The 52,133-nt window shown below is 43.5% G+C and overlaps 1 protein-coding gene across 1 annotated transcript; it reads left to right on the top strand.

The window, feature by feature from the left end:
* Positions 1–20,964: 20,964 nt before the first annotated feature.
* LOC141116560 (proteinase-activated receptor 1-like) lies at positions 20,965–47,175 on the top strand. The gene is made up of 4 exons (XM_073609300.1): positions 20,965–21,140; positions 25,642–25,687; positions 27,148–27,188; positions 44,400–47,175. The coding sequence occupies exons 1-4, from the start codon at positions 21,062–21,064 to the stop codon at positions 45,398–45,400; spliced, it is 1,167 nt and encodes a 388-aa protein (XP_073465401.1). The 5' UTR covers positions 20,965–21,061; the 3' UTR covers positions 45,401–47,175.
* The last annotated feature ends 4,958 nt before the right edge of the window (positions 47,176–52,133 follow it).

Below are 52,133 nucleotides of genomic sequence, written 5' to 3'. Positions count from 1 at the left end.
AGAGCGCTTGACACTGCCTGCACAGAGGGAGAGAGAGACCACTTGACACTGCCTGTAGAGAGAGAGAGAGAGAGAGAGAGAGCGCTTGACACTGCCTGTACAGAGAGAGAGAGACCGCTTGACACTGCCTGTACAGAGGGAGAGAGAGACTGCTTGACACTGCCTGTACAGAGAGAGAGACCACTTGCCACTGCCTGCCCAGAGAGAGAGAGAGAGAGACTGCTTGCCACTGCCTACACAGAGAGAGAGAGAACCACACCAGTGGGCAAGCAGAGTAGCCGAGAGTCACAGGAAGCGCAGCAGGCTAAACACGCAAGTCCTGCTGTCTCCCTGGGCACAACCACCAGATTCCCCAGGCTGCAGGCTCCTCCTGTGTCAATTGCGGGTAATGAGAAAAGTACATGCAGGCACCGGCCAAATTAAGGGCATCGTGGGCCTGGTGCTGCAGTGGAGCAGGTTTAGGAGTGGCAGGAATATGGCGTAAGTAACATCATATCCCAGCTCCCCTCTTACTGACCACTGTCCTGTGTTTCGTGCTGGCTTGTGCCCAGACTTGGCCATAGCCACACAGGTGTAATGCTGGCATTTGATTTACCAAGCTTCCGTAAGAGCTGTATGTTGGTGTGTGCTCTGAGGTGAACGTTTGCAAGCCATCAGACTACAGTGATCACTGCCGGCAGCTATAGCAGATAGCAGTGATCGCCAAAAAAAAAGACACGCTGGTTGTACTGAAGTCAGTTGATAGATCGAATTCTGTACAACCAGTCTGCACATAGACTGAAATTCTGCTGGTTCAGCAGAACATTCAATATGCCTATGGTGGCCTAAGTCCACCAGTCTCTGGGTTTAATAATATCCTCAAATCTTCTGAAAGGGGTGCTCCACTTAGGTGTTAGGATAAAACAAAAACCGTGTCTGTCTTCATTTCGGGCTGCAAAGCAACAAAGAGTGATTATATTAAAGGGGGGTGATTTATTTCTATACCCACTGTATATTACTTTCCTAACATAAGGGAGAGAACATCCACTGTTTAATTATTTTCCACAGAAAAAAAAACATAAATAAGACTCTGTCCATGCACCATGCAACACACTCAAGTACCACTTTGGTAGCTAGTAGTAATTGGTTATCTTTTTGTTTTTCCTTTGGATTAACTTTTTTTCTAAAACCCACTGCATCAGGCGTACTGGTATTTCCATAAATAGAGAACTGTAAGTGATTATGACCCTTGGGGCCTTTGCCAGCAAGCTTTTGCATCAATTGGGTTTTGCCTTTCCATACAAGTCTTTGGTAATACAATCCCTACTTGAAGCAGGTTAAATGCAGAATAGAATGAGAATAATGTCAGGTCTAATGCGCCTGCCACTGAATTCTGAATGTTCTAAAAAATATCTCAAACTGAAGTCCTACTAATGTTGGTGACACAAGCCCAAAGCCCCTTGGCGTCCAACCAGCATCAGAGCTGCCCAATTTATGACAATCAGTATTTGGTAGATACTGCTGCAGACAAACGTTTGTGATTTAGAACCATGTGATATAGAACATTGTGTGAGAAGATGCTGCACCTTCTACATTTCTGCATAACAGGAACATTTTATAGTTGTAGCAAATTCTTGTATGAAGGCAGATCAAGTAATCAGCTTCCAGGGCCATAATCCCCCATGACATGCTGGTCTCCACTATAAATGTCATTGTTCCAAATAAACATTTTAATATACCTTTGTAATATTAAAAGCTAACTCCAGCTTTTGCAACATGTTGCAACCATAATTAGGGTGTAACATGTAACATGGGGCCGATGTAGATGTACTTTTAGTTCTCGATGGAATACAAGTGCGATGATTACAACACTCATAGTCCAGTGATCCTTTCTCCAGCTCTCTAGCTGAAAGCCCAAATCTTGGTACAGACAAAAAGCTGGGAGAAGAGTCTCCAGGAGCCTTACATTGCACCAGGGCCAGATTAAGAGCATCATGGGCCTGTTGCTGAGGATTTTGGTGAGCCTTAAGGGCCGTGTGTTGGCATGGTGCAGCCACGCAGGGCTAATACAACACTATGGAAGCAGAATACCAGGCTTCCGTTAGGACTGCCAACCCAGTGCCCATTATTAATCCAGCCATTCGGCGGCGGCCAGGCGGTGCGTGCGTAATTCAGGAATGGTCAGGCCAGGGGAGATCTCTCCCCATCGGCCCATTGCTTTCCGTGCATGGCCTGTTCTTTTTGGACAGCTGGGCCCAGGGCTTTCTTCTCCGAGAATAGGTGCAGAAACTCCCCGATCCCTCTTCCTACAAAGGAGCACACTGTGTCATAGGGTGGGTGTGGACAAATTGCAAACTGGGAGGGTATTAAGGGGGCATTGTTAAATAAAACACAGAGTGCTGGGTACAGAACTGCATAATACAGAGCTACATAATACACAGTGCGCTGGGCAAAGGACTATATAATACACAGAGCGCTGGGCACAGGACTACATAATACACTGAGCGTTGGGTTCAGGGCTGCATAATACACAGAGCGCTGGGCACAGGACTACATAATACACAGATCGCTGGGCACAGGACTATATAACACACAGAGCGCTGGGCACAGGACTATATGATACACAGAGCGCTGGGCACAGGACTATATGATACACAGATCGCTGGGCACAGGACTACATAATACACCGAGCGTTGGGTTCAGGGCTGCATAATACACAGAGCGCTGAGCACAGGACTATATAATACACAGAGCACTGGGCACAGGACTATATAATACACAGAGCGCTGGGCACAGGACTATATAATACACAGAGCGCTGGGCACGGAACTACATAATACACAGAGCACTGGGCACAGGACTATATAATACACAGAGCGCTGGGCACAGGACTATATAATACACAGAGCGCTGGGCACAGGACTATATAATACACAGAGCGCTGGGCACAGGACTATATAATACACAGAGCGCTGGGCACAGGACTATATAATACACAGAGCGCTGGGCACAGGACTATATAATACACAAAGCGCTGGGCACGGAACTACATAATACACCGAGCGATGGGTTCAGGGCTGCATAATACACAGAGTGCTGGGTTGAGAGGTTTGCTATGCACAGAGGACATTTCTGCCCCCACATCCAAAGCTCACCTCTGCACTCTTCTCTCACAGAACTCTGCAGCCACCTCTTAGCCCTTCCCCCACAACAACTAAACTTTCCATCTCTCCATGCAGTTGCTTCAGCTTTGACCCCTGCTCCCCCACTGCCTCTCACACCTGTGTACAAACAGTCCCCCCCAGTCCCCCCCATCTGCTCACCTCAGAAGCCGCTGTTCTCAGACTCCCACGCAGTCCATTTGTGGCTCTGCCTCTCCTCCACTGGGCAGAAGCAGTGGGATCGTTCAGCAGCGGGTGCCAGCAGCCGAGCACCAGGCTTTTTTTTCGACCAGCAAGCCCTCTGATGCCCATAACATATCCATGCATCTGCAGCTGTCCCTCTGTGTCTGCCCTGCGTGCTGTGCAGGGAGGTTCTGAGGGAGCTGCCGGGAGAAGTGTGCTGTCACTTGTAGCACAGAAGCCGGGCTTCTGTGTTTACAAGTGACAGTAAAGAGCGATGACAGTGAATCTGGCCAGCCTGGGCCTATATTAAGGTAGGGGTCTGGTGCAGCTCCAATAGCCCCTTTGTTAATCTGGCCCTGCATTGCACCCAAGATGCAATGGTCGCAGGTGTGATACTTTAAAGGTTCCTATGGAAAAACAAACAAATAGTTATAATAATAAATGCACATTTTTTTCCTGCTAAAATATGGGCATTTATTTATTTTAATGGTGGACTTATCTTTTAAAGCAGTATCATGTTCTTTCTTGTTCTACACCAAAGCTCACTCACGTATGGAGGAGCAGCTCACTCTGAATTTGACTACAGAAATCCTTCTTATCACCAAAACATGGGGGAGGGGTTCTGTAGTTCAAAGAGAAAATCTGGTCAGGCCTGATAAGCCTGCTTTGAGATTTCAGTTCAGAGTTAAGAGTGTACAGGAGGATACTTGCATCATTTTTACAGACTAACTCCAGGTTTGATATACCTTTAAATAGCTTGTTTGGACCAAAATGGTCCAAGAAAACTATTTCCTTCACTAAGAAATGTGCCTGCTGTCAGCATTATATAAACTCTAGGTAGCGTCAGCTACACACTATGCAGCACTGTGTTCCAGCAGTGGGTTGGGGACTTCCCTTCTTGTTCCAGGAACAAAATCAGGTCGGCTGATCGCTTCTCAGTCATTCATAGTTAGAGTGGGGGAAATAAGTATTTGATCCCCTGCAGATTTTGTAACTTTGCCCACTTATAAAGAAATGAAGGGTCTATCATTTTTTATCATAGGTATATTTTAAATTATAGAGACAGAATATCAACCAAACATCCAGAAAAAACACATGATACAAATGTTATAAAATAAGTTGCCATTCAGTAAATTAAATAAGTATTTGATCCCCAAGCAAAACATGACTTAGTACTTGGAGGAGAAACCCTTGTTGGCAAGCACATAGTTTCTTGTAGTTGGTGACCAGGTTTGCACACATCTTAGGAGAGATTTTGGTAGACTCTTTCTTACGGATCTTCTCTAAATCCTTAAAGTTTCTTGGCTGTCACTTGACAACTCAAAGTTTCAACTCCCTCCATACATTTTCTAAAGGATTAAGGCCTGGAGAGTGACTAGGCCAACACAGAGGTACGACGTTTCTTGTAGTTAGTATACGGGGTTGCATACATCTCAGAAGGAATTTTGGTCCACTCTTTTTTACAGATCTTCTCTAAATTCATAAGGTTTCTTGGCTGTCGCTTGGCAACTCGAAGTTTCATCTCCCTCCATAAATTTTCAATAGGATTAAGGTATGGAGACTGGCTAGGCCACTCCATGACCTTAATGAGCTTCTTCTTGAGCCACTCCTTTGTTGCCTTGGCGGTATGTTTTGAGTCATTGTCATGCTGGAAGACCTATCCATGACCCATCTTCAGGGGAAGAGGGAAGAAAGTTCACATCCAAGATTTTACAATACATGGCCCCATCCATTGGCCCCTCAATATGGAAGGGTCAGTCTGTACCTTTAGCAGAGAAACAGCCCCAAAGCATAATGTTTCCACCTCCGTGTGGAAACATTATGCTATGGTGTTCTTAGGCTCATAGTCAGCATTTTTTTCTTCCTCCAAACACGGCGAGTCCAGTTAATGCCAAAGACCTCAATTTTGGTCTCTAATGATCACAGCACTTTCTCCCAATCCTTCCCTGAATCATTTAGATGTTCATTGGCATGACTGTACATGTGCCTTCTTGAGGAGGGGGACGTGTTTGGAGGAAGAAAAATGTTGACTACGACCCTAAGAACACCATCCCTACAGTCAAGCACGGAGGTGGAAACATTATGCTTTGGGGCCGTTTCTCTGCTAAAGATACAGACCGACTTTACCGCATTGAGGGGCCAATGGACGGGGCCATGTATTGTAAAATCTTGGATGAGAACCTTCTTATCTCAGCCAGAACACTGAAGATGGATCATGGTTGGGTCTTCCAGCATGACAATGACCCAAAACATACAGCCAAGGCAACAAAGGAATGGATCAATTAGAAGCACATTAAGGTCATGGAGTGGCCTAGTCAGTCTCCAGACCCTAATCCTTTAGAAAATGTATGGAGGGAGCTGAAACTTTGAGTTGTCATGTGACAGCCAAGAAACTTTAAGGATTTAGAGAAGGTCCATAAGGAAGAGTGGAACAAAATCTCTCCTAAGATGTGTGCAAACCTGGTCACCAACTACAAGAAACTCTGTGCTTGCCAACAAGGGTTTCTTCACCAACTACTAAGTCATGTTTTGCTTGGGGATCAAATACTTATTTCACTCACTGAACTGCAACTTAATTAATAGCATTTGTTTTATGTGTTTTTTTGGATTTTTGGTTGATATTCTGTCTCGATCATATAAAATACACCTATTATAAAAATTATAGACCATTAATTTCTTTGTAAGTGGGTAAACTAACAAAATCTGCAGGGGATCAAATACTTATTTCTACCACTGTACATAGTTAGTCAGGTTGAAAAAGGACCATCTAGGTCAACCATTAAAAAAAAAACAACAACCATACAATCCAATATACACAATCCTTCACCCATAGTTGATCCAGAGGAAGGCATAAAAACCCAGCAAGGCATGATCCAGTTTGTCCAGTAGGGGAAAAAATTCCTTCCTGATCCACCGAGAGGCAATCGGATATTCCCTGGATCAACTTTGCCTAAAAATGTTTTAAAGCATTCTACTGAGTAGGCCAGAACCAGCTCTTAAGGAACTATATTCCACATTTTCACAGCTCTTACTGTAAGGAAACCTTTCGGTATTTGGACATAAAATCTCTTTTCCTCCAGGCGTAAAGAGTACCCCCTTGTCCCCTGGGATGACCTTAAAGTGAATAACTCAACACCAAGTTCACTATATGGACCCCCTAGGCCTGGTTCATACCTGAGCATTTTTCACCTTCTAAAACGCTCAGCTCTGAAGCTCCGAAACGCCCAACAAGCAAAATTATATTTGTTTCAATGGCTCCTGTTCACATATGAGCGTTTTGTCGCCTGAAGCTCAAAAAAGTACATGAGCTTCTATTTGGCAGATTACAAGCGTTTTTGGCCCCATAGACTTCAAAAGAAATGCTTGACTTGAGCAGAAAAACGCTCATAAAATGCCCAAATAGCAGCTGCACCTCTAATTTCCTCTCCCTCTCCTCCCCCTAGTGCTTTCTATTGGCTAAACAAAAACTCCTGAAGTAGTAAAACACTTGTAATACACTTCTAAAACGCTCGTTTTTTGTTTTTTTTTTCCCTGTAGGGGGAGGTTGGGGGAGGAAAGGATTTTGATAGGGAGGGGTAAGGGGGGGGGGTTAAGAGGGAAAAATGTGTATAATTCATGGGGCTCTGCAGTGCATCCCCACAAGTGATATAAAATTAATGTGATATGACTTTTCTCAGAAAGCCTAAAACCAAGCAGACCCATGGGCCCTCATTCTCCCCCTTCTCATCCATCCCCGGGTTATGGGCATCATAGATCAACTGGGGTAAGTGATGTTTAATGATACGGGAAAATAAAAAATGTAACCTAAGGAGAAATGGGGGATGAGGGGTAAGAGAAGGATGGAAAGGGAAAGGGCTGAACTTTTGCACCTTTGGTTTTAAATGAGAGGAGAAAGAATAAGTGAAGAATTAGGTAGAGAAGAATGTGCTACATCTAGGAATGGGGGCTGGCACAGGTATGGATGTGTAGTGGGGTTCTACACAGCCTCTTGGAGTGGCCGGTTATCCCTACGGCAGGCTTGAACAAATGCATCAAGTCTCCATATAAGATAAAATAGGTATATAATTATTAATGTTGGTTAAATAGTAGGTGGCATACACATTTTAATTGTTATTAGATAAGGTGCTATGTATTGTTTATGTATTACATTCGGCCTGGGTATGCCTCTGTTTTTGTATTTGGGTTTTTCTTTGAAACTGAATAGAAGAATTGGTGATGAAAAAAAAAAAAGAAAAAGCTTGCAAAAAAGCATGAAAAAGGTAAATAGATGTGCTTAGGTGTGAATGGAGCATTATATATTTGTACATGTTGATCATATCCCTCCTTAATCTCCTCTTCTCAAGAGAGAATAAATTCAGTTCCTCTAATCTTTCCTCATAGCTGATCTCCTCCATGCCTCTTATCAATTTGGTTGCTCTTCTCTGCACTTTCTCCAGTTCCCTGATATCCTTTTTGTGAACTGGTGCCCAAAACTGAACTGCATATTCCAGATGAGGTCTTACTAATGATTTGTACAGGGGCAAAATTATATCTCTCTCTCTGGAGTCCATACCTCTCTTATTACAAGAAAGGACTTTGCTCGCTTTGGAAACTGCAGCTTGGCATTGCATGCTATTATTAAGCTTATGATCTACAAAACACTGCCAGATCCTTCTCCACTATGAATCCCCCCAGTTGTACTCCCCCTAGTATATATGATGCATACATATTCTTAGCCAAGTGCATGACTTTACATTGAGTGCCGGTTCACACTACAGCGACTTGGGATCCGACTTGTAAGACCTCAAGTTGCCCCAAGTCGCTGGACATAAGAAATTCCATTCTAGTGAATGAGAGCCGTCTCAATGTACACTACTAAAATTGCTGAGACTACAGAAAAGGTTCCTGTACTACTTCAAGGTGACTTCTAGGCGACTTGTACCCATAGATTTCAATGGAAGTCAGCTCCAATTCGGATCCCCATCTATATTGAAGCGACTTTACAGGAAAAAGAAAATAATTTACCCAGGAAGAGAACAGGAACAACAATTATGTCACAAGAACTGATTAGCTCTGATTGGCCTCAGGCAAAGTCGCCTGTCCTGGAGGCGACTTTAAGTCACTTTGTAAGTCGCACTGAAGTCGTCTCCAAGTCGCTTTGCAAAGTCGCGCTGTAAGTTGGGTTGCCCCTGTGTGAACCGGCACTGATTAACATTAAACCTCATTTGCCACATAGTTGCCCAATTGAACAGTGCATTGAGGTCGGCTTATATGTTGGGCAAAATTATGGGAAGATTTGTATTTGAATGAATCAATGCTTTCTTTGATTGGCTGAGGCAGGCGGATGACTTCACAATCTTCACCTCAGGCAATCTATCTGTTTACAGGTGCATCAAATTTGAAAAAAATCAAGTACCGGTAAATATTCTTATTCTTTTAACCACTAGCCGACCAGCGCACGACGATGTACATCGGCACAATGGCACAGCTGGACAAATGGGCTTACAGGTTCGTCCCCTTTAAATCACGGCATTGTGGGCGCGCGCCACGTACTCTGTGACCGTGCCCGTGGGTCCCGTGGACTCAATGTTCGCCGGGGGCCCGCGATTGTGTCACGGAGCGGAAGAACAGGGAGATGCTTTTGTAAAGGCATTTCCCCGCTTTGCCTAGTGATATGACAGGGATCTACTGCTCCCTGTCATCGGGAGCAGTGATCGCTGTCATGTCAGTGGTAGCCCATCCCCCCCACAGTTAGAACACCTCCCTAGGACACACTTAACCTCTTGATCGCCCCCTAGTGTTTAACCCCTTCCCTGCCAGTGTCATTTACACAGTAATCAATGCATTTTTATAGCACTGATCGCTGTATAAATGACAATTGGTCCCAAAATGGTGTCAAAAGTGTTCGATGTGTCCTCCATAATGTCGCAGTCACGAAAAAAAAAACGCAGATCGCTGCCATTTTGTAGACGCTTTAACTTTTGCGCAAACCAATCAATATACCCTTATTGCGATTTTTTTTTTTTTTTTACCAAAAATATGTAGAGGAAATACATATCGGCCTAAACTGAGAAAGAAATTAGTTTTTTATATATTTTTTTGGGGGATATTTATTATAGCAAAAAGTAAAAAATAATGCTTTTTCTTTCAAAATTGTTGCACTTTTTTTATTTATAGCACAAAAAATAAAAACCGCAGAGGTGAGCAAATACCACCGAAAGAAAGCTCTATTTGTGGGAAAAAAAGGCATCAATTTTGTTTGGGTGCAACGTCGCACGACCGCGCAATTGTCGGTTAAAACGATGCAGTGCCGTATCGCAAAAAGTGCTCTGGTCAGGAAGGGGGTAAATCCTTCCAGGGCTGAAGTGGTTCAGACTGTTGGATTTGCTGTTTTTTTTTTGCAGCGCAGTAAATCTAATAGTAGCTCTTAATTTTACTATGGGGCTAGCATCCATTTAAATTTGTAGTTCCATAGAACTGTCCATCTCAGTATCCATTGCTGCACCTCACTGTTATTTCCATATCATTTCCATGCCTTACGTCTAATATTTTATGATCAGCTCCTAGTATACATGTATTTGCATCTGCAACGTTTGCATGTAGTTACAGAAAAATTACATCTGAGAAACAGTATATTATTGTATATACAAACATAGCATCTGAGCGAAGCAGCTTACTTTCTACATTTTTACATGCTATGAATTACCAAAACACCAACACACAACATATTTATAATATTGCTGTGGTTCCTGTCAGCCTCACATTCATTTATGGAGGCTGAGAAGCCTCTGCTGATCGGTAATCCTGGGATCCCAGCTGCAGGAATCCGCAGGAAGATCCTTTTTTTCCCAGGTGAATGAGGCCTAGCACTTTTCCTGTCCTAGGGCCACAACACTCACTTAGTGTACTGTATCTATGGAGGAGTTGTGTTGTCACCCTAGGACAGGAAGTGTGATAACTACAGGATATGGCCCTCACCTCATCTTCATAGCATAGGGTAGAAGTGTTCTGTAGTCCACAGAGGTGACCTGGAAAGGGCTGATAATACTACAGGGTGAAGACACTGTATGTAGGCAGCCATTGGTGTGTGCAGCCTACTGCATTAGGGTGTGCACTCCAAAGCTCAAACACCTGCATGTGTGCAAATGTATATACAGTATACAGCGGGTAAAATAAGTATTGAATACGTCACCATTTTTCTAGGTAAATATATTTGTAAACGTGCTACTGACATGAAATTTTCACCACACGTCGGTAACATCCCATGCAATCCATACATACAAAGAAACCAAAATAAATAAGTTCAGAAATTAAGTTATGTGTAATAAAATGGAATGACAGGGAAAAAATATTGAACACATGAAGAAGAGAGGTGCAAAAAAGGCATGGAAAGCCAAGACACCAGCTGGTAATCTATCAGTAATTAGAAAGCAATCCTGCCCCTTGTCAATGCAAATTAATATCAGCTGGTTCAGTCTCAACTGATGGCCTATAAAAGGGTGTCTTATTGCCAAGGTGTCACACAAGAAACATCTCATGATAGGTAAAAGCAAAGAGCTCTCGCAAGACCTTCGCAACTTTACTGTTGCAAAACATACTGATGGCATTGGTTACAGGAAGATTTCTAAACTTCTGAATGTTCCAGTGAGCACTGTTGGGGCCATAATCCAGAAGTGTAAAGAACATGTGCAGTCATTTTGGAACAGGAAGGGACCATCTCCAAACTGTTCCCACAAAGTTGGGAGCATGAAATTGACCAAAATGTCTTGGCATGCTGATGCCTTAAAGTGATTGTAAATTCTTGTTTTTTTTCTATAAAAATAACAAACATGTTATACTTACCTGATTTGCACAGAGCAGCCTGGATCCTCCTCTTCTCGGATCCCCCTTCTGTGCTCCTGGCCCCTCCATCCTGTTCAGTGCCCTGACAGCAAGCAGCTGGCTATGGGGGCACCCCAATTGAGTCACAGCTCCCTGTGTCCATTCAGACACGGAGCCCCACCCCCTCTCTCTCCTGATTGACTAGCTGACTTTAATTGACAGCAGTGGCAGCCAATGGCACTACTTCTGTGTCTCAGCCAATCAGGAGAGAGAATCTCGGATGGTTGAGACACTTGTGGATATCGCTGGACATAGAGGGACCTCAGGTAAGTGTTAGAGGGGTTTAGGGGGACTGCTGCACACAGATGGTTTTTTTATCTTAATGTACTGTATAGAATGCATTAAGATAAAAAACCTTCTGACTTTACAACCTCTTTAACCACTTCCGGACCGCCACACGCCAATGTACATCCAAACTTTGGCGGCGATATCGTTGTTATGGCAGCAGCTAGCTGCCATAACCCCGGTATCCCCGTTTTCGTGTGGTGGTCCACTTTCTGATAAAAGTGGTCCCTGCGGCTGATTCGCCGCGAGATCACTTTTATCGGGGACGGGAGAGGGGCCCTCCCTCCCTCTGCGATCCGGTGCCCTCCGCCGCTTACCTGAGTCGTCGGTAGTGGCAGAGGCGATCGCGTCCGTCTCCCTCCTGTGCCTGGAGACGAGTGAGGCTAAGATGGCGCCCACTCGTCTCCATGACACTGCTGGGGTCATAAAGGCATATTTTTTTCAATGTCATTTTTTTAAATGACTTTTTTTTTTTTATTGCATTTTAGTGTAAATATGAGATCTGAGGTCTTTTTGACCCCAGATCTCATATTTAAGAGGTCCTGTCATGCTTTTTTCTATTACAAGGGATGTTTACATTCCCTGTAATAGGAATAAAAGTGACACATTTTTTTTTTAAACAGTGCAAAAATAAATAAAATAATGTAAAATAAATAATAAAAATAAATTAAAAAAAAAAAAAAAAACCCCCGTCCCGACGAGCTCGCGCGCAAAAGCGAACGCATATGTGAGTAGTGCCCGCATATGAAAACGGTGGCGAAACCACACATGTGAGGTATCGCCGTGACCGGTAGAGCGAGAGCAATAATTCTAGCCCTAGACCTCCTCTGTAACGCAAAACATGCAACCTGTAGAATTTTTTAAATGTCACCTATGGAGATTTTTGAGGGTAAAAGTTTGACGCCATTCCACGAGCAGGCGCAATTTTGAAGCGTGACATGTTGGGTATCAATTTACTTGGCGTAACATTATATTTCACAATATTAAAAAAAATTGGGCTAACTTTACTGTTGTCTTATTTTATTCCAAAAAGTGAATTTTTTCCAAAAAAAGTGCGCTTATAAGACCGCTGCGCAAATACGGTGCAAAAAAAAGTATTGCAACGACAGCCATTTTATTCTCTAGGGTATTAGAAAAAAAAACCATATATAATGTTTGGGGGCTCTAAGTAATTTTCCAGCAAAAAAAAACTGTTTTAAACATGTAAACACCTAAAATCCAAAACGAGGCTGGTCTTTAAGTGGTTAAGAGTTCCCTTCACTGGAACTAGGGGGCCAAGCCCAACCCCTGAAAAACAACGCCACATCATAATCCCCCCTCCACCAATTGATTTGGACCAGTGCACAAAGCAAGGTCCATAAAGACATGGATGAGCGAGTTTGGTTTGGAGGAACTTGACTGACCTGACACAAGTCCTGACCTCAACCGATAGAACACCTTTGGGATGAATTAGAGCAGAGACTGCGACCCAGGCCTTCTCCCCTACATCAGTGACATCACAAATGCACTTCTGGAAGAATGGTCAAACATTCCCATAGACACACTCCTAAACCTTGTGGACAGCCTTCCCAGAAAAGTTAAAGCTGTTATAGCTGCAAAGGGTGGGCCAACTCAATATTGAACCCTACAGACTAAGATTGGGATGCCATTAAAGTTCATGTGCGTGTATATTTTGACAATATAGTGTATATACAGTATCTCACAAAAGTGAGTACACCCCTGACATTTTTGTAAATAATTAATTATATCTTTTCATGTGACAACACTGAAGACAACACTCTCATTAGTGTCCACCTGTGTCATAGGTGGAGTCCTTTAGTTCTCCCATATAGAGGAGTGTATGTCTCCCATGGTTCAGAGAAACAGGATCTCCCATTCTATGGATAGGGTAGGACCCACTAACAATGGGGTACTTTGTCACAGCAAGTGGGCTTAAGCACCACATAGCAATATGGTGTGACCCAAATCCCCATATTTTTGAAAAGTGAATAAATTTGAATAAAGTGTTTTAAATAGCCTTGCAGGAGGTAAATGTCTTGTTTGCATTTGTGCGCTGTAATATTTTTTTCTGTTTGTTTAACACTGAAGAAATGACACTTTGCTACTATGTAAAGTAGTGAGTATACAGCTTGTATAACAGTGTAAATTTGCTGTCCCCTCAAAATAACTCACAGCCATTAATGTCATAAACCTTACTAGTTAAAACGTATATAATCATAATAAACAAGGGAAAAAATACCATTTCATGTAAATTTAAAATTCTAGAAAAATGTATAATAAATGTGTTCAAATATATAAAAGTGTCCAGAGAGGAACTGTAGAAATATACAATAAATAAATGAAAAAGCAAATGATATTTCTGTCATATTTACTATGTGACATGCACAGGCTACCTTTGACGGTACAGGCTACCCGTACAATTTATTCACTTATGTGTTGTTTTTAATGTTAATATAAGTGGCCTTGCACAGCAGTAACATGTGTACGATGTGCCTCCTTGCGTTATGTTTACTGCAATGCATAGGTAAGAAGCTGGCCTAAGAGAAACCAATACATAATCAAATGTGCAATCACAGTATTAACATTGCAAAATTATCAAATGTGATAGTTAAGCTAACTATAATAAAGATTTTAAACTTTTCAAACCAGTTTTTTTTTTTTTACAGTGAATGTGCTGCGGGGCAGATGGTTGTGTGTTCTGTGTTGTTTGGATCTGGGTTGCACTTCACCCCAGTCATGAGGTTTCTGTGTCCCCTGCTGTGTCCTGTGGTCTCTGTGTCCACTGCTGTGTCCTGTGGTCTCTGTGTCCCCTGCTGTGTCCTGTGGTCTCTGTGTCCTCTGCTGAGTCCTGTCTTCTCTGTGTTCCCTGCTGAGTCCTGTGATCTCTGTGTCCACTGCTGAGTCCTGTGGTCTCTGTGTCCACTGCTGAGTAGGGTTGCCACATTGTCCCTTTAAGTGTGTCCTGGATTAAAGGGATGATGTGGCAACCCTACTGCTGAGTCCTGTGGTTTCTGTGTCCCCTGCTGAGTCCTGTGGTCTCTGTGTGTGTCCTCTTCTGAGTCCTGTGGTCTCTGTGTCCCCCCGCTGAATCCTTTGGTCTCTGTGTCCCCTGCTGAGTCCTGTAGTCTCTGTGTGTGTCCCCTTCTGAATCCTGTGGTCTCTGTGTCCACTGCTCAGTCCTGTGGCCTCTGTGTTCCCTGCTGAGTCCTGTGGTCTCTGTGTCCCCTGCTGAGTCCTGTGGTCTCTGTGTCCCCTGCTGAGTCCTGTGGTCTCTGTGTCCCCTGCTGAGTCCTGTGGTCTCTGTGTCTCCTGCTGAGTCCTGTGGTCTCTGTGTCCCCTGCTGAGTCCTGTGGTCTCTGTGTCCCCTGTTAAGTCCTGTGTCCACTGCTTAATCCTGTGGTCTCTGTGTCCCCTGCTGAGTCCTGTGGTCTCTGTGTCCCCTGCTGAGTCCTGTGGATTCTGTGGCCCCTGCTGAGTCCTGTGGTCTCTGTGTCCCCTGCTGAGTCCTGTGGTCTCTGTGTCCCCTGCTGAATCCTGTGGTCTCTGTGTCCCCTGCTGAATCCTGTGGTCTCTGTGTCCCCTGCTGAATCCTGTGGTCTCTGTGTCCTCTGCTGAGTCCTGTGGTATCTGTGTCCTCTGCTGAGTCCTGTGGTCTCTGTGCCCCCTGCTGATTCCTGTGGTCTCTGTGTCCCCTGCTGAGTGCTGTGGTCTCTGTGTGTCCCCTTCTGAGTCCTGTGGTCTCTGTGTCCCCCCGCTGAGTCCTGTGGTCTCTGTGTCCCCTACAGAGTACTGTGGTCTCTGTGTCCCCTTTTGAGCCCTGTGGTCTCTGTGTGTGTCCCCTTCTGAGTCCTGTGGTCTCTGTGTCCCCTGCTGAGTCCTGTGGTCTCTGTGTCCCCTGCTGAGTCCTGTGGTCTCTGTGTCCCCTGCTGAATCCTGTGGTCTCTGTGTCCCCTGCTGAATCCTGTGGTCTCTGTGCCCCCTGCTGAATCCTGTGGTCTCTGTGTCCACTGCTTAATCCTGTGGTCTCTGTGTCCTCTGCTGAGTCCTGTGGTCTCTGTGTCCCCTGCTGAATCCTGTGGTCTCTGTGTCCCCTGCTGAGTCCTGTGGTCTCTGTGTCCCCTGCTGAGTCCTGTGGTCTCTGTGTCCCCTGCTGAGTCCTGTGGTCTCTGTGTCCCCTGCTGAGTCCTGTGGTCTCTGTGTCCCCTGCTGAGTCCTGTGGTCTCTGTGTCCCCTGCTGAGTCCTGTGGTCTCTGTGTCCTCTGCTGAGTCCTGTGGTCTCTGTGTCCGCTGCTGAGTACTGTGGTCTCTGTGTCCCCTGCTGAGTCTGTGTCCCCTGCTGAGTCTTGTGGTCTCTGTGTTCCCTGCTGAGTCCTGTGGTCTCTGTGTCCCCTGCTGAATCCTGTGGCCTGTGTCTTCTTCTGAGTCATGTGGTCTCTGTGTCCATTGCTGAGTCCTGTGGTCTCTGTGTCCACTGCTGAGTCCTATGGTTTCTGTGTCCACTGCTGAGTCCTGTGGTTTCTGTGTCCCCTGCTGAGTCTTGTGGTCTCTGTGTGTGTGTCCCCTTCTGAGTCCTGTTGTCTCTGTGTCCCCTACTGAGTCCTGTGGTTTCTGTGTCTCCCGCTGAGTCCTGTGGTCTCTGTGCCCACTGCTGAGTCCTGTGGTCTCTGTGTCCCCTGCAGAGTCCTGTGGTCTCTGTGTCCCCTGCAGAGTCCTGTGGTCTCTGTGTCCCCTGCAGAGTCCTGTGGTCTCTGTGTCCCCTGCAGAGTCCTGTGGTCTCTGTGTCCCCTGCAGAGTCCTGTGGTCTCTGTGTCCCCTGCAGAGTCCTGTGGTCTCTGTGTCCCCTGCAGAGTCCTGTGGTCTCTGTGTCCACTACTGAGTCCTGTGGTCTCTGTGTCCACTGCTGAGTCCTGTGGTCTCTGTGTCCACTGCTGAGTCCTGTGGTCTCTGTGTCCACTGCTGAGTCCTGTGGTCTCTGTGTCCACTGCTGAGTCCTGTGGTCTCTGTGTCCACTGCTGAGTCCTGTGGTCTCTGTGTCCACTGCTGAGTCCTGTGGTCTCTGTGTCCACTGCTGAGTCCTGTGGTCTCTGTGTCCTCTGCTGAGTCCTGTGGTCTCTGTGTCCCCTGCTGAGTCTTGCGGTCTCTGTGTCCCCTTCTGAGTCCTGCGGTCTCTGTGTCCCCTGCTGAGTCCTGTGGTCTCAGCACACACTGTGTAGAGGGCTGTGCACCTGCTCCTGCACACCTGTCAAATTTTAACATGCATTTGTCTGTGGACCTGCAGATACCAGAACAAACACAGCCTGCATGCGGTACGGGTGCCAGTACCCGTCTGAACAACACATAAAGTGGTTGTGTACCCTTTTTTTGAATTTTTACCTACAGGTAAGCCTAATAAGGCTTACCTGTAGGTAAAATGAATATCTCCTAAACTTGTACGGTTTACGAGATATTCACTTTGCATGCAGCCGCTGACATCAGCGGTGCATGTGCTGTGAAGGTCCAACAGAAGCTGCGCGGGAGCGACGACTTCGCGACTCTGGCCACTCACAGCTCCGGAGCCGCGAACCCGGAAGACACGCCCAGGGGAAATGTCAGCTCCCTCGGCATGGACAGGGATCAGCTGCTGACACCTTGTTCTAAGGTAAGTATTTCATAATGAGCTAGTATGCGGTGCATACTAGCTCATTATGCCTTTTGCCTTACAAGTTTAAAAAAAAATGTCTGCTTTAAAACTTTTTTTTTGTTTTGGATAGAGTGCTGTCTGTGCCCCTGTTAGGGAGATTTACCCTTTCTATTTGCCCTGTTTACCATTATCATAAAAAGTGAAAGTAAAATAAAATCTCAAATTTGGGGTTGCCCCTGAGCAAAGTAATAGAAGGGAAATCTTCTGATGGGGACACTAGTTCTTATGACCTTGGGGTCCCCAAGGAATTCCCTTAATTTACAGGGATTTCCTCTCACTTCCTGGTTTGACTATGGAACAGGAAGTGAAGGGAAATCTCCGCAATGAGGCACAGATAAGGGAAAAAAAATCTGAAAGGGGTTATAACTCTCCCTTACTCTATCCATAATGAAAAAATAAAGTTTTGCCCATAGTTCTACTTTAACGGCTTGCCGACCAGCCGCCGCAGTTGTACTGTGGCAACATGGCTCGGCCGCGCGAAACGCCGTCATGTTACGTCGTTTCCCTTTTTGTCCACTAGGGGCGCACGCGCGCCCCCTGCTCGCCCCCGGAGACGATGCGAGTGCCCGGCGGCCGCGATCACTGCCGGGCTCCCGCGATCGCTCGGGGCACACGGAGAACCGGGATCTGTGTGTGTAAACACAGTTTCCGGTTCTCTGAGGGGAGAAGAGACGGATCGTCTGTTCATACAGAGTATGAACAGTGATCTGTCTCTTCCCCTACACAGTCCACTCCCCCCTTCAGTTAGAAGACACACTAGGGAACACAATTAACCCCTTGATCGCCCCCTAGTGTAATCAATGCATTTTTATAGCACTGATCGCTGTATAAATGCCAATGGTCCCAAAAATGTGTCAAAATTGTCCGCCATGTCCGCTATAATGTCGCAGTCCCGATAAAAATCGCAGATTGCCGCCATTACTAGTAAAAAAAATGAATAAAAATGCTATAAAACTATCCCCTATTTTGTAGATGCTATAATTTGCGCAAACCAATCAATATACGCTTATTGCGACTTTTTTTTACCAAAAATATGTAGAAGAATACATATCGGTCAAAACTGAGGAAAAAAGTTGTTTATATATATATATATATATATATATATATATATATATATATATATTTTTTTTTTTTTTTATTTATTATAGCAAAAAAGTAAAAAATAATGCATTTTTTTCAAAATTGACATTTTTTTTTTGTTTATAGCGCAAAAAATAAAAACCCACAGAGGCGATCAAATACCACCAAAAGAAAGCTCTATTTGTGGGAAAAAAAGTACGTCAATTTTGTTTGGGTACAGCGCCGCACGACCGCGCAATTGTCAGTTAAAGCAACGCAGTGCCGAATCGCAAAAAGTGCTCTGGTCAGAAAGGGGCTAAAATCTTCCAGGGCTGAAGCAGTTAAACACCTCCAATGTGACAAGGACAACTTAAAAAAGATTTTTCTTCTTTAGGCATCTCATTATTCACCAGCTCTTGCCGCCAACAAAAAAAGTGTTTTTGCCTAGACAGTATATCATGATTAGGTAGGAGATGATAATGTAAATCTTCATGTATGAACAGACCCTGCTTTGTTTGCATATAGAACACAGTACAGTACATTTAAATTAACATCTCACCTTTTTTTGTTAGTCTGTTATAGAGCTGTACTCTCCCATGAAATTTACATTTTTATTATCTCATAGGGACATATTAGCAAATTGCTGTAACTGAAAATAGGATAACAAAAAAAAAAATGAAATAGAACATACATTTTTTCCAGAGGAATATATCCACCAGATATTCCTAGTGAGGTAATTGTAGACACACTGCGTCTGGACAACTTGGGCTCTCTCCCACACATTCCTATCAGCTTTCTCCTATGAGCTTTCTCCTGACCCAGCTGGATCCTTGAACTAGGACTTGCAAATAGGCCCCCCCAGCCAAGCCTAGCTGGGGCCTTGGTGTCTTCACGCTGGCTTCCTCCCAGACTTCTGCCTTAGGGGGCAGAGGCCCTGCACAGGGGTCTCCTCCTGCATGACTCTCTCCTTGCCACTCAGGCCTCAGTCTAGACAATTATGGGCTCTCCCTCCATCTTCTGGGCACATCTCCTCAGGGATTGGCTGGAGTGCCATAAATATTCAGGCTGCCTGTTCTGCTCTCCTTGAACTATTCTTCAAAAAGCCTCTAGAAGACAGGGAGAAGTAGCAGAACAGCAGCCTGCGAAACACTGAGCAGCCCTAGGCAATCAACCCTTGCTCCACTGTTTACAGAGGAGCTAAACTAAATTTACCTAGCAGCCTTCTCCAAATGCAGGGCTAACACTGCCAGTATGAATGAGGCCTAACACACAGTATTAAGGCGCATACGTTAATGTAGCTCATAATGTAAATGGTGTGAACATTGTGTTCCAGGGTTTGATCATTGATCACATGCTGCCCTAAACGTTTGTGCTAGATGCCCCATCCATATGCAGTAGCTGCCTGTCTCTCATTGTATTTGACAGGCTGCTGGCAGCAGGGCTGGTTGGGACACTTCTGCCCACATCTAAATGCCAGATCCTCATCACAAGAAAAGGCATTTTCACCTTGGGTGCTAGAGATAATTGTCTTGACTCGGGCCCTTGCATAACCACTTGTGAACCGCCCACCATACATTTACTATGGCAGGGCAGCTGCTCTATGCCTTATCACATACCTAGTATGTGATCTGACACTTCCTGCTCTGGGGTGTACGCACACGACCAGCAGCCCGCTCCTGCTGTGATTCTACACAGTGGGAGCTGATCGGTGGGTACGGCAGACTCGATGTCCGCTGGCACCCACCGATGCATCGGTATACAGGCAGAAGGGCAGTCTGCCTATGTACAGTGGCAGTGCATATTTTTTAGAACTGATCACTGTATTAGTGTCAATGGTCCCCAAAAAGTGTCAAAAGTGTAATTTAGTGTCCGATTTGTCTGCCACAATATCGCAGTCCCGCTATAAGTCACTGATCGCCGCCATTACTAGTAAAACAAATATATTCCATCGTTTGTAGATGCTATAACTTTTGCGCAAACCAATCAATATACACTTATTGGGATTTATTTTACCAAAAATATGTAGCAGAATACATATTGGTCTAAATTGATGAAGAAACTAGAATTATAAAATTTTTTTACTGGTTATGTTTTATAGCAGAAAGTAGGAAATATTGTTTTTTTTCCAAAATTGTTGAACTTTTTTGTTTATAGCGCAAAAAATAAAAAACGCATAGGTGATCAAATTCCACCAAAAGAAAGCTCTATTTGTGGGAAAAAAAACTACATGCATTTTATTTATGTACAGTGTCGCACGACCGCACAATTGTCAGTTAAAGTAACACAATGCCGTATCGCAAAAAATGGCCTGATCATGAAGGGGGTAAACCTTCCGGAGTAGTTAATGCAATTATATTAGTAAAAACTGACTCTATAATATGGCATTAAAAAAAAGCAGGCTGTCTGCTTTACATTTTTAACTACTTGTAACAGTGTTACAAACAAGAAAACAGACACTTTCCCTTCTCAGTTAATTTGCTGACTTTACCAGCCAATATCCAGAAGCAGCCAGAAGAAAGAAACAAAATACAAGAACCGTTATCCCAATTTGTACATTTTAAAGCTTGTCGCTGCCCCCTCCAAACCTGCTGCCCTAGGCAGTGGCTTACAACCCCCCACAGCCCTGCATAGCAATGAATAGTAGGCATGTTTGTTCCATGGTGTAAATACATACATATTAACATATGGAGTCACACCACTCTGAATATGGTTTTGCATTTAAATTAGTCTGATACTGTAAAGGTAAAGTTTATAGTAGCTGTTTTCAGAACTGAAACTTAGTTCTTCTTGGTATTGATGGTGAAGAGGCACTGAAAGGCAATCCATTGACAAAGCTGGGTTGTCTGTAGAAGAGATGAAAATGTATCTGTTCTTGATTCTTGGTGTGACCAGTGCACTCTTTACAGCAAATTGCAACACTCTGGAGGATGAAGGTAAGTTGTTTCTGTATGAGTTTTAGCCTTTGTGCCATAACTTCTGTTGCTGCAGGAGTCTCAATGCTTGAAGAAAACCTCCAGTGGATAGTTCTTGGAGCATAGGAGCAAAAATATCTTTGCCTATTAGAAGTGGGAAGTGATATCATTTATAGTCAAACTATAGTTTAAACAAAACTAAACTTTTACATTTTGGTGAACTAAATCTTTAATGCTGATGGGAAGAACTTTCTCAGCCTTTTTTGTTCTTATTTCATATACAGTTTTTCAAACACAACAATTTTAAAAAGGCCAGAACTAAATAACATTCTTATGGTTTTCATATCTCATTTTGCTTCTAACTCTGTTTTTTTTTTTTAGTGTGTCAATGACTATAATTAACTTTACATTGGAGACTGAAGTAGGAGGTTGGTTTATGATTTTGTGGGTGCTACAGAGGTTTCTCTTAAAGCTGGCAACAAGAGTTACAATATGAATGCAATAGCAACCATGTACTACAGCTTTTCCCAAACTTTCTACAATGGAGGAACCCTTGAAAAAAATGTTCAGGTCTTAGGGAACCCTTATAAAAATTATTACATCTGCAGACATTAGCCACACCACAATGGTGGTCAATGGGTAAGGGGCCCACTTACACTTGTGGCCAGTGAAAAAACAGCCTGGATCCTTGAACTAGGACCTGCAAATAGCCCCCCCCCCCCCCAGCCAAGCCTAGCTGGGAACTGGGTGTCTTCACACTGGCTTCTTCCCAGACTTCTGCCTTAGGGGGTTAAGTACTGTAAACAGCCTCTCTTACTTTAGTAAATCTACCCATAGGTCTAGGAATAAGGCAGTTAAAATGGATCTTTGCATGAAGTAAACTAGCAGGGAATGAGTTAAAGGAGAAGTACACCCAAAGCAATGCAAAAAAACCATACCTAAACTTCAGCTTTAAGGATTCATTCAGACGGTGTAAGAGAGCAGTAAGAATTACGATTATAGCTCTCTGATAAGCAGTCCATAGTGGGTTGCTTTTCAGAGGGCAGTAAAGCGGCAGCTGGCAGGTGTTCAGCAGGTGCTACTGTCACCTCCTGATGCTTAATTTATTTATTTATTTTTTTTTTTACTTTTATTTTTTTTTAAATTGCAAAACAACAACTTTACATTGCAGGCCCACGCAGCAACTGTGAGCCAATGTTTGGGCTCCCAATGCAGTTTGGCCCCATTAACCTCAACGGGCGAGTTTGACTGGCAGTGCTGCACGTCAAATTCTGCAGAGTGAGTTAAAAAAAAAAAAACAACAAAATGGCGCAAGAGAAGTGTATTATATACTTAACACGATCAAACTAAATGGAGACAAGGCAGGAGTCCTTTAAAGTTCATGTATGGTACACTAAGGGTTAACTCTGTGTTGTTCCAATACACTTGAGACTGAAGAAATCTCCAAACCAGCAGATGCAAAAGAAGAACACCAGAGGGTGAACTCTGAATGTAGTATTAAGGGCTCGCTGCAATACAGTGGCTGGTGTGCAAGGCGGTGGGGCCAAGATCAGCGCAGTGATGTGAACCGGGCGCATATGAGACAAGGTATTTTTGCCTTGTCCATGCGGTGGGACTGCACTGGGATAGCTACCCAACGCAGTCCCGCTATATGTGGTGTGAACATACACTAAAAGCACTTTATTGGTTAAAAAAAAAAAGACAAATGGCAACTCACATTTATTAAGAAGAAAAGTGCTTGTCATATAGCCTCTGCCTGGCATGATCTCCCTCTTAGGGATGGCAATAAAGGATCCAGACCAGGAAGTGGAAGATACCACCACTGGCCAGTTATGCCTGAGATGTCAGAAGCTTTAGACAGCAAGGAAAACAGTGAAGAATGACGGCACTCGCTGGGAGGCATATGGGGGCATAGCTACTGTATGTATGTCAAAAATGCCACGGCCATGAAGCAAAGTATCGCCGCCTGTGACATGTGTAACAGCACTTGGTGCAGACAGTTCCATTTATTTTTGCTTCCAAGCTATACTGCAACATATACAGTATCTCACAAAAGTGAGTACACCCCTCACATTTTTGTAAATAATATATTATATCTTTTCATGTGACAAAACTGAAGAAATTAAACTTTGCTACAATGTGAAGTAGTGAGTGTACAGCTTGTATAACAGTGTAAATTTGCTGTCCCCTCAAAATAACTCACACAGCCATTGATGTCTAAACCGCTGGCAACAAAAGTGAGTAACCCCTAAGTGAAAATGTCCAATTAGGCATTTTCCCTCCCTGGTGTCATGTGACATGTTAGTGTTACAAGGTCTCAGGTGTGAATGGGGAGCAGGTGTGTAATATTTGGTGTTATCACTCTCACCCTCATTCTGGCTACTGAAAGTTCAACATGGCACCTCATGGCAAAAAACTCTCTGAGGATCTGAAAAAAAGAATTATTGCTCTAGATAAAGATGGCCAAGGCTATAAGAAGATTGCCAAGACCCTGAAACTGAGCTGCAGCACAGTGGCCAAGACCATACAGCGGTTTAACAGGACAGGCTCCACTCAGAACAGACCTCGCCATGGTCAACCAAAGAAGTTGAGTGCACGTACTTAGCGTCATATCCAGAGGCTGTCTTTGGGAAATAGACATATGAGTGCTGCCAGCATTGCTGCAGAGGTTGAAGGGGTGGGGGGTCAGCCTGTCAGTGCTCAGACCATACAAGGCACACTGCATCAAATTGGTCTGCATGGCTGTCGTCCCAGAAGGAAGCCTCTTCTAAAGATGATGCACAAGAAAGCCTGCAAACAGTTTGCTGAAGACAAGCAGACTAACACATGGATTACGGGAATCATGTCCTGTGGTCTGATGAGACCAAGATAAATTTATTTGGTTCAGATGGTGTCAAGCGTGTGTGGCAGTAACCAGGTGAGGAGTGCAAAGACAAGTGTGCCTTGCCTACAGCCAAGCATGGTGGTGGGAGTGTCATGGTCTGGGGCTGCATGAGCGCTGCTGACACTGGGGAGCTACAGATCATTGAGGGAACCATGAATGCCAACATGTACTGTGACATACTGAAGCAGAGCATGATCCCTTCCCTTCGGAGACTGGGCCGCAGGGCAGTATTCCAACATGATAATGACCCCAAACACAGGTCCAAGATGACCACTGCCTTGCTAAAGAAGCTGAGGGTAAAGGTGATGGACTGGCCAAGCATGTCCCCAGACCTAAACCCTATTAACCATCTATGGGGCATCCTCAAATGGAAGGTGGAGGAGTGCAAGGTCTCTAACATCCACCAGCTCCGTGATGTCATCATGGAGGAGTGGAAGAGGACTCCAGTGGCAACCTGTGAAGCTCTGGTGAACTCCATGCCCAAGAGGGTTAAGGCAGTGCTGGAAAATAATGGTGGCCACACAGAATATTGATACTTTGGGCCCAATTTGGACATTTTCACTTAGGGGTGTACTCAATTTTGTTGCCAGCGGTTTAGACAGTAATGGCTGTGTATTGAGTTATTTTGAGGACAGCAAATTTACACTGTTACACAAGCTGTTCACTCACTACTACATTGTAGCAAAGTGTCATTTCTTCAATGTTGTCACATGAAAAGATATAATGAAATATTTACAAAAATGTGAGGGATGTACTCACTTTTGTGAGATACTGTAGATTTGAACAAGTCTAATAATTAATGATTGGATTTCTGCTTCAAATGTATTTTCAAGCAGCAAAATAAACACTTTTGCCAAATAGCCTGAATAGGTCCTTAACATTTATGAATTGTCTTTAAAAAAAGAACATTTAACTTTTTGCTTGAATATAAGAATTAGGGTCTGTTTTTCATAGGGCACTAAAAACCTTTTAAACATGAAAAAAAGGCCAACTTCATTCCTCTTGTCATAACTCATCTAATTATTATATCCGTTATTGCTTTTTGTTAATCAAATAAACTTATTTGACAAGAAAAAAAGGCCAAAAGGTTTTTTTTTACTGAGTAAGACTAAGTGTATATATGCAGTGCAAAAACTTGTATTTGACATTAACAGTAAGCATAAACCTTACAGTGCATGTATAGCCAAAACTTTTGAAAAGCGTAGGGATCAATACGGTTCTAGCCATCTTATTTTTTTACATCTATGTCCCTTTTGGGAAATTTCCCTTTACTTGCTGTGCTGGAGATACAGCAACATAGTGATAAGAGTTGTCACCGATACTAGAGTCCCTATTGAAAGTTTTCCCTTCACCTCCTGCTCTGGTGACAACTGTAAAATTTTGGATTTCCCTTCCCTTACTTTTTATTTCAGTGATAATGGACACAGGGACAAATAGAGGGGAGAATCTCCCCAGCCGGGACACAGACGGCAATTAAAACCTAACATGAGATCTAATGCTTTCCTACTCTATCCTAAAGTAAGAAAAATACGTTTGGGCTATAGATACACTTTAAAACTGATCAGAAATTTATACTGAATAGCGGCTACTTGTGTTTGGACTTGAACTTTAACTGAAATTATGCTTGTATTATTAAAGGTTTGATTGAAATTGAGAACAGTTTGAACGGAAGCCTGCATAACAAGTAAGACATTTCATTGAATTTTCAATTTTTCAAAAGATCATTTAACAAGACTGCAATATCTTGACTGTGAAAAATGCTGCAATTTTGCCTGGTTTGTTTTTCCTGCTTCATATTTACTGGCCCCTTCCCTGCTCTCCATCCTGAAGATCCCCCTATGTGCCTGCAGCTGCTGCCAGTGGGAGAGGAGAGGAAGGGTACACAGGGGGGGTCCAAGCAGCGAGCGAAATCAGTGCAGCGAGGGGGGAATAACTGGAACCAATCTTTTGTTGTTTACCCCGCAGCAGGTGAAAGTCAGCAAGAGTGAGGAGGCTGCCAGGAGGAAAGGAGCCTAGGAGAGTTAGCAAAACATCCTGTGTTCATGAAGCCTAAAGACGAATTGCTCCACAGTGCCTGCAGCTACAGAAGCCAAATGCCCCAGCACCTTCACCTCGGTACCACTCTCATAAGATACAAGCAGTCCCCGGGTTATGAACTTGGAGTACATTTTTTAAGTGTAACTCTAGTGAAAAAGTTATTTTTTAAGTTTTGGATAGCATAGGGAAGGGTTAACTGCATATGCAGTGATGTGGAATTGCTGACAGGTCCGCCGGACAGTAGGTGGTAGCATGCAGTGAGCAGCAAGATGGCCGCCTAGTGGTTTCCAGGAACTGCGTGACGTCACACTGCCTCTATTCTTAAGTATGAGTTGTATGTAAGTGGAACATTTGTAATTCTGGGCCTGCCTGTAACTACCGTATTTATCGACATATAACACGCATAGGCATATAACACACACATTCATTTTAAGAGGGAAGTTTCAGGAAAAAAAAAAAAAATTTAAATAAAGAACTTTGAAGCAAAATAAGGGTCAATGCCCATCTGCAGCCTCACAAGTGTCATTAATGCAGCCTCATCAGTCCACATCAATGCAGCCTCACCATTGCCATCAATGCAGCAGCCTCACCATTGCCATCAGTGCAGTCTGATCGCTGCCAATCTGCAGCCAAGAGGGAACAGGGAGGGGGAGGGACGAGCGCCGACAGATTACATACAGTGAGAATCTCCTATGATAGGCAGAACAGTGGTCCAGTGGCTTCCCAGGAGACGGGACTTCCTATTACAGAGGCCGCCAAGTAAACAGGAGATTCTCACTGTATGTAATCTGACGGCACTCGTTCCGCCCCCCTCCCTGTCCCCTCCGAGGCAGCTAAAATTGAAGTATTGGCGTATAACACGCACACGCTATTTGTACCCGATTTTCAGGGTGAAAAAATGCGTGTTATACGCCAATAAATATAGTATATTTTTTTCTCTGAATGTTTTTTAATGTGCTGTTTTTAACATTGGGGGTCCTGACTATTTTTTTTTTTTGATGCAAGATCTGCTTTATGAAAATGCAAAAACTTCAATGTTCATAGCCTTGCTACATAGTCACTTTCATTAACTTTACCTTTGTAAATTTCTCTGTGTTTTGTTCATAGTGATGCCAAGTCACGAGTCAAGCGAATCCTAGGAATGCCTGGTAAGCATGTGTGAGAATGTTTTTTAAATAACCTGATTAAAGTGCTACCCTTATTTCACATTTTCAGTAGCAATAGTCTACTGATTACTCTGTAAGTCCATGCTTTTAAAGGCAATATGGGAGTGCTTAAAAATGTCCATCACCAATCAAAAAGCCAATTCCACCGACGTTTTCCATTAAATTGTTGGATAGAATATATAAAGGTTAGAACTTTGATCAGGTTCAAATGTGGTCTGTGTACCCATTGGGGAGAAGCTTTCTGTCACATTTTAAGTGGTATGTTATTGCTCCAAAAAAAGATACAATATACAGTATATTGTGCATGAACTAGAAAAAAGGGGTTAATTGTCGCTACCTAGAAACCCAAATGCTAATGCATATATAGGAAAAAAACATACAGATGGTTTTATGTTGATACAGTGTTACACACCAATGTGCATATCATGCCAGTCTGTAGGTTAAGTGAAATACCTCAGTGGCTGGTAGGAGTGAGGGGTCCTAGGATCCCTAATCAGTAGGATATTTTGTTGTATGTATAGGCATAACAGTTTTGTATATTCCTGCCCAGTATGCACTGAGGCAGGGTGACACTGATTCCCGAAAGAGAAGAGATTTTAAAAAATCACTAAAAAGCCAGACCGTATATCGAGATGGGGGATACCAGCAGCTGTGCGTTGCATCTGCGTTCCACCCACTCGTGCATACGTAAATGATATGGTGTGCGTAGTTCCGTCGTGCGCGCTTCGTCATGTGATGTCCTCAGCGACGGTACCACGCTACCACACACTATGCATTTTATGGGGAGAGCGTCCATATCTACCCCGCCCCTTTGAATAGGGCAGCCAATAAGATCAGTTACATACGTAATCCCTAGAAAGTAAAGGATGTATGAGAGAAGATTGAAAGCCTTCGTACAAAAAGGTAAAAGTAGTGGAATACTTGATACCCAAGAGGCGGAATACCTGGTATCTAACTCTACAAAAACCCCAGTAATTTACTACACTCCTAAAATTCATAAGAGGCTGGACAAGCCTCCTGGGAGACCCATCGTTAGTGGGATAAATTTTTTTTTTCAATCTTTTCGAGGCTGGGAGAATATCTGGACAAATTTTTAAAACCATTGGTATGCAAAGTAAGATCCTATTTACGTGACAGCTCGCAACTCCTACAAGACATACGTGAGATAAGTGGAGTTCACAATTACATACTTGCCACAATTGATGTCAATTCTCTCTACACTAGCATCGTGCAAAAAGACGGGCTATTAGGTGTATGACGTGCCATAGTACTCATGTGACATATGTCATAGAGTGCCCTTGCCACCTCCAGTATGTGGGGAGAACCACACGCCCCCCATATGTACGGACACGGGAGCACTTCAAGAATATAAGAAAGGGATTCCCTGAACATATCCTGTCACGTCATTTTGACCAGGTACACAATAGAGATCCATCTGGCCTAATCTTTTACGGCATTGACTCCATTAAAGATCATTGGAGGGGAGGTAATAAAACTACTCATCTCGCAAAATGAAACAGCCTGGATATATAAGTTGAATTCCCTGGCTCCCAGGGGCCTGACCCTAGACATAGATCTCAACTGTTTTATAGCTAACCCATGAAGGGAATCTGTACACCCACATACCCCTCCCCCTGTTCTGGGGATGGGGACTGTCACATCATGTAGTCCCCTTAGTTATACCATATCTTTGTTTATTATATACCATCTGACCCCCAGTTTTGGTCCCTTTCCTCTTAGAATTTCTTATAGAATCTTTATCACCTTAGGTAAATCCACATCTAAAAAACTAAGATTGCCTAGGAGGGTAGATTTAGAATGTAAGAAGTTTATAATTCCATGTGTATTAGTGCAAGTTTAGGCACCTTTAGGTAATGTCTGGGCTGGGATGGCCCAGTGTATAGTGTATTCCACTTGTATGCTGCCTATTATTTTTTACGTTACACACATATAGTTACACAACTAGTAGCATTCTAAGATTATAACAGGCCCTCTGCTAGTATTTTCCATTAGGTATCCGATACACATAGTATACCCCTAGGCCCACTATACAAAGTATACATCCTATAGACTATCCTATGGGCCTACATAAGTCTCCTCATAACCATTACTTATTATTTTTTGATAACTATACACAATATATCACTATATATGTATTATCACAGAGGCCGTCTATTAATTTCCCTAATACTAATGAGGTGCAACACTATATGTTCCACATAGGTATAGAAACTATGTGGTCACTATACATGTTTTATTATTTTAATTATTATGATTTTTTACACAAAACACTTTTTAGAATATGCACAATTTTCATCACCAAGGGGGACATACCCCTTTTTTGAAATATAACCAGGAACATTCTATAAAATACACTATGTATATAGTCTAGAGGTCAGGTTTCAAGCATGATGGCCTTCTTATACATAAATATACATCACTATTGAATTAACACTTCTACCCTCCTCACAATCACTTGCAATGTTTATAATTAAAGCCAACAAAGGTTTAGCTTCCTATGATATATGGGAAAGCAATTATGTGGGATGGGAATGCATCCTTCTCCATATGCAACTATTTTCTTGACCTATAACACAACTTCTTCCTGTTAGTGCCAGTTGTTCGTTATACCTCTGGCAATCCATACTAAACGTATGGTTAATGGTGCAGTCCAAACACCCTCATTCAACTAAATTAAGTTTATTGTAAGGTGTACCTGGATGCCTCAATATTAATTTTATAATTTATCTATCTAATTATCTCTTGTTTATTTCTACATGCATTCTTTTTTTTCTATATTTACTTTTATTTGGAATATTGTTTTAAGGTTGACTATTACACAATGATATCTGAGAACCTTGCACTGTCCTGGTGTAGGGTATATCATATACCTACCAGCAGGGGGAGTCTCCTAATTGTATCAATTTTATAAAGCACACACTATATATGTGGTATTCTAATGTAACACAAATATAGGGGAGAGCGATACCATGATGTCTACTATAATAATTCCATTCCAAACACCAAGCTTCATATAAACATTGAAGTCCCGCTCTGGGGAATATATGACTACTTTAACTTTCTAGGGATTACGTATGTAACTGATCTTATTGGCTGCTCTATTCAAAGGGGAGGGGTAGACATGGACGCTCTCCCCATAAAATGCATAGTGTGTGGTAGCGCGGTACCGTCGCTGAGGACGTCACATGACGAAGTGCGCACGACGGAACTACGCACACCACGTCATTTCCGTATGCACGAGTGGGTGGAACGCAGATGCAACGCACAGCTGCTGGTATCCCCCATCTCGATATACGGTCTGGATTTTTAGTGATTTTTTAAAATCTGTTCTCTGTCAGGAATCAGTGTCACCCTGCCTCAGTGCATACTGGGCAGGAATATACAAAACTGTTTGGGACATTTGTTTTATTTACGCTTTTATAAATAAAAGGTTTTTTTACGTTATTACACTATGGAAGCCCCTTTTTTCGTTAATGCATGAGGGCATTGCAACATCTTCACCAGCCAGGATATATCCGAAGCATCCACTGCAAAACAACAAGGAGCTGTGATTCCCATTTAAAGTACTACATGCCTACTACCCCTGCAGGGGTACCAGGAGTCGGTGAGTAGGAAATCAGAAGGGGGAGCACAAAAGTCACCTGGCAACCGTCTAAGCACCAAACTCACCCCTGGGAATTCCTGTTTTGATGCAGATACCAGTTTTTGGGACTATTGTATATTATCTTTGATTGAAGCATTTCAATATAGGCTGAGTCCAGGCTTTAATATATGAACTGTAAGGTATTCATGAGGTCCGCAGCCTATGCCCAAGCCATGTATACAAATGGATGGGACTAATATACATTACTTTGATATACTTATTAAAGCGGAGTTCCACACAAAAATGGAACTTTTGCTTTTCGGAACCCTCCCCCCCTCCGGTGTCACATTTGGCACCTTTCAGGGGGGAGGGGGGTGCAGATACCTGTCTAAGACAGGTATTTGCACCCACTTCTGGCATAGACTCCCACGGGAGTTTATGCCTCTTCCTGTCCCTCTGCGCTGTCTCCTGGGAAACACACAGGTCCCAAGAGATAGCGGGGACCAGTTACGACGCGCAGCGCGACTCGCGCATGCGCAGTAGGGAACCGGGAACTGAAGCCGCAACGCTTCACTTCCTGATTCCCTCACCCAGGATGGCGGCGGCAGCTGCCGAGAATCGAGCGGGTTATCGGCGTCGGCTGCCGACATCGCTGGACCCTGGGACAGGTAAGTGGCCATTTATTAAAAGTCAGCAGTTGCAGTATTTGTAGCTGTTGGCTTTTAATATTTTTTTTTTAGGTGGACTCCCTCTTTAAGGCATATGTTTTGTTCCAGCTCTATTATACGCAACTGTGTGGTTGATATAAGTCAAAATGTGCTGAATTGAATGACTGTTTGTCCATGCTCTATACAGTTGGCACAGTGTATGTTAGCATGTACAGAGCGGATCATCTCTGGTAGTACATTGCACCAACTCAGGCAATTTATCTATATATCATCTTGTGTATCTGTTATACAATTTATGCCTATACATATAACAAAATATCCTACTGATTAGGGATCCTAGGACCCCTCACTCCTACCAGCCGCTGAGGTATTTCACTTAACCTACAGACTGGGATGATATGCACATTGGTGTGTAACACTGTATCAACATAAAACCATCTGTATGGTTTTTTCCTATATATGCATTAGCATTTGGGTTTCTAGGTAGCGCCAATTAACCCCTTTTTTCTAGTTCATGCACAATTAGCAGAGTATCCTTGTGAATGCTCTATACAGGGGAGGCAGCAACCTGTTTTTTGTACCATATAGGCCCATCCTAAGCGCAGTTTCTTTACGTGTTGCTAATATACAGTATATAACCCATAGATACTGAACACTTAACAAAAAAACAATAAACAGGAAATATGAAGGTATGTAAGTTACCATAGCAGAGACAGAAAAACAGTACTAATATAGCAAATACTGTATGTATTTAGTAATCCTGAAATCTAAAATGTGTGCAATGCTAGTTTAGTTTCGCTATCAGTGTTTCTCAACCTTTCTTCAGTCAAGGCACCCTTTAAAATTAGACAATCTCAAGGCAAAATAAAAAGCCTCGCATAAGTTTGGCGGTACTTATGAGGGATAAGGCACAAGGGGGCTTGGGGGTACCGGCAGGGCTGTGTTTTGGCCTAGGCCGTCAAGGCCTAGGGCGGCATTTTGGCTTAAGGCTCCACCTGTCACCTGCTGCTTATGGGGGCGCGAGTGACACACGCCGCCCCCCCCCGCATGAGAGAAAGCCCCCCCACCCGTCTTGCCGATTCCCGGCTCCCGCTGCCACCTCCCGCACACTTGCAGCCCACGGCGGCCGGCTTTCTGTAGCGGCGCCACTGTGTATGGGCGTGCTTGGCAGAGGGTGGAGGCGTGTATCTCACGCCCCCCTACTCTGACAAGCACGGCCATACACCACGGCGCCGCTACAGAAAGCCGGCCGCCGTGGGCTGCAAGTGTGCAGGAGGTGGCAACGGGAGCCGGGAATCAGCAAGACGGGTGGGGGGGCTTTATCTCATGCGGGGGGGGGCGGCGTGTGTCACTCGCGCCCCCATAAGCAGCAGGTGACAGGTGGAGCCTTAAGCTCCGCCTACCCTTCCCTGCACTGCTTTCCTGCAGTGAATCTTCTCCTCGGCCCTGGGGCGGGATCTAGCTGTGATGTCAGGAGGAGGAGAGAGAGGAGCACGAGGGAAACCCCCAGGACAGCAGGTACAATGATTGAATAAAGTATATTAGTGTTATGGGCACTGGCAGCATTTGATGGGCACAGTGGCAGCGTTTGATGGGGCACAGTGGCAGCGTTTGATGGGGCACAGTGGCAGCGTTTGATGGGGCACAGTGGCAGCGTTTGATGGGGCACAGTGGCAGCGTTTGATGGGGCACAGTGGCTGCGTTTGATGGGGCACAGTGGCTGCGTTTGATGGGGCACAGTGGCTGCGTTTGATGGGGCACAGTGGCTGCGTTTGATGGGGCACAGTGGCTGCGTTTGATGGGGCACAGTGGCTGCGTTTGATGGGGCACAGTGGCTGCGTTTGAGGGCACAGTGGCTACGTTTGATGGGGCACAGTGGCTACGTTTGATGGGGCACAGTGGCTGCAATTGATGGGGCACAGTGGCTGCAATTGATGGAGCACAGTGGCTGCGTTTGATGAGCACAGTGGCTGCGTTTGATGAGCACAGTGGCTGCGTTTGATGGCACAGTGGCTGCATTTGATGGGCACAGTGGCTGCATTTGATGGGCACAGTGGCTGCATTTGATGGGCACAGTGGCTGCATTTGATGGGCACAGTGGCAGCATTTGATGGGCACAGTGGCTGCGTTTGAGGGCACAGTGGCAGCATTTGATGGGTACAGTGGCTGCGTTTGAGGGCACAGTGGCTGCATTTGATGGGCACAGTGGCTGCATTTGATGGGGCACAGTGACTGCGTTTGATGGGGCACAGTGAGGCTGCAATTGATGGGCACAGTGAGACCCCCCCCCCGTGATAGCATTAAAACTCAGCAGCTAAAAATACTGTAGCTGCTGACTTTTAATATTAGGACACTTACCTGTCCAGGGATCCAGCGATGTCGACACCTCAGCCGATTTTCGGATTGGCTCTTGGGTTTTGCCACTATCATTCATGGTAAGGGAAACCGACCGGTTCTTTACTGCACATGTGCGAAGTGCGTTGCACTTTCTGAATGGCCCAGTGGAGGAAGGAGGAGGGGGGGCAAACTTCAGAGGGGACAGCGCAGTCTCCCGGAAGTGGGGAAGGGTACCTGTCAGAAACAGGTACCCGTTCCCCCCTGAAAGGTGCCAAATAAGCCTAAAGAGGAAGGGGTGTTGTTTACAGATGATAGGGTGGGTCTTAAACAGGAAGGGGTGTGGCCTCGGCAGGATGGGGTGGGTCATATTTAAATTAGGGGGGTGCATGCGTTTAGTCAGGCCTAGGGCAGCACAAAACCTAAATACACCACTGGGTACCGGATATTAAAACTTACGCAATTCTTATGGCACGGGCGGTTGAATGGGTAAAAAAAAACAAAGAAAAAAGGTGGGTTAAATTGGAAAGTATGATTAGTAAAGTTACTCTCGGGAAAGTGATATGGATCCCGACACACATAAGAGATTTAGATGGGCACACTCACACGATTACACGGACAGCTATGGCAACGTGGGACACAAACGGGAAAAGTGGGGGTATAATTTCCCACTGATACCACTAAGCGACACTTATTATTTTGCACCAGGGAAAGAGAGTTTTTTTGGTAAGTGGATTAAGCATAAAGATGTACAATTAAAAGATATTACATTCAACGGTAAAATATGTACTTTTCAAGAATTGATTCATAAAAAAGATGTTTTAGAAATAAATTGGTGGAGGTATGCACAGTTGAAACACTTTGTGGAATCCCTCCCCCCAGCCGATCAGATCGGAGGACAGCCTGCTTCCATTTGAGCGGCTGTGCCTGGAAACAGACGGTAGGAGAAGGATTTCGAGGATTTACAAAATTTTAAATGGATTAAAAATATTGGGTCCCCCGCCATTTATTAAAAAATGGGAGGAAGAGATGGGAACAGAAGGTATGGAGGTAGACGTTTGTAAAATACTAAGGTTGACACATGCTATATCACCGGATTGTAGTTCGAAATGAACTACAAGTGCTTGGCACGATGGTATAGAACTCCAGATAAATTACATCAATTACATCAAGGGAGACCTCTAATCTATGTTGGAGGGGATGTGCAGAAATCGGAACTATGTTCCATATTTGGTGGACATGCCCTAAAATAAAAGTCTACTGGAAAGAAGTATTATTAATAATAGAAGAAATCACTGGCACTAAAATACCTGAAGAGCCATGGGTATGTCTGTTCCATGGGGTTAGTATGTCCATCAAACAATATAGGAGATCACTGCTGCCCCATCTTCTAAATGCAGCAAAAAGTGTAATCCCCCAACAGTGGAAGGACCCCGAGAGCACTTCATTGAAACATTGGCTAGGTAAAATGAACAAAACTTATAACATGGAGTTCCTAAGGTTTAGTGGTGAAATAGGAGAAGAAGGGTTCGAAAGGAGATGGAAAAGTACAAGCAATCAGCGAGATACGCCGAAAGGATGGTAGAGGGAAGGCAGTGTGAGTGATGGTGAGAGGGCTGTAATATAGATAGGTACTTGGAGAGATTTGGGGGTGGACGGGGGGGGGGGGGGATTTTGGGGGGTGGGAGGTTGTAATTTTGAGACTATTTTTATATGTACAGCAGGGTCGGGGGTGGCAACCCGGCTTAGGCTGAACTTGTTTGGTATGAATGCTTCTTTTGTCTTAAAAAAATAAAACCTAATAAAGAGATGGGAAAAAAAAGAACTTTGATCAAGTTCAAATGTGGTCTGTGTACCCATTGGGGAGAAGCTTTCTGTCACATTTTAAGTGGTATGTTATTGCTCCAAAATAAGATACAATATACAGTATATAACCCATAGATACTGAACCCTTCACAAAAAAACAATAAACAGGAAATATGAAGGTATGTAAGTTACCATAGCAGAGACAGAAAAACAGTACTAATATAGCAAATACTGTATGTATTTAGTAATCCTTAAAAATGTGTGCAATGCTAGTTTAGTTTCGCTATCAGTGTTTCTCAACCTTTCTTCAGTCAAGGCACCCTTTAAAATTATGGACAGTCTCAAGGCACCCCATTCTAAAATGTAAAAAAAAAACTTTAATAGTTTTACATAATGCAGCAACATCCACACGTAGGACACCCAACATTAGAGGTGATTTATTCTTCCAAAACAAATACACTTTTGCACGCTGGAATTGACTAGTATTCCAATGTTTCTCTTCTCCTTCAATTTCTCTCCAACAGTCAGCTAATGTGACCCAGTGCCTTAGAGGGAGAGGAGCAGAGGAGGGTCAAACAAGGATGCTGTGGAGGCAACAGACATGCTCCTTATCAACTGCTGACATGATTGGTTGTTAGGATGCCAGTGTCTAGAAAGTCGTAATGGTGCACAATGAAAACCCGTGGCTTTGTGTAACTAAAAGGCAAGCTTCATCCACCTGCTGGCTTGTATACAATTTTTAATCAATTTTTAGCATTTTGCCAAGGCACCCCTGAAGAAACCTCAAGGCATGGTAACTTATAAACCTTTATATTCATATTTCCTGATTCTTGTTTACTGTGAAGAGATTAGTCTATATGGGTGTATATATGTATATATAGTATACAGTATAAATTTTTTTTATATTGTGGCATACTTATTTGTTGTATTGTACATTTTAAATATTGTATCTTTTCTTTCTCTAACTCGTAACACCTGGACAAGGGAATCTCTTTCTTATGGGGACACAGACAACAAAAATATCCTATGCAAATGAAAGCCAGCAAATCCAAATACAAGAGTTTTACTGAAATCCCATATCAAAAATCTGTATTTCCAGGGGACACATAATCAGGGTAGCAGAGCCCATATTTATATACCCATCATATTGTAACTATAACCAAATGAGGTCCCCTGGGACCACAACCTGTCTGGAATCATACCATGCTATCCTCAGGGCCAAATAATAGGTCGCCAGAAGGTGCCAAAAAATGGTAAAACAATTAGAGATGCCTCGCCTTGTTCCTGTCACCGCCATAGTTTGATTTACATGATCAATAATTTCATCAAAAATAATTTCCTGTCCTGAAATAAAATATACTATGCTGAGTAAACTTCTAATCTTTCGCCCAAACTAGCTTAATGGCTCATATTAACACTGGTGGCAATAAAAAATGTCAGGCTCTTAAACTGTTTGTAAAGGTTCAAATTAACAAAAACAAAAACAAAAAACAAGCATGTTATACTTACCTGCTCTGTGCAGTGGTTTTGCACATAGCAGCCCCAATCCTCTTCTTCTTGGGTCCCCTGCCATCTTTCCTGGCCCCTCCTCCCTGCTGAGTGCCCCCATAGCTCCATAGCAAGCTGCTTGCTCTGGGGGCACCTGTGCGTGCTCCCTCCTGAGCCACCTCTGTGTGTCTATGAGGCTTCACTTCCCTTTTCCCTAAGTAAGGATGCTGGCGCTTGCATCCAGAGCCAATGGATGGATCGGCTTGGGGTGCCAACATTGTGGGCTCCCTGGACAGGTAAGCGTCCTTACATTAAATGTCAGCACTAGAGTTTTTTTAGCTGCCGATTTTATTATTTTTTTCCCCAGGCTGGAACTCCTCTTTAACTTGGACAAACAACAGAAAAATGCTGACAGGGGTTCTCTATCTGTCCAAACTAGAAAAAAGCTTTGGCTTTAGATACATTTTAAAGGTTAAATAGTCTTTGTTATACTTTGTAGATTTTTTATAGGTTTACAATACAACTAGTTTAAAGCCCCACTGTGGGCAAATTTGAATTTCAGCATACTTGAAGCATATATATTACATCTTTAAACAATGTAACCACACCAGCAAGATCTTAAAGGAGAAGTCCAGCCTGAGCTTTTTAGGCTGGGCTTCTCCTAATGCCGCGTACACACGAGCGGACTTTACAGCAGACTTTGCCCGGCGGACTTTGACGGACTTTATGACGGACTTTCTGAATGAACGGACTTGCCTACACACAATCCACCAAAGTCCGACGACGTCGTACGTGATGACGTACGACCGGACTAAAACAAGGAAGTTCATAGTAAGTAGCCAATAGCTGCCCTAACGTGGCTTTTTGTCCGTCGAACTAGCATACAGACGAGTGGACTTTTCGACTGGACTCGAGTTCGACGGACAGATTTAAAACATGTTTCAAATCTAAGTCCGTCCAACTTTTGAGAAAACAAAGTCCGCTGGAGCCCACACACGATCGAATCGTCCGACAAAATCCCGTCTGCTCGTGTGTACACGGCATTAGGGTCACAGGAGTGCAATTTGTTTTGTGGGATGGCCTCCACAACTCAGCGCTCCAATGAGTGTGGAGGAGCAGAGCAGGAGAGATGCTGACTGATAGGCAGCATCTCTCCGCTCGGGGAGGTGAAAGAACCGAGCCATCGGCAGTGTTCGATGGCTCAATCTCAGTGAAGAGGCGGCGGGGGACAGATGCAGCATCGGCCTGATGCTGCATCCACCTAGGTAAGTATGAATGGCCCATAAAAAAAAAAAAAAAAAAAAACATACTTCTCCTTTAACTGTGGAGGTGTGTATTACAATGATAGCGGTTCTTTCCAACTCTCACCGGCCAGCTCTGCCTAGACTTACCCGTCTAGGCAGAAAAAAAGCCTCCTGACTAGCAAAAAAGTGCCGCAGCACAATTGATTGGCTTTTGTGCTGCTTTTCCCTCTCCCAGTCTAAATTCAGCAAGGTGCTGATACCATGTCAAATTCATACTGCTTGCATTTGAAAATACATTTCTAAGTATGTTTTAAGGAAAACAGATATGTATGTATGTCTGCCTGTGATTCAGCTTTAACTCTTTAAAGTCGAACTATAGGCAAAACTTTTTTTTTCATCTTGGATAGAGTAAAAGAGTTTTATAAATCCTTTAATTTTTTTTTTTTTGCCATCTGTGTCCCATTGGGGAGATCTACCTTTACCTTCTGTCCCATAGCCAATACAGGAAGTGGGAGGAAAGCCCTTCAAATTAAGGGAATCCCTTGGGGACCCTCAGGTCACCAGAACTAGTGTCCTCATTGGAAAATTTCCCCTTTATTAAAAATCTGGGATTTTCTTTTACTTTCACTTTCTTTCAATTATTTTTTTATTGAAGCTTTGACCAGAAAAACTATTACATCAATTGTGTTGTAATATACATTCTGTTACATAAGCAATCAGCAAGCTATATCACAATGGATATATTTCAGTGAGAAAGCATGCACATCCTACTTCTTCACTGTGGCTGTCACGTACAACTTGTAACGCCTAAATTGCAAATAAGCATTTTTCACGTTATAACAGTAAACTAATAAACGCATAACATAAAGAAAAAAGGAAAGAAATAACATAACATGTGTGTACCAGGGTATGTAGTTCTACGAAACAGTCATCGATACGAGAGGATAGTGAATCAAACAATACAGTTTAATCATCTGTTGGATAGTGTATGAGCCAGGACTTCCATTGTGGCATTAAAGAGCCTATGCTGTTAGATTGTAATGCAAAGTATTTCTCATACTAGTACAGTAAAACCTTGGATTGTGAGTAACGTGGTTTATGAGAGTTTCGCAATACGAGCTGTTTTTTATTCTGACTCGATTTGCGAGCGTTGTCTCGCAAGATGAGCAGGATTCAAGCCTCTGGGGTGTGCAGTACCGCATGTGGCCAGAGGTGTGGGGGCACCAGTGACGCTCGGAAACATTCGGAAACACTCCGTTCCCGAGTGTCTCCGAGCAATTCAGAGCGTCTGAGTGGTCTCCGAATGTCAGAGTGTTTCCGACGCCACCCCACCTCTGGCCACATGTGGTACTGCATACACTAGCAGTGACACTGGAACTCATTATTTGAGTTTCCATTGATTCCTATGGGGAAACTTCCTTTGCTATACGAGTGCTTTGGATTACAAGCATGCTTCTGGAACGGATTATGCTTCTGGAACGGATTATGCTTCTGGAACGGATTATGCTTCTGGAACGGATTATGCTCATAATCCAAGGTACTACTGTATTGGGATGTAACTCTGGGAATTACTTCAGAAATATTAGGTGTCAAAGCAGATTTCCATTTTGCAGTGATAGTAAGACGTGAAGCTATCAGTATATGCGTTATCGTGCTTCTAAATTGGGTGGGCATGTTATTGATTTAAGGGGTAAGTAGGGCAAGATATGGGGTTGGTTTGATAATATAACCAGTTATAGAAGATGAAATAAGGACAAATTTCAGAAGCTACGTCATTTTTTACAATCCCATAGGATATGAAGAATGCTGCCTCTCATGCCACATTGTCTCCAGCAGAATGCGCTTTCTGAGGGGAAAAATTGGGCTAGTCTAACAGAAGTTAGGTTAGTTAGGTTCTATATGTCATCTTCAGCATATGTTCCCAATGGTAAGTGCAGTGGGGATAACAATAATATGCTTAATTGGCTTTTTGCCTTTCCACTGGGGTGAATGTGGATTCCAGATCTCTTTCCCAGTTGATCATATCAGAGGACTTAGGAAAGGTCCCTTCAAGTTGGAGAGTGGAGTAAAATCATGAGAGACCTTTGGGTTTGTTAAATAGATAATCTTACGATTCTTTATGAAGTGTATAGTGGATATTAGGGTGGTTTGTGTGAAAATGCTGCACTTGAATCTGGGAGTAAGGTAAGGGGTCAGTGTATTTGGATAGGAGATCTTTAGATTTCAATAGGTTGCACCATAACCATGGAAGTACTCTCAGGTTGGGGATTAAATATTCAAGAGTTTGGATGGGTTTACTTTCACTTTCAATGATAATGGTAAACAGCATAGCTTCCAACTGTCCCTAATTTTGAGGGACTGTCCTTGATTTGGAACAAAGTCCCTCTGTCCCTCTTTGTTCCTCATTTGTCCCTCATTTTGATTTGATTGTGTTTCCCAGAGCTAAACTTTTCATCTAATTTTTAATTTTTTACATTTCAGAAGCCGGTATAAAGGAATAGTAGTGGTAAAAAAAAAAGGCACTTGTGGGTTTAACAATTTTTTAAAGTATAATTCTCCTTTAAGAGGGCATGGCAGGGGGTGTGTCCTATATCTACATACTTTTGCTATTAGGCGTCCCTTATTCCCATCTCAAAAAGTTGGGAGGTATGGTAGACAGGACAAACAGGGCACAGACAGCAATAAAAACACGTGTTCTATTTCCTGTTCACTCTGTCCAAAATGTAAGAAAAAGTTATACCTTTAGTTGTATTTTAACACTTTTCATTTGAAAATGTTAAGTTTCAGTATAAATGATTATGTATCTTGCATTATATTGTATATTTTATCTTCAGTCTATGCAGTAATACAACAAATATACTTGGGAAATAAATGGGAATGAGGTGCACTGGCCCACCAAAAATATTAACAGCAACAGGGAAAATATAGTTCCTCATGTGAACTGGTCAACCCCTTAAAGCGGAGGTCCACTCACCCCTGCAAAAATTAAAAGCCAGCAGCAACACATACTGTAGCTGCTGACTTTTAATAATAGCACACTTACCTGTCCTGGAGTCCAGCGATTTTGGCACCACAGCTGATATTTCCATCAGCTGTTGGGTGCTGCCACCGCCATTGCTGGTAAGGGAAGCCGGTAGTGAAGCATTATGACTACTGCGCATGCGTGAGGCACCGCTGCGCTCTCCTACGGGAGAAGGCAGAGGGAGCCGAGCTGCTGACGTAATGCGCCATGGCCCCGTCTTCTGGAAGTGGGGACAGGACACCGGTCAAAGACAGGTATCCGCTCCCCCCTCCCTTGGAGAAGTGCTCTCCTTGGTGGTCCCCCAATGCGGGCGCGCTCCCAAGTCCTGCATCTGGGTCCACTAACACAGAATGCAGGACTCGGCCCCGCCCCTGGCGCCGCGTCATTGGATTTGACAGCAGCAGGAGCCAATGGCTGCACTGCTATCAATCTATCCAATCAGGACACAAGACACCAGGTAGAGCTGGTGTGCTCGTTCCTGGCCGGAGAAGGATCAGGGTCGGGTAAGTAAAACGTGGGCTCGGGGGGGCTGCAGCACCACAGAAGGTTTTTCACCTTAATGCATAGAATGCATTAAGGTGAAAAACCATGAGGGCTTACACAAAACCCACAAGCAAGGGTTTTGTGTAATAGGCAAAAGAAGCCAACCAATCTAAACTGTCTGTACTGGCATGACCCACCCCATCAGACACCAACTGCCTACAAGTGTACAAGCTGGTACACAGATTTGTCCATTCATGCTTTCTGCTTGGTTTACTGCAGGAACATGAAGGTTGTAGATGGGACCCCTGATTCTAGGCTCCTAGATTCTAGGCTCCTGCCTAGGTTACCTTGTGTGCAGTGCAGTTCTCAAGTAAAGACCCTTTGGTACCTTAGGTCAGTAACGGCACCAGGGCTGTCTTTAATATGGTTTGGGCCCTGGGCAAACATTTTTTTTGTCCCCCCTCAATGCAGTTTTGCTCTTTACTCCAACATCTCAAAAACCTTACACACACATAAATGATCTAAAAAAAAAAAAAAAAAACTTTGCAGACCCCATTCACAGCAGTCTCACGGAGTTCCCTTTCATGTCACAGCACTCCATTACATTGCAGCCTCTTCACATCACAGCGCCCCATTACATTGCAGACATTTCCACATTATAATGCCCCTTATAACATCACAGCGTCCCCTTCATTTCATAGTGCCCCTTTACACATCACAGCACCCCAATTACATTGCAGCCATCCATTGACACATCACATGTAGGTGTTTTGGCGGCCCACATTTGCGCAGGCACAGCAGCCCATTCATTTGAATGGGCTGCCATGCCTTCGTTTCCTGCAGAAAAAAAAGGTGCATGCAGCATTTTAAAATTGTAGTGGCCTTGAAATCTATTCTGCTTTTGCACCATGCGACTTACCTGCAGTTCCTGCACACACAAATGCACTGTGTTTTTAAAAGTGTGGCCTAAACATCTAAAAATGCAGCAAGTTTGCTGGTGCAGGAATGGCAGGTAAATCACATGGTGCAAAAGCAGAATGGACAGACAGTGCTGTACTTCACTGCATGATGGGCACAGGTGTGTGCAGCCTGTTACATGATGCATGTACGTTTGTTTTTGCAGGAAACACAGGCATGGCAGCCCATTCAAATGAATAGGCTGCTGTGCCTGCGCAAATGTGGGCCACCAAAATACACACATGTGAACCAGCCAGGCCCAAAATAAGCCCATCAAGCAGTTAAATACACTAATGCTATCTATGTGCTGTAATGCTGTGTGCTCTGTAATAAAAAATACAGCCACAGCCTCGCTCAGCCTCAGCGGCGGCTGGTGCTCAAAATTTTTGGGGGGGCGCAAAATTTTTTTGAAAAAAAAACATTAATTGCAGCCACTGTGCCATCAAATGCTGCCACTGTGCCCATCAAACGCTGCCACTGTGCCATCGAACGCTGCCACTGTGCCATCGAACGCTGCCACTGTGCCATCGAACGCTGCCACTCTGCCCATTAAACGCTGCCACTGTGCCCATTAAATGCTGTCACTGTGCCCATCAAATGCTGCCACTTTGCCCATCAAACACAGCCACTGTGCCCAGCAAAAGCAGCCACTGTGCCCATCAAACGCTGCCACTGTGCCATCAATTGCAGCCACTATGCCAAACGCTGCCACTATGCCAAACGCTGCCAGTGTGCCCACTAAACGCTGTCACTGTGCTGTCAAACGCTGCCACTTTGCCCATTAATTTCTGCCACTGTGCCCATTAAATTCTGCCACTGTGCCATCAAACGCTGCCAGTGTGCCCATCAAACGCTGCCAGTGTGCCCATCAAACGCTGCCAGTGTGCCCATCATATGCTGCCAGTGTGCCCATCATATGCTGCCAGTGTGCCCATTAAATTTTAAACATTTCTAGTCTGTTCCTGTTCTACACATGGGGTGTGGCGTGGGAGTCAGGGGAGGAGAAAAAAAAAAAAACCTACCTTGTCCTCCTGGCCAGCTCAGCTCCGAATCCGCGCCGCGGTCTGACTCCTCCTACCGAGGCCTCTGCGCTCCTCCAAGTCCGATCACGTTCACGTACACACACTTGCTTGCAGGCAGCATAGCAAGGGGCGGGGCCAGAGCGTCAGTGGAGCGCAAGGCCCCGCCCACTCACAGCCCGCTCCTTGACACTGGAACTGCTGCACTGTGTGTGTGCTGCTGAGCAGCTGATGCTGGCTGATGTCTGTCTGTGACAGACAGATTGTGTGGGATCTTTAGCGCCGATTTGTGGGCACCGCATGGGCTTAAGGGGCAGCTCTGCTTTGGACCCCAAACAGTGAAAGGGCCCTGGGCAGCTCCCCCGTTTGCCCTGTGGTAAAGACGGCCCTGAATAGCACCCTTATGTACCTAAGGTCTTTTAGGGCCTTAGTAATGCTTTAGATATCAGCAAGGAACACTTCTGAATTTTTTTTTACTTGTTCCTCTACTTTATATATATTCTTCGGTTTTGCTAGCTTTTAATATCTGACGCCAGCTTTTAATTGCTATTTTTGTTATTGTTTTCAGAAACAGAAATAATCAGAAACGATGGCACCAAACTGTCTGTTAGTTTTCAGAACAATCCATACAAAAGAGTTCCAAAGGAAGTAAAAAGACTTCTTCACAGCGAATGGTTGACCAAGTTTGTGCCAGGGGTGTACACGGCGGTGTTCTGTTTGTCCCTCCCTTTGAATATTGCAGTCGTTTTGATATTCCTGATTAAAATCAAAATTCAGAAGCCGGCAGTGGTGTACATGCTAAATCTGGCAATTGCTGATTTGCTATTTGTTTGTATGATGCCTTTTAACATGGTGTATAGATTTTCCGGTAATAACTGGCGGGCTGGAGATGTGATGTGCCATACCGTCATTGCAGGATTTTATTTCAACATGTATGGCTCTATCCTGCTTATTACAAGTATGAGCGTGGACAAGTTCTTAGCTGTCATTTACCCAATACAGTCCCTTGCCTGGCGTACTTTGACTAGGGCATGGATAGTATGTTTCTTTATCTGGATGGTATCCATAGCCAGCACTGTGCCACTTCTTATAACTCAGCAAATCTTCTACATTAATAACTTGGATATCACCACTTGCCATGATGTGCAAGATCACAAGCAATTGGGTAGCTTCTATCTGTACTATTTCAGCTCTTTTACTGCACTTTTCTTTTTCTTACCTCTTATCGTCACAGTTTTTTGTTATGCTGCAACCATAAAGAGATTAAGTTCTTCACAAATGGGTAACACAGATAGGAAAAAACAAGCTGTTGTTTTAGCCATTATTGTGCTTAGTATTTTTATCCTTTGTTTTGGGCCAGCAAATATCATCTTTTTTGCTCATAATATCCTTGTTAATAGTGCATCTGCTACTAACCTGTATTTAGCTTACTTAGTATGTACCGCCATCAGCAGCATCAGTACCACGCTTAATCCTCTCTTGTATTTCGTTGCGTCACCAAAGTTGCAGAGTATTCTGCGCTGCAGAAAAGATGATACAGATGAACAGCAACAAACTGAAAAAGAATAAAAAGGGACGTCATTTTGTTTTGCTGTTAAAGGCTAGTCATCCATTGGTCTTTGAGGACTGCTGGTCTTTGAGTCTTTCCATAGGAATTCCGGAATTAGCCATCCTGTTGCAGTCATTACAAAGCTAATCAAAGCATTCCTAAAGGTTAAGTTCACCTTTTCTGGCAGAATTTCACTTTTCATAATAAATAGAAGCCTTTTCTAATGTGTTTTCTGCCCGAACCATCTCAATGTTTTTATCTCCCACTTACCTAGTCCATGGCAGCTTTGTATTTTCACCTTTCAGTTCAAAATTTTACAAATATATGCATTCTGAGACCATCACTTCCTATACCATCATGTGACCTGCCAGGAAACTTCATATCCCATCATACACTGCCTTGCTGCATCACAGAATGGGGTGTGTTTTACCTCTCTGGACCACACCTCTCTCATCACTATACCACCTCTTTTTTTTTATGTCCACTCACTTTTCTACTTCTTCCTTTAGGGTGGCCATATACTATACAATCTGATTATACAGCCTCCTTTAGATCTACCATCAGCTATTAGTCAGAGTGGAATGGGATTGCCGATAGCACAAAATGTATACTTTATATAAGTACATGTCAGAAGAAGATGGAAACAATCATCTGTCATTGTTCTTGTGTAAACACATCAATTTCACTTTTTCAGGCCCAATTCACATCTAGTGAGAGCACATGGCTTTTTGCATGTTTTTCCCTCAACATGAATAGGGAGTGCCCTACACATGACAAATGTGTGCATTTTGCCAAGTATATTTCACATTTTTGCAAACACAAAAATGTGTTTGTTCCTGAGTTTGGGGTACAATTAACAACTAGAAGCAACAAAAGTATGACTAGTTAATTTTAGGTGTATAAAGGTGGCCATACACTATACAATCTGATTGTACAATCTCTGTACAATCCTTTAGATTTATCAAAATGATATAATAGGAGCACACATCTATCTATGCAATAACTCTGTATCCAATCAGGCAGGCCCTTGTACTACATAGATGGTAGATCTAAAGGAGATTGTACAATCAGACTGTATAGTGAATGGTGAGCTTTACCGACTCCCAGGACACACTGTTTTCAATACTACAGCTCTGCTCCACATAGGCTGTTATGTGATTGCTACACTTTGCCAAATGATCGATCTATGCAAGAAAATAATAAGGTACAAAATGGGGAAGACCCTGGCTAGAGTGCTTACTGACATAGTCTGCATGTGAGTACAGAGGTGGGTGGGAGAAATCTCCTGGAGGGGGAGGACAGGTGCAGGGTGTGTTAATGAGGGCAGCTGCTGAGCTACTTCCTGAGTCTTAACAGATTTCACATCCCAAACCCCAAGACGAATACTAGGAAGTAATGGAGGGGTTTTCTATAGGAAACAGTGGTGGCTGAGGTAAGATGTGCTCTAGAATATATAGAAAGCCTTTTCTTTTTTTGCAACAGAGGTACATTAATGGCATATTGGTACACTGGGAACCTGTAATTTAGAAAAAAGGTGAAAATATTTTTTTTTTAATATAGGGAGACTCTAGTACCAACAGAAAATGCAGCAGGTGGGGCAGCACTCTAAACCCAGCTGTAACACTGAGCAACATTCCCTTAACCAGCAGTAGTAAATGGCCATGAACATTTTATAGATCTGTTCACTTCACCAGTAACTTCATAAAAGATACTGGAGGTTATTTACTAAAACTAGAGTGTGCAAAATCTGGTGCAGCTCTGCAAAGAAACCAATCAGCTTCCAGGTTTAATTGAACAAGCTAAAGTTAGAAGCTGATTGGTTACCATGTACAGCTGTATCAGATTCTGAGTGCACCAGTTTTAGTAAATCTTCCCCACTGTTAGGCTCCATGCACACTGGAGCTGATAAACTGCAGTTTATTGGAGTTTGAGCGTTTTTTTTTTTAAAGCCCATAAACTCCGCTCTATGTTAGCCTATGTGTCCATGCACACATGGACATTTTTAAGCTTTAATGAGCAGTAGAGTTTATGGGCTTTTTTCTGAACGACAGAAATTCACGTTCAAGAGGCGTTCAAGAGCAGTACTGGAAACGCCAGACAACACAAAGGTGTTAAATGAGGGTTAACGCTGTAAGAGCGTTAAGCCGCATTCGGCGTTTCTCTGCCTCTATTCAAAATCAATGGTTCCCTATGGGAGCCCATTGATTTGAATAGAAGTCGCACTGCAAGTCGGATCATTATGATCCGACTTGCGGTGCGACTTGTGTGCTGAGGATGAAGGGGAACCCTCGCCAAAATGAAAAAAAAAATTGGCGTGGGGTTCCCCCCCTCAGACAATACCAGGCCCTCCGGTCTGGTATGGATTTTAAGGGGAACCCCCTTCGCTGAAAAAACGGCGTGGGGCCCCCCAAAATCCATACCAAATCCTTATCCGAGCACGCAGCCCGGCTGGTCAGGAAAGGGGGTGGGGACGAGCGAGCGCCCCTCCTGAACCATACCAGGCCGCATGCCCTCAACATGGGGGTAGGTGCTTCGGGGCAGGGGGGGGTCGCTGCGCCCCCCCCACCCCAAAGCACCTTGTCCCCATGTTGATGAGGACAAGAGCCTCTTCCCGACAACCCTGGCCGTTGGTTGTCGGGGTCTGCGGGCGGGAGGCTTATCGGAATCTGGGAACACCCTTTAATAAGGGGGCCCCCAGATCCCGGCCCCCCACCCTACTTGAATGAGTATGGGGTACATCGTACCCCTACCCATTCACCTGGGGAAAAAAAGTGTCAAAAATAAAACACACTACACAGGTTTTTAAAGTAGTTTATTAGTCAGCTCCGGGGGTCTCTTCCGACTTCGGGGGTCTCTTTCTTCTCCGCGCTCTCCGGTTCTTCTGCCCCTTTTGCCGCTCTTTTGCTAGCGGTGGCCCAGTCTTCTCCGTCGTCTTCTTCCCTCCGGTCTTCTTCCGATGTTGACACGACGCTCTCTCCCGCTGTAATGCCGGGTGAGCGGTGCGCAACGACTTAGATTGGCATTGGGCATGGTCACCGGGTCATGTCATCCGGTGACCCCGCCCCTTATGATGTCACAGTCCCGGTGCATGATGGGAACTCCCAAAGCCCATAAACTCCACTGCTCATTAAAGCTTAAAAACATCCATGTGTGCATGGACACATAGGCTAACAGAGTGGAGTTTATGGGCTTTTAAAAAAAACGCCCAAAATCCAATAAACTGCAGTTTATCAGCTCCAGTGTGCATGGAGCCGTAGAGGTGACAGATTTGCAAAAACCAAGGTTTCAGTTGGATTGCACTGTTTCACCCATTGCAGATATAAAAAAAAAGATAATTTTGTAATCTTTAACCATGCAAAAGTTCAAATTTTTTTGTTTGATTCTCTTGTGTTGCCCGGGCCCAGCCATACCATAGCAAGGCAGTCCATATAGAGCAGTGAAGAGCACCATTGTAGATCCCCATTCTTTAAAGTGGTTGTAAAGCCACTTGTCATGTCCCTACAATCCACTCTGTTAGATAATAACATGTGCGCCACTGTATGTCCTTTACTAAAAAAAAGCCGATTTCTACCTTATATCAGAGCGTCTCCCAGCACTCATGTGACTCCTCGGCTCTCTCCTCTGCCAGTCTGACAGTTATAGCGGAAGGGACAGAGAACTCCCGCTGACGTCAGCTGGGAGGAGGGGAGGAGAGGAAGAGAGAGCTGAGGAGTCACGTGAGTGCTAAGAGACACTCTGATATAAGGTAGAAATTGGCTATTTAAAAAAAAAAAAAAAAAAAATACATACAGTTGCGCACATGTTACACTGTGCCCTTTGATCCTTATACTGTTTATTGAACCTGTTCAGATGATTTACTCAACATATTCAAATCTTAAAGCCGGTCATAGACGGTTCAAATCTCGGCTGGTTCAGCAGGGATCGGCCAGGATTCAAACCATTTATGGGCAGGCTCAATATACCCAAGTTGATCGATCAGCTTGGGTACAACCAGCCTGTTGGATTTTACATGCGATTATTTCTTGCTGTTATTATAGTCAGTACAGGAATCACTGCTTGCTGTGATAGGAGATGGTCAGCAGACAGGCAGCACTTACAACAGGACATTTTTCAAGTAAGCACATATTGGATTGTAAAAAATAACTATTGTTTGTAATAATTATTGTGTGTATTACTGTTACAATGCTGATATTATAAAATGAATGTTGTGACTACAGAACATAGTTTATTTAAACTATTTTGTATCCATTTATCATTCAGATTTGTGATGTGTATATAGAGTGCTACATATATGTTATACTTAGTGATATAGACAAATGGGGGGATATTTATCAAGCAAATTATTGACAATTAGATGCAAACAACGCTGCTTTGTCTCTACAACAGTTTTACAGCGTTTTTGTGAACCCTGCACTTGTATTCCTGGGCAGATTTGTAAAATTCTGAGACATATTTATCACTGAAGATGAGACAAATTTTCACTCTAAACACGCATTGGGGTTCATTTACTAAAGACAAATAGGCCGTTCACTTTGCATGGGAATTTTCCTTAAACTTACTGAATGAGGTGAGGCTATGCTGACTTCTATCATCCAACCATTTTTCCCTTGCACATAATTAGGTATTCTTTGCAAAGTGAGTTTTTATCACATTCCGAAAGCTAACAGAAAATTCCCTTTTCCAAGGAAAAGTGAACAACCGTTTTGCCTTTAGTAAATCAACCCCAATATGAAGAATGGTCAGGGTCAGGTTTCATTGTGCCAGTGGTACTTTAGAGCAGCGGAGGGAGGAATTTGACTCAAGCTGTAACCTTGTAGTAAATCTGTTACGTAATTTGTCTCACTGCTCCTATTGAGCATTGCCTCGCTGTGCAAATGAATCAAGTGCCCCCCATAGTATCTTATCTTAACATTTTTTTCATTACTTTTATACAGTGGTATGCTTAATACAAATGTATGTAGTTCTATATATTTTACATAACTGTGTCACTAATCAGTTTAAGAAAATAAAATATGAGTTTAAACATTGGTTGTGTTGTGGTTTTTAATTATTTTATACACAATACTAGTTTTTTAAAGCCTTATGTAGCACTAAAGCTATGTAAATACAGGCAATAAACATGCAAAACATGTCCAAACCCAAAAACAAGAGTTTTATACCGATCTTCAGATCTGGTGGCTGCATACGTTTTCTTTTTTCTTCAGGATCTTTTCCTCTATTTTCATCCTGTGCATAACAAACTTCCTGTCCCAAGGCAGCTATGCTAACTCCCCTGCTGAACCTATGGAGGCAGCCACATTTGTCACCCAGGCTGGACTTCAAACATGACTTTCTTTGTTTATCTCCATTATGTGAGGGATGAAGGGTTTAATAATCTAAACACCTCAAGACTGGGCACTTTCACCTCCTGCCAGCCCAGACTTTTTTTTTTTCAGTTTTCAGTACTGTCATACTTTGATTGACAATTACTCACTCAACACTGTACCCAAAATGTATATATATTTTTTAGACAGATAGATCTTTCTTTTGGTGATATTTAATCACCACTGGGGTTTTTATTTTGAAAAATAAAGTTTTTCTTTGTTTATGTTATAAAACTTTACAAATAAATAAACTTTGATCACACATTTCTTTGCATCTTTTCTTTGCATTTTCAATGTATATTGTTTATGGAACAGATATATAACCCCAGTGGGACTTTAAAGTGTTACTAAACCCAGCAATATAAAAACAATTCATCTGCGCCCCCCCCCCCTCCCCACAGTGCACAGAGGTTCTAAATCATCTTTTTATATTAAAATACTGCCGCGATATACCTTTTTTTTTCATCTGTATATGGCGGTCATGTGGTAAACTGCAGGATCCCAGCGATTCCCAAGTGTTCTTGTAGGAGGAGATTTCACTCTCCTCTGATGAAACTTCCTATGCATCAGTGAACCCTCACCCACGATCCGGCCAGCACTGATTGGCGCTGTGCGAATGACATGCTCAGTTCACAAATAAAAAAAAAAAAAACCTTACAAACTTTAAAAAAAAGTTCACACAGCACAGCATGATATAATATTGTTTATAAATTGTGTATACAACACAAAATGTATTATTAACATGTAATAAAATTGTGTGTGAAACAGGAAATGTTCTCTCCAGCATAAAAGACACAACTGAGCATGTGCAGGTTGGCTACCCTCCCTGTGTGTTAGCTGGCCTTCCCCAGATAGACAGTGCAGGAGGGGAGGATCTATGAATACAGGATAAAACAACCTTTTTACACAATACAGAGGATTAACCTCTTAAGTTCCACAGTGAGTATAACAAACATGCCATTCTGCATATACAGACTGTTTTTACTGTTGTGGGTTTAGTACACTTTAAGGGCAGAATCATGAGTAACAAGCATATAAAAAGCAAATGCCAATCTTTATTACAAAACAATAATAAAAATGACCAAAGGTCAATGTGAAAAGGTAAATACAAAATACAATAAAAACATGTGACCACCACTTTGACCCATTTTACTACCTCCACTTTAACCCTCAGAACAACCTTGGAGTCAGACGTAACGGCAGGGATTTAAAGGTATGTACTGACATCCTCAGTTGCCTGCTCTTTATACCTGGCAGGAGGTTATTTGGTTCATTGTTGCAACAGAGTTAAATTTAAAGGATAAGCTCACCTTTGAAAAAAATAATTTATAATTTTTTTTTTATAGGCACCTGCCAAGCATTGCATTGCATTGGATCGTGTCAAGTTCCT

The sequence above is a fragment of the Aquarana catesbeiana genome, linkage group LG01 (genome assembly GCF_042186555.1).
Source record: "Aquarana catesbeiana isolate 2022-GZ linkage group LG01, ASM4218655v1, whole genome shotgun sequence".
Lineage (NCBI taxonomy): Eukaryota > Metazoa > Chordata > Amphibia > Anura > Ranidae > Aquarana > Aquarana catesbeiana.
This window is presented reverse-complemented; position numbering and strand designations above follow the sequence as displayed.

Coding starts and splice junctions, on each gene's coding strand:
- LOC141116560 (XM_073609300.1), top strand. CDS start 21,062: ATGAAAATGTATCTGTTCTTGATTCTTGGTGTGACCAGTGCACTCTTT. Junction 21,141..25,641: donor CAACACTCTGGAGGATGAAG/GTAAGTTGTTTC, acceptor GTATTATTAAAG/GTTTGATTGAAATTGAGAAC. Junction 25,688..27,147: donor AACGGAAGCCTGCATAACAA/GTAAGACATTTC, acceptor TTTTGTTCATAG/TGATGCCAAGTCACGAGTCA.